Source organism: Ipomoea nil, unplaced genomic scaffold, assembly GCF_001879475.1.
Source record: "Ipomoea nil cultivar Tokyo-kokei standard unplaced genomic scaffold, Asagao_1.1 scaffold0268, whole genome shotgun sequence".
Taxonomy (NCBI): Eukaryota; Viridiplantae; Streptophyta; class Magnoliopsida; order Solanales; family Convolvulaceae; genus Ipomoea; species Ipomoea nil.
In genome coordinates this window covers 423,878-495,966 of record NW_017616696.1, presented here as the reverse complement: position 1 = coordinate 495,966, position 72,089 = coordinate 423,878, and the positions used below count along the sequence as shown (strand labels likewise).

Below are 72,089 nucleotides of genomic sequence, written 5' to 3'. Positions count from 1 at the left end.
TATTTAATATTGTTATGAATTTCTAATGAATGTTTTTTTTTTATGTTTATTAATAATATATATATGTAATTAGCATATAAGTCTCAACATACTATGGATAAAAATAATAATGTTGAGAATGTTGATGTGGGTGTAGAACTATATAATAAGAAAATTTTATGATATATTATAAATGTTTTGTAAGAAAATTATATAAATGATAAGAATCAAAATCATTGAAAGTTTGTAAGGATGTATTCAATTTAGAATTTCAATGACTTTTTTAGAATTTTTAAAATAAAAAATTGATAAAATTCTATGAATGTTTTTTATATAGATTTTTATAGAGTCTTATAAAGTATTAAAAACTTTTAAACGACTCTATGAAAGTCAATCAAAGTTTATTAAAATCTCTCAATTTAAAAGTCTTTAAAACCCTACAAAAGTCATTATTGAATACACCTCCCTTAAATAATTATATATCAATTTAAATATTCTTAATATATTACAATAGTTCCATTCCGTGCATCGCACGGGTGAAAATACTAATAATAATAATAATAATAATAATAATAATAATAATAATAATAATAATAATAATAATAATAATAATAATAATAATAATAATAATAATAATAATAATAATAATAATATAAATATCTAAAATTTAAATTTAAATAAATCTAAAATTTTAATATATATAATATAAATATCTAAAATTTAAATTTAAATAAATCTAAAATTTTAATATATAGTAATCAATTTTTGGCATTAGAAAATATGGACTCGTTCAAAATACAAGGATAACGCCAAGCTAAAGTCACGGTTTCAGTTCCTTCTTATTTGCCTTATTATTAAATTATTGCCATCTCCCATGCAAAACTAACCATAAATTACGCAAATTAAACTCCATAACCACCAATAAAATGAAATGTGGTGCAAAATTAATAAAAAAAATTCCCGAAAATACCCATCCCCCCTCATATATAAACCTTCTCCCCCATCACCTTCAATCACACAACAGCAAATTAAAAACACAAAAGAGAAAAAGAATTGGAAAGGCCAAAAACAAATAAAGAAATAAAGAGCTAGGTGGGTTTTCGGTGACTCCTTTCCTCGAGGTTTCTTGCCGATCGCACCTTCCTCCAACTTTTTTCACTTCATTAATTCCTTCTCGCCGGCCGCTCATTTTATCTATAATAATAATGGAGATGAAGAACATCGCCTGCGTCGCCGCTTTTGCCGTTGCCGCCGCCGCCTCCATGACCGTGGCTGTGGCTACTGAGGCTGCCACCGCCCCCAGCGCCGCCGCCCCTGGCCCTGGCGCCGCCAGCGCCGCCGCCGTTGCTGCCCTGCCCGCTTTGGGATCGATGGTCGGCGCTTCCCTCGTCTCCTTCTTCGCCTTCTACATGCACTGAATGATATGATGATCCGGTTATCTGAAAATCAACCTTCATTGATCTAATTTCAATGGGGGAATTTTAAAAAAAAAAATACTAGAATTAAAAAAAAAAATAATAAAAAAGTTTGCTGTTAATTAGCGATTTGGATGGATGCATGTACGTCTTTATCTTATGCAATATATATGCAATAAAGAAATTCTTTGGTGTATGATTGTGTATGCCATTTCATTCATTTTTTACTTTTCTATTATGTAATTGGTGTACTTAGTATTGCTTTAATAATCTTTAATCATTTCAATGTCACCAATTTTAAAGAGAATTGAAGCGGTGGAAAAAGAATAAATTGATCATTTAAATTACATTGTTTGATAGAAAAGAATAGAATGATTGGAATTATATTGAAAGTGAAAATTTTAATGTTATTAACATGAATGCTTTAATGTGATAAATTGGAAGTGCATAATATGTGTAGCTGGGTATAGTACAGAATTGTATATATACATTGGGTTACCCTGGGTATATTGAATCTAAGGGTCGTTTGGTTCACGGAATGTCAGATTACCTTATGGAATGTTAGATTGCTGGGAATGTTAGATTACTAGGAATGTTAGATTCCTGTGTTTGGTTAAAATTGGGATATGTAATATAATCATGTTTGGTTTAGGGTTATCTTTTATACACACTATAATATCTTTAACATATTTTCATATATTTTAATAAATTTAAAAATTAAAATAAATAAATAAGATAACGGTATCATATATAATTACATGATTTTAAAATATTAACTAAAATCTTGAACTTGAGAAACAAAATTATTTTATATGCTAACATAACATAATAAAAATAAAAAATATATATAATTACAAAATAATTATATATATATATATATATATATATATATATATATATATATATATATATATATATATATATATATATATATATATATATAATAAACTAACATAACCAAGGTTATCTTACATTACTTAAGATTTTGAAGGGAATCACATTCCCTTCAAAATCCTATGTGGAGGGAATGTTAGATTCCCTAAGATAATATGAACCAAACACCGGAATGTGAGATTTGGAATGTCACATTCCCTTGGTTATCCTATATAACCCGAACCAAACGCCCCCTAAGTTCTTTTGATATCATATGAAGGATTTAATTAGGAATAAGGGTCAAATAGGCCATCGAACTGCACACAATAAAACAATTAGGCCACTGAATTTAAAAAACCAACAATTGGGTCCCTAAACTAATCAATTTCAAACAATTCTTCCAATTTGAAGGTTTCCAACAGGTCAACAGGTCATCCTTCCAAATTAATTATTTTTTAAAATTTAAATTTTAAAAATTAATTATTTAAAAAAAAAAAAAAAAAAAAAAAAAAACTGGTTCCACCGTCTCCGGCTGGATTCCAGGTTTTTTTTTTTTTTTTAAAAATTTATAAATAATTAATTTTTAAAATTTATTTTTTAAAAAAATAATTAATTTGGGAGATGACTTGTTGGAAACCTTCAAATTGGAAGAATTGTTTGAAATTGATTAGTTTAGGGACCTAATTGTTGGTTTTTTAAGTTCAATGGCCTAATTGTTTTATGGTGTGCAGTTCGATGGCCTATTTGACCCTTATTCCATTTAATTATTTAATCTGAAACTGGAACTGCGAGTTGGTTTAGTAAGACGATTGAATGTTTATGCAATTCTTATACAATGGATCACATTTGCGCGCATTGTAAATGTTAGTTTAAAAAATTATGTGTCTGCTGTTGATGTATTATCTATCTGTAATTAAATTTTTTATGTGTTTGTAAATAAATTGAAGGCATATGACATGTTATCTATAAACACAAAATATTTGGGTGATAGCAATTAAGTCACCAAAATTAGTATTTTTAGCAAACGATTGGGATGATGTGTATATTTTATTTTATATTTTATTATTATTATCCTACTAATAATTTAAAAATAATTAAAAATAATTTTTAAAATTTTGTTTTAATAATTCAAATAAAATAATTATTTTGAAAACATTTAAATATTAAAAAAAAAAAAAAAAAAAAAAAAAAAAACTCCCTTCGTCCCAGGGTCTCCGGTCAGGTTTTTAAAAAAAAAAATTCAAAATAATTATTTTATTTGATAGTTGATAGTTTTTGTACCTGTTATCATATTATTATCAAGTTATTTGTTTATATGTACAAAAATTGTTAACGGTAGGTATAGGATGTGTTAACTGAATGTATACAGAATGTGTTATGCTGTACATCCGTGCACACGGATGCAAAAACGACGTCGTTTTGACTAAAAACGTGCGTCCCACTTTAAAAAAAAAAATAAAAAATTAAGTTTCGATTCTCAGCAACAACATTATGTTGTTCATTCATTCTAGATTTTTAGTTCATTCATTCTGGATTTTTAGTTATGAAATTATGGATGTGTAGTTATGCAATTCTGGATTTATAGTTATGAAGTTATGGATGTGTAGTTATGCAATTCTGGATGTACAGTTATGAAGTTATAGATGTATAGTTATGCATGCAATTTTGGATTTATAGTTATGAAGTTATGGATGTATAGTTATGCAATTCTGGATGTATAGTTATGAAGTTATGGATGTGTAGTTATGCAATTCTGGATGTATAGTTATGAAATTATGAATTTTATTTTTTAAAAGTCGACGTCAAAACGACGTCGTTTTTGCATCCTTGTGCACCATGCATGGTGCAGACGGATGCATAGCATAACGCTCCGTGTGAAGGAATGTGGGCTTAATTGCATATTTTTCTTTTTGTTTTTTTTTTTTTAATTTCTTAAGAAGCTAGGTCAAAAATAGATATTGGACCCTCTAAAATTAAAGTCATGTGTTGTTGGGCATTATGCATAGCCAAAAATCGGCTTTGTTTGATGTTGGCCTTTTTCTGGCAATGTCTGGTGATGGTACCATCATTATTGCATGGACCATGGTCCACACAATTGTTTGGACTATAAATAAAAAATAATTTTTAATATACTAAAGGTACATTTTTTATATACAAAAATAATGTACTTTTAATATATTAAAAATGTAACTGATATTCATGATCTACACATTCAAGTGAAAGTGATGGAAATGGCAGCTTCCTAGCTGCGATCAACGGTCCACTAGCTTGCGCTCAAAACCCACTAATAGCGGAGGTCATGCCTTGTAAGAAGGCTCTTTCGTGGTTGGGGGGTAAGTTTTTGTTAATTTTTGTGTCAACACTGATTGTTTGAATCTCTACTACAGGATACCTAAGGGATGGTCTATGTTGGGATGGTCATTAGTGATTGTATTTCTATTATGAGCTCTATAAGCTCCTGCCGTGTTTCTCACCTTCAGCATTTAATGAATCAACTCGTTCATGCTTTAGCTAAAGCGGTTGATTCCTAAAGTGCCCCGACCCTTTACAATGGGAGGGGTCCCCTCTTTTCTTCGGAAGTGCCCCGACCCTTTACAATGGGAGGGGTCCCCTCTTGTCTTCTTGACTTACTGAATTAGCCAAAGCGGTTGGTTCCCAAGGTGGCCCTATACAATGGGAGGGGTCCCCTACCTCTTTTGTTCTTGACTTACTGGATTAATAATAGTTGTATGCTGTTGGTTAAAAAAAACCAGTAAAACCAAACAAAAGTCCAGATAAGATGTAATATCAAATTTATCATTATCAGTTGTAGAATTTCATCTACCACAGCAACTTCATGCAGAATTGCATATTAGTGTTTCTTGCTAATACCCTGTACTTTTATTTTTACTTTTCCTTTTCACCATCAATTCTAGGACAAACAAAAAATCAGAACTAAATCCCCTTTGCATTAACAAATGCAACTTTCCAGCCCGCCTTTTCCTTGTAGAGGGAAACAGAGAACATAAAACGATAAATAAAGCAAAACACTACCATCCACTAAACCCTTTCTTTCCACTATTCCGTCACCCAGCTTGGTTGATGTATGATCAAGCAAAACATAATCAACGCTACCATGCACGTTCATCCTTCCAAGTTGTTAGACGTTAGAGGGCCATCAAAAGAATAGTTTTTACAGCTCCAAAACTTCAATTTGTTTTCTGTTCAGCCCGAACATATGTCATGCTCCGAGCAGTCATAGATGACATGGCATTGTTTGAGGCTCTTGCTGTACCAACATTTTCTGTTGAAGTTAACTTAGCATCACGCTTCCATTGCATGCTCCTTGCACCAGGTTTGATCGGGAGCTGGGGGGCCCTATATACACTCGGTATGCCTCGGGGAAAAGGAACCCTGCCAAACCTAGAAGTGGCGAAAGGGCCTCCTCTCACTACTCGAGGCCAAGTCATGACAGATGTTGGTTCTGGAGGAGCCGAGCCTTTCTTCACAACCTGCATTAAGGCAAAACCATAAGATCTGGTCAAGTAAACAAACATATTTTGCTCAAGAGGTGAAAAAAGCAAGAAAGACAAAGGAAATAGAATTTTTACCATTTCCTAACACTACAGTTAAATCCACACTCATACAAGTTCACTACCTATGCACACTGATCACTCAAGAAATAGAGAAATAGACCTAAACAATCAATAGTCACTGCACATCAATACTCACATCTGATAAAGCTTCCACTTTTAAGGATAAGTTTCAAAAATGGAAGTGTGTGAATATGTTACAAGCTTGTGAGATTGCCAAGGACTTCAAATATTTAACATTTTCAAACAGCAGGACTATGCAGAACATCATCCAGTTATAGGTTGATCACCAGTAGAAAATAACAGAAGTTAGAGAAGTAATTGACCAAGAAGATTCACATGAAACTGTCAGCAACCAGAAAGCAAGTCACTTGTAAACAGACCTTGAGGATACGTGACATGAATGAGGTTCCATCAAGAGATAAAGCACGCTCCGCTGATTCCTTTCTCATGAACTCCACATAAGCTGACCTGCTTTTGCAACAACTTTAGACAACCGTATCGAGATTCTTTTAGAAGAAAACAGAGCTACTCAGGATAAAGGACCTTACCCTTTAGGTTGTCTAGTTGCAGCATCAGTCAAAATGACCACTTTAAGCACTTCTCCAAACTTATTAAAGTGTCGTGAAAGACTGTCCTTTGTAGCAGCAAAATGAACCTGATATTAAAAAAACAAAAAACAAAACAAACAAACAATGAAAAAAAAAATAAAAATAAAAACACCCCGGAGGGGGAGCAGGGAATTAGTAATTAGTAATGATATGGTAACAATGCACTCCTGATCCATCCGGCCAACTGAAATATAAGATTGTAGTTGATTACATTATTGACAAAAATTGTCCGGGAATCAGTATCTACTGGGGCTGGACCAGTAGAATATAAGCCTGAACAAGACAAACAAATAAAGAGTAACCAATAAGATAAAGTGGGAAACACATCAGATTACAACTGAAAAACAGCAATGCACATATAGTAGGAAGAATTTAATGGTTTTTGAAGTACATCTGTACATATATGAATCTGATCCTAAATACACTAAAAAAATACTTCCATTAAGGACCTCACAAGGAAAATAATGAACTAAAAACTAAAAAACAGAAGATAAGACTGACCAGGAACAGACTGTATCTTTTGGGATTCCCTTTCTGTATCTGCACTGGGCTTCAACTGAACCACAAAGATGCATATGATCATGTAAAATGTTTGAATCTAGTACAGATGTTCTAGGCAAAGAATAAAAGAATATATAAAATCAAACAGATCTTACACTCCTATTCTCAACTGTCACAGGATCACTGTTCTTTTTCAAAAATGGCATGCGAAGCTTGGCAGCCACAGCCCCACTGTTTTCTGTAGATTCACAAGCCTCTACTCTCAATGCCTTCCTTGCCTCCTGATATTGAGGTGATTTCCAAGTATTCACATTCAGGGATCCAGTCATCATCTTACGAGAAGCATTTCGTATGGATGTAGGTTGATCCTGATTCTTTAATGCCTTAGGCATTATTCCATCCGCAGTGTTAACCACACTGTAGTCAACCATCAGTGGGCTAACACCCGCCTTTCCAACAAATGTGCATGTGGCACCCAAATCCTCTTGGCCCACAACATTAATGTCATTATAACCTCCATCTGATCCAGGATCAAAAGTCATCCCAGTGTTGCCATGCAATTTTCTAGCATACTGTCCAGTATAATTTCTTTGATGATACGTTGGGGGAACTTCCATAACATCAACAAAAGTTTCATCTTCCGTATCTTCAGCAATATCTTCCCTTGACTCCTCTACCAGAGCTGAGGTATCCATTGTGTTAGCGGCATGACCAAGCCTATCAAACACATTAGCTGAGGACCTAACCTTTGTCACATCTTTGGCAGCTTCAGCAACAGCTTTAATAGCAGTCACAATGGCATTCGGTCCTCTTGCAACAGATTGTTTTCTGTTTAGGTATTTTTCTATTGAAGAGTCCTCCAAGGATGTAGAAACCACAGAGCGAATACGCTTCAGTGATGGTTCAGTAGCTAAATGAGACGGCCTTGAGGTAGCCACAGCATCTCGCACTGCAAATTGCAGCAACCTCCGCGGAGCGGCAATTGTTGCTTGAGAAATGTCTTCTCTCTATCAAAAAGCAAGAAGCTGGGATTAAATAGAGGAGCATCCAAAACCCAAGTCACAATTTTTTTCTACCAACATAATGAACAGTGCCACCATCTCAAGGAGCTACAACAAAAGGTAATAATGAGTATGGCTAAAAAATGATTTTCGTCTTGTCCTCTATTTCTACAATAGTATCAAACTTATCTGGCTGAATAGACTGTCTTGAATAATATAAGTTAGACGATGGTGAAATATAAGCACATGAACACAGAACACTGCTTCTATTGGTATTATTCATTTTCAAAACCAATAAATTATTTGTTTTCATAAGCAAAAAGAGTTATGCACTTTGGTATCTTATTGATCTAGGCTGAACAGGAAAGGCAGTGCACATGCAACCAAATCCTCATATTTCACAGGAAAGGAAAGGATATATTTCACAATATGCTCATTCAAGCATCTTAATATTAATATTCCAAAATACACCCACCTAATAGTACTCTAACCCTTTTTACCCAACATACTAAAACCATATGTTGAGAACTAATAGACCAAGATCCCATTTTCCACAAAAATTACATTACACTCTTATACTAAAAGAGGAAAAAAGGCATTATTTCACCCATGTCTAAGGCAGAAATCTAAAGAATTTTGCCAATTATAGAATTGGAAGGGTACTTAAATTTACATGACCAGTAATTTCTAATAGAGGCTAATCAGCTTATACAGTATTAAGTTGCTTTCACTAAATACACACACACATATATATAAAGATTTTGATAGATCATTAATTTCAAACAGATGAGCCATCATGCATAAACATGTAAACAACCAGTACTTCAGCTCATAGTTTCAAAACTTAAAAGTATCAGCAAAAAATACCTTCATTTTACGTTGATAGTCATGCCGACTTCTCTTCCTCTGAACTTCTGGTTGGGGTGAGATAGATCGTTTTATACGACCAGGTTTTTTATGTTTTACCTCTTCTCTGTGACTAATATCAACCACAACACTTCGTAGAGGTGGGTGTTGATCTGTATCTCTCACCAGCCCTTTCCACTCCCTTCTGTGGCGGGGTCTTGATTTGTCTGATTCAACTTTGTTAGATTCAGATCCCAATTGGCAAGTGTCATTCTTACCAGCCTTCTCATCACTGGCAGGTCTTGTTGTGATCACATCATCAAGAGGGTTTTCTCTTTGTTGTACATATAGATTTAAATTTGAACCAAGATGATCCCACAACCTTAACAAGATAATGACATCAGCAACGAGAATGACCATATACTCAAAACCAATTACTGCAAGTGCAATTTACACAAAATAAAACAATTACCATGAGACAAAAGAGTCACTGTCATCACCAAGGAAAACATCCAATTCATTCCTTGCTTCTTCTTTATGTCTTCCATTTTTAAGCAAGACTATTACATATTCCTGAAGACACATAACATACAATTACAAAACCTCCAGAACCAAAAAAAATCTCTTGTTAAACACTTACAGAATTATATAGCAAGTTAACTTTAGTAGTTCACCACAAGTATATCACATTTTACAAGGATAAAAATAGTTCCAGGATGTAAAGATAAGATCCACAGATAACTAATAACTACCAAAACAAAGTACTGTATATCAATATCCCCCAAAGCAGGTCAGGTTTTAAGGGCACATTTAGTTATAGAAAATGTTTTCTATTTTCCATCTCCAGTTTTCCAAAATTTTCTTAAGTTTTTATTTTCTATTGAAAATTAGAAATATGTTCAAATTCAACTATTTTCCATAAAATACAAACTTATTTGAAGTCCAGTTGTTTTATTTATATACAGTGATAGTGGTGGATAAAAAAAATCAATGATGGTAATAAAGATAGTTAATGAGTAGGTAGGTGAATAGTGGTGGGGTGTAGGTAATGATAGTAGTAGAAAGATAAGTGAGGACGAAGCCCATAGGGTTATGGTGATGATTATATGTGAAGTTAGGTATGTTTCCATATTGGGAAATTTTGAAAATGTATTTTACAAATTTCTTTATTAAGCTGGAAAAAAGTACTTTGTTTTCCATTTTTAGAAAATGGGAGAATTCTTCACTTACTAAGCAGGCTATAAGTGTCTCCGCGAAAATAGCATTATCCAGCATAATCACATACTCACAATTACTTTAGTTTACAAAGTAATACTGAAAATATTTTCTGCTACACACCTATTGTTTACAACCAAAAACTGTCAGTTACTCTCTCAGCTTCGCATGCTCTAGTTAAGTCCAAGACCTCATAAACATGAATGAGACCTTCATCAAAGGAAAATTATGTTGTGGACCATGGATAAAAGTTCATTTTAATATATTGAAGGTTCATTTTTTGTGTACTGAAGATTCATTATTTGATAGTATACCAAATAATGAACATACAGTACACAAAAAATAACACTCAATGTATTAAAAATGTACCTTCAGCATATTAAAAAATGAACCTTATGTCAATGGTCCACCTTACAAGGTGGACCATCCATGGTACAATGATTGTTCATCAAACAGGTAAGGTTATTGGTTCCCTATCACAAAAGTTCAATGGACAATAATAATATTAACCCCCATACTCATGTCAAAAGCTCTTCTTTGATTACTAAGTTTCACCAATATCAAACAGTCACATTGAAAAGATCAAAACAGCATGCTTATCAAAATCAGTACACAAGACAACCTTGTAAACATCAATAGAAAGCCTCAAACAACAAACCACTGTTTCCTTCTTTCATCGCAGGACTAACATTCAAATTCAATTAATAGCATATATACAGCAAGCTGGCAAAAGTATAGGATTGTAAAAGATAATAAGATGTACACCAAGCAATCAAGTTTAGAAAGGATTATAATAAACGGAAAATCTAACAAGTACCACAGACCACAGTTAGCTTGAGCAAGTAACATCAAGGGACCAGCATTTTACCATCTCATAAAACAACCATAAATATATTAAACCAATATAATATATTTATTCCTGTACTTGTTTAGAGCTTTCATTCATTGAACAAAGAAAGTGAGGATTGAATTGAATGTCACAAGGACAAGCCTAGCATAAGATATACATACATACATACATACATACATACATATATATATATATATATATATATATATATATATATATATATATATATATATATATAAGAACATAAAGAAAACTGCCCTTACTACTGATAAAAGAAAACCAAAAATTTTGTGAAAACAGAAAAGTTAGGTGGAATTAAATGAACCATTGTTTCTTGATGTTAGGTTTTCCATAATTCCATAAGTGAAATTTGTCTTTGTCCAACATAATCAAATTTGCACTGGAATAAATTTTAGGTTTTCCATGGGTATAAATTGTTTGCATAGTTAGACAAGTCCATCAACTCATAAAAACAAAAACTGAGCTTATGTAAAATATCAGCACATGAACTTCATATAGAGAAGCTTCACAGACTCTTACAAGAGCCTTTAGCATAAAAACTGGGGAATTTGATCAAATGGTTGCATAGGACACACCCTGCCTAAATAATGTCTCTACTATTAAAGGGAAGTAAGGCTGTTGAGACTTACAAACTCTTTCCCTGTAGCCGCAAGCTAAACTATGGAAACAGCTCTTATCAATCAAACTGCATAACTACTAACAGCCCTCATTGCACAGCAGCATAGCACAATGCTGAAACTTGGCTCTGTGAACAATTGAAGAAAGCTGTGTATATCCACTACTCAGGATATAATGGGCAACTTAATTCATTCAATATTGAATGTCATGCATGAATATATGTGGCAATAGTTACAATCACCTAAAAACTTCCTTAATAATGTCAATTCTGTATTTCTGTTTGAAAAACACAAACTAAACTATGAAGAAATAAAAAAAATTGTAAAATCGAAATAAATGGAACTCATAATGTAGAGGTAAAGTTGTATATTTCCCATTCATACAGACATCAGACAATGACACGTACAACAGAATCTTCAGCCAATTCAGTTCAACATCAACACTACTGGAAACATGCAGTATATTAACGCTTTTTCACTACAATCATTCTCCGTGATTTACACCAATTTTCTGTCAAAGTTTCAATAAGCCAAGGGAAATTATTCAATGATATTATACCACGAGTGTATCGTCAGTGTAGTCCCCCATGAACTCCTTGAGTTTCTCCTTCACATGCTCCCGAAGCTGCGCCACTCCTTCGCCGCTGAAATCCGCCCTAAACGTCCGATCATCTCCACTCCCCATTTCCCCTCAATTCCAGACCTACTTTTTGCGCATGAACTTCACAAAGTCTTATCCAATCAAAATTAATTATTCCACGCGAAAACACCCTAATCGGCGATATACAAATGCGTATACGCGTATATTAACGTATATGGAATAGTGTGAGAATAGTGATTTTCTGAATAATATGAGCAGCAGTTGAACTTCTTGGAGAAATGATTGTCACACTTCCACGGCGGAGAGAGATTGCCGCCCCCTCCAGAAAAGGGTCATGCTCTGTGTATGGAGGGTTGAGAGAAAGATTAAAAGGACCTGTAAACCTAGGTCGGCATTAGCGTGCCATTGTTTTGAACATTTGGAGAATTGAAACGATTTTCCCAATCTTTGAATACTTTCTCTTTCCTTTTTTATTACTCTTATCTAATCTTTCGATTTCAACCTCCGGAGGAATTTGATTCACGAGGTTTGGTTCATGGAATAGGTCAAGAATGGAATACCGTTTTCAAGAATAAATCTATTTCATTGTTTATTTTATTATTTTATTCAAGGTAATAGCATTCTCGTGAATGAGCTATTCTCTTTACAGGGAGAATAGACAATCCTAAGGGACCTCCATGGTATTAGCTATTCCCAAGTATTTGGGAATAGCTTTAGTACTATAATATCGAAAATACTCTACAACCGCCAACCAAACCAACCAACCACTGAAATATAATTCCTAAAGTCTATTCCTTCCGCGAACCAAACAATAGAATAGAATTCATATTCTATTCCTTGCCTATTTCATTCCTTATGGAATAGCATTCATATTACCTCAAAATTCATTCTGTGAATTAAACGTGTTGTAAGAGTTAATTCCACCAAAGCTTCATTGTCTTTAGGGATGTCAATTGTACCCGCACTCGACGGGGAACCCGATTCTCCACCCTTACGAAGGCGGAGATGAGGACAGAAATAAGAGAGCGGGGATGGAGATTGGGTAATTTTGAATTCCCCGTCGGGGACGGGGACGGAGGCGGGAATGGGGAGTACTCTCCCCCGCCCCGCCCCGTCCCCAATATATATATATATATATATATATATATATATATATATATATATATATATATATATATATATATATATATATATATAACTAGCCTGGGCCGAAAAAGAAGCAAGCATGTATAAAGGGTTAGGTCCAATCATTCTCCTCGTGATTGGTGATGGTATCCATAGCCTTGCTTCATTTTTTGCCAAATCCTGATTTCGTTTTGTTTCTCCCGATCGTCGAGCCTGATCGACTCGACTCTTTTCCCTGCCCCCGGCCTCTCACTTCGTTTCGTTCTTCTTCTGTACCGTCGCTTGAATGAAGACACCCGATCGGCCCGACTTTCCCAAATGCCCCCCCCCCCCCCCTCCCCCAAAAAACCGGCCCTTCTCCTTTCCGGGTCTGGCTTTTTCACGTCGTTTTCCAGGGTCAGTAGTCTCTGCCCTTGCTTCCTCCGTTGCAGCCCGCCGAGCCCCCTTTCTCCTTGGTCCACATAGACAAAATGTAGGACTGATGCCAACAGTTCATCACGGAAGAAAGAACTCACTAAGTCGGGATCACCATGGGGGATAGGACATAACTCCCGTTCTTTAAGGGTAAAAGGTTCATGAATAAGGTAGTTAAGAAAAAAGTGAGCCGGGGATGGGGGGTATCTCTCCCGCCCCGTTGACATCCCTAATTGTCTTTGGTGACAATTTCAAATTTGATCCCAAAGATCCAGACTATCGTTTTTGTCATTTAACATCCATGGCTATTAGTTTTTGGACACTTTTAGTCTTTCTCATGACTTTTTCTATTTTTAGTAAGGACAGTTTTGTCTTTTCATATTTTTCTTTCGTTATTTTTTCGGTTTCAGCCGATTTAATTAGTTTAGAATTTTAGATAACCTCTAATTTTTAGTAACCATATTTTTCAACCGATTTTTAGTAAAGTCTTAATTGGGTCTTGCCGCATTTAAACTTATATATATATATATATATATATATATATATATATATATATATATATATATATATATATATATATAGACACATATAGGTTTAAGTTCTAGTGCAGGTGAAGGTTTTCCGTGCAGTTGTGCGGGTGATTAATGTGCGCAAGTTTTGTACTTAATGTGCGTGAATATTGTGCTTAAGGTGCGTGAGGTTTGTGCTTAATGTGCGTGAGTGTGTAATACTTAATGTGCGTGTGTTTTGTACTTAAGGTGCGTGAGTCTTGTGCCTAATGTGCGTGAGTTTTGTGCTTAATGTGCGTGAGTGTGTACTTAATGTGTGTTGTGGTGTGAGATGTTGTTGTAACTTTAAAGTGCATGAGTTTTGTGGTTAATGTGCGTGAGTTTTGTGCTTAAGTTGTGTGAGTCTTGTGCTTAAAGTGCGTGAGTTTTGTACTTAATGTGCGTGAGTGTGTACTTAATGTGAGTTGTTGTTAAAACTTAAGGTGCGTGAGTTTTTGTACTTAAAGTGCGTGAGTTTTGTGCTTAAGTACGTGGGGGTTGTGCTTAAGATGCGTGACTTTTGTACTTAAGGTGCGTGAGTTTGTGTTCTGAATGTATTTTGTTTGTGTGTTTAATGTGCGTGTGTTGTATACTTAAAGTGAGGCAGTGTAATGGTTAATGTGCGTCCACCCGCACAACCGCACGGGAAGCACCACCCGCACCCCATCCCTCCCCTATATATATATATATATATATATATAATGATATTAGGTTGTTATTTCTTTTTAAACAATTTGTGCGTTAACTCATAAAAACTAAAGTAGGTTGGATTTTTTTTTTTATTGAATTGAGAATTATAAGTATTACAAAATACAAATATTTGATATTAATTTTTAAATTGTAAATATTTGAATATAATTGTAATGCATAATTATTACTGGGGTAAAAAAAATTAAAAATTTTTGCCTAAGATGTATGTAAGTTGATGGAAAAATGCTAGTATTTGGTCAAACTTATAGTGATGTTTTGTCCTATGAAAGAGACCAAGCCATGTCCGTCTACTATCAGCATCCTCATCCTTATTAAGAATGAACTGTACTGGTCAATTTCTTCAAAGGGTATCTTATCAACTTCTTGAACAACTTTATTGGCCTTCTAAGAACACATTCATATATATATATATATATATATATATATATATATATATATATATATATATATATATATATATATATATATAGGATCTGGTGCACACCCCCTTGGCAGGTGAGCTCGTGAGCACCTTTTCTGACCCTTAATTGGTTTAGATGAATGGTCTAGATGATTTGGGCCTTTTTGCCACGTGCATCAGACTTAAGAGGACATTAGGGAGTATTGTGTAATTTCGCAATTACTGTAATTATAAGGTGTATTTAATTTTACCTCGGTAATATGTGTATCTTCTGACCCTTCCCACCTTTTCTTACCTTCTTTCCTTACCCACTTCGTCTTCTGCGTCTCTCCATCACAACTCTCCTTCTCCATCAGAACTCTCGCTCTCCATCACCTTCTCCATCTCCATCATAACTCTCGCTCTCTATCACTGTCTCCCTCTCCATCACAACCACGGCGTTCAACATGGTTGGGTCTACTGTCCGCCGATCGAAGAGGCAACGGAGGTCAAACGGCGTCCCCATTGAAGGTAATCTCAATCCCCCTTTTTTTGCTACTGTTTTTTCCGTTTCGGGGGGTTTTGGGCGTGCCTCCGTTTCGGTGGGTTTTGTGTGTGCTTTCTGTGGTAGTTTGGTGTTCGGACCGCCGGTTCTGGGAGGCCGGATGGGAGGGGGAACTGGGGAGGTGGGCTGGGAGGGGGAACATACAAGTTACAGTTTATGGTTTGTGTTATTATTTAAGTTTTTTTTTTTTTTTTGGGTAATCATATGTTAGTCTAACAATGGGGGGTTTTGTGGTTCTGTAGTCAAGCTATTCTAATGGGGATGTTAGGGGTGTGTTGCATGTGTTTGATGATGGTGAATTTCCGGCGGAATCGTGTTATCCGGCGTCCATGGAATCTTTTTTTTTTCTTTCTTTTTTTTCGGGTCTCTGGGAGGCGGGGACCGGGTAGTTACGTTTTTTTTTTTTTTCTTTTTTTGGGGACTCTGGGAGGCGGGGACTGGGAGAGGGGACTGGGTAGGTACGGGTTAGGTTTTGGGGTTGCATGTGTTTGATGGTGTTGATTTTCCGGCATAAAAGTGTTATCCGTCGGCCATTCATTTTTTTTTATCCGGCTGCAATGTCTGTTAATGGTGCTCTCTGTTAATTTTTATAAATTCTAGATGTAGTTAGTTTATAATATGGATGTGATTTGAGTGAATGGTTTAACATGAAAAATGAAACATAGCGTTGTAATTCCATATGTTGCTGATGGTGGAAAAACACGTAAAATTGCTAGGAATTTGGAAGCTCGCAGGTGTTTATATCTATACTTAATATGGCTTTTTATCATTTTAAATCTGTTAACTTCTTTTGATTCTTTTCATAGGGCAGATATATGCTATTAACATCATGCATTGTAGGTATATAGTATATGCGTTCTGATTAGTATGTGCATATAGAGGATCATGTAGTTGCGGAATACATGTTCAAACATGATTGTGTAGATTTAGTATCGTGGTTTTGTAATTTTAATTTTTGTGCATATTAATTCTTCAGTGCTTTGTTTGTAGTTTAATGCAGTGTGTCATACCCCTTATTTTTCAAAGAAAGAATAGTAAGGGGATGTGGCACAATGGGTATGTGCTTAGTAGTGACTATGCGAGTGCATTTCTAGTTAGGCTTAATTATTTTCATTGTATCCATGTTAACATCCATTCCATGCACATTTTTGTGCATTTTAGACGTGGTGGTATGTGCATTTTTTATCGTTAATTAGTATGTCGCTATATGCTTTTGGTTGATGTGTATGTCGTTTGTGCTTTTCTAGGATATAGTATATGCGTATTGCATTCTCACATTTTGATCTGATTTAATTTGGATAGGTACAATGCTTTGTTTGCAATGTTATCTATCTTTATTTTGCATTTATAAAGTTTATTTAGGGTTTTGCAGTGTGTTTTAAACATCTTTTTCATTTATCCTACCATTGGGTTCATTGGTCGTTCGTTTTAAGGTTTGTGCATTTTTAGAAATATATATTTTGTGCACCAGATATATTATATGCGCATGTCCAGTCCAGTTATAGTGTTCTTTTTGTTTTATTAAGTCTGTTATGGTAGTTGCATTATTATGCTTTCTGGGTGTGTACGTGGTTTGTGCTTTTATAGGGTATAGTATATGCGCAGTGCATCTTCAGATTTGTATTTGTTTTAATTCGGATAGGTATAATGGTGTGTGATTGGGATGTTAAATGCAGATTTATCTATGTTTATATTGCACTTATATTGTTTATTTATGGTTGGTTAAACGGTGTTGTTTTTCAATTTATGCAGGTCACGGTGTCCCCCTCCCCGTTGGTGTAGCCGATCCGGTTGTACCTTTACATCTTGATCCCCCTGTCGAAGAACACCAACCCGCGCCGTCTTTGGCACCACACGAAGATATCGAAACGGCCCAAGCCCCCGCTGACCCTGAGCCGAATAGTCAGGCTGACGAGGTTGATGTTAATATGTTCCCACAATTGAAGATTAGAGCTTCCATCAGGCATCTCGTTAAGCCTATGAAGCGTTTGTGCATACTAATGTGCATGTGCGTAGCATATTAAATAGCATGTGCATTTTCATATTATGGTACCCGGCAGTATATATCAGTTGCATGGTGTTATTAGATGAAATATGCTGTAGATTAATACATCGTTTGTGCGTTTAGATGGTAGTGTTTGTGCGCGTTGCCTGTTACTATATTTTTATTGCATTTTTTAGCAAGTGCATAGACAATGTTATGTTAGTGCATATTAATGGGTATGTGCATATCAGCTCCAATTTGAATGCATTTGTTAGATAAATGGTTACTTTGGTTTGCATTTACTCTTATGTTTGTGCATATTAATGTGCATGTGCGTAGAAGTGGCTGTGCGACTGCATTACAAAATGTGCATATTTAGTATGGTTATACGATTGTGTTTATTAGCTGAAACATGCCGTTGGGGTTTTTCGTTGCTGAATTTTTACTCTTTTTTTTAGCCTTTTTTTTATCTGTATCACGCTAGTTGGGTTACTTGTTACGGTCTGTGCATATATAACAATGGTCCCACTCGGGGATATATTCATATAACAATGGTCTTTGTCGGCATCGCCACCCATCGTTGGTGCACCTGTCACTCAAAAGTAAGATAACACAAAAACCTGCGTAATCAAATCAAAACCACCATCATAGATATGAATGCATTATGCACAGACATGTTCATTATTTCGACTATCGGACACCCCCCAAGGTCGCTCAGTTTATAATCATCCGAAATATACAGGAAAATGCACAGACACAAAGGTAGTTATGCACTGACTGTTACAACCCAAAAAAAAAAAAAAAAAAAAAAAAAAAAAAAAAAAAAAAAAAAACAAAGCCACGAACACAGTTTATTTTGTCTATTAGGTACTAAGCCGTACGGACTGCCCAATGTATCTTTACGCTTAGGCCGTTTGATAGACGGGTATCGAACACCCCCCACCCACGTTCAATTTTCAAACGTTTTACAAAAACATTGACTTTTACACAGACGTACAAGTATATATGCACTTACCGGAACAACCCAAAGAAAAGACAAAAACACGGACACCTCCTACCTTCCCTATTAGGTAGGACGGCGTACGCACAGGCAGGTGTCCCTTTACGCTGCCGAAGTAGCTCAGTTTATAACGATTCGAAATAACCAGGAAGATGCACAGACATAAAGGTGTTTATGCACTAACTGTTACAACCCCAAAAAAAAAAAAAAAAACCAAAGCCATGTCCACAGTTTATTTTGTCTATTAGGTATTACGCTGAAAACTAAACGAGTGTGGGGGGGGGGGTGTTCGATACCGGTCTATCCAACGGCCTAAGCGTAAAAGTGTATATGCACTTACCGGAACAACCCAAAGAAAAGACAAAAACATAGACACGAGATCGAAAAGGCTTGATTCAAGCCCGAGCTCGTGTGCGCCGGCACCTGCGAGCACGAATGTCGTCCGTAAATTGGCTGGCCTTGCGGGCTGAGTTATGCCAACTTTCGGTATCAGTTTTCCAAACTCTAAGCCACTTGAAAGCCTGGGTTCGACCTGGCTCGAGAGCATTAGGCCGAACAGAGAGCAACACGAGCATTGCTCTCTCGTGCGCTGGTCGAACAGAGAACAAGCAGCACGAGAGGTGCTCTCGTGTGCGCTGGCCGAGACCAAGCAACACGAGAGTTGCTGCGCTGCGACCTGGCCGAGAGCATGCAGCACGAGAGTTGCTCTCGTGCGCTGCGGCTGAACAGTACTTCGGTCTACCAGAGCTGTTTCTGGACAGTGGAGATTTAATTCATCCGTTACAGGATTTAATCTCTGTATTAATTCATTTTGAATTTTGAATTAAACCTGCACTAATGACCAGCTGTTTCAGATGTTACCAACGTGCCATGAATGCCTACTAAATGCTATTTAGTACTCCAATTCCTATATAAGAAGAGGTAGTAGGAGCAAGTGATTTACAACAAGTGAGGGAAGAACACGAGAGTACACAACACACAAAGATAAGTTTTTTTTTTCCTTCTCAAAAACTTTGCTCCTACTTCTTCTTTCTTGCTACTGTGTTTTGCCCGTGCTCTAGTTCGCCGGGTTCGCTCGTTTGGGTGCTCAAATGTCGAACCGTTGTACGTTTTATCCTGGGAAACCTAGGCCACAACGCTCCTAGCACTTTTGGGAGGTGGCAAATAAGGTTTTAATGAAAGAAAGACACCTTGCCTAACTTGTACATTCCTTTCTTCCTTCTCCTTCTTTCTTGTTGTTGGATTATGCTTTTAAGCAAAAATCCATTCTCCCTCTTTTGATATATACGTTGGATTGGACTTATAATCTGAGGATTATTAGTTCCAATTTCTGGTTGATATATATTGGTATATCTTTCTCGTATATATATATATATATATATATATATATATATATATATATATATATATATATATATATATATATATATATATATATATATATATATATATATATATATATATATATATATATATATATAGTGAAAGGTTTCCGTGCCGATGAATGCTTCCCGTGCGGATGTGCGGTGGATTAATGTGCGTGAGATTTGTACTCAATGTACGTGAGTGTTGTGTTTAATGTGTCAGAGATTTGTACTTAATGTGCGTGAATGTGTAAAATGCAGCATAAAATATTGATGTCAGCTTCTTCCCCATCCCCAGTAGCCATTGCCTCCTCCCTGATGATGATGATGCGGAGGCGGGCTATGGTGGTTAAGAATTATGGGAATAATACAACATAAATCCACACTTAGCTGCTGTGCAAATTTTACTGTGTGTGCATCATCTATATAAACATTCAACTGCACTGAAGGTAGCTGATAATCCAAAATCCATGGCCAAATTGAAGGAAGAAGTAATAAGAAGCTTGGGCGTTAATGTGCGTGAGTTTCTGTTCTACTTCCTTTTGAGCTCGTAATTCTGATATACTCACGCACATTAAGCACAAATCTCACGCACATTAAACACAATACTCAGCACATTAAGTACAAAACTCACGCATATTAACCTGACGCACATTAAGTACAAATCTCAGGCACATTGAGTACAAATCTCACGCACATTAAGTATAAACCTCACGCACATTAATCCACCGCACAACCGCACGGGAAGTCACAAATGCACCTGATCCCTTCCCTATATATCTACTATACTAATAAGAGCCCAAGAGAGTTAGGCCTATAATGGGTAGAAAAAATGGCGGTCAAATTTTTTAATCAAATGAATGGCTCAGATTGATCAGATTTTAATTTTTTCTTAAGATTTCCTGATTTATCCTTAATGAATATGATTATCCGTTAACTTTTCCGTTAAATATTATATTTTCCGTTAATTTCTGTTAGTTCACTGTTAACTTACTCATTGATTTCAATAAGAAAGGTCTTAGGTTCGAACCCCATCCAAATCAAAGTTGGCATAATTAGTACTCTATTTTACTCTTATTAAATAAAATAAAAATTTAGTAGCTACAACAAAAAATAATACATATGCATTTCTTTAATTTAGAATTATGTGTCTACAATCTCTTTATTCAAAAAAAATTATTCATTATCAATCAATTAAATAAGAGAAATAATTTTATTAGTTATATTGTATTTATTTTTCTCCAATATAAAAATTCTTTACATTCAAATTCATCAATTGATTATATTCGCTACATTGTCCCTACAATGTCTTTATTTTAAAAAAAATTATTCATTATCAATAAATTAATTAAGGGAAATAATTTTATTAGTTATATTGTCATTATATTTCTCCAATGTAAAAATTCTTTACATTCAAATTCATCAATTGATTATATTCACTACATTGTCTATTATCTTTTTTTGTGCACTATTTTATAATTTAATATCAAAGTTATAATACAAAATATTTATTAATACCATGAAAAAATTAAAAAATATAATTAATAAAGCCAATCATATTAACTACTTGAGAGATTTGTTGACAAGAGAGTATTCAAATCACACAACAAATTGAAGTGAGAACTACCTTGCAATATCCTTGTTTGACAATCAGCAGTTAGCAATTAGTGTTAGTGGATTATATTAGCGGATTTGACCAGCGAATTATATCAACGGTGGTTAAAAAGATATTTAAAAAAATTAACTGTTTAGATTAACATGTAAAATGACCTAAGGGTATACATTTTTTTGAATGTTACCTAAGGGTATACATATATTTAATAATAATAATAATAATAATAATAATAATAATAATAATAATAATAATAATAATAATAATAATAATAGTTTTAAAAAAAATTAAGCCAATCATATTAACTACTTGGGCGATTATTAACAAAAAGAGTATTCAAATTACACAATAAATTGAGGTTGGAAACTACCTCGCAATATCATATCCTTGTTTGGCAACCAGAAGTTAGCTCTTCATTATTAGTATATATTTAATATTTTATGCCCTAATTTGTATTTGCTCTCTCTTATGTCCCGTATTTGATTTCAACCATGCCTATACAATTATTTTATTGACAATTATAATCAATCTTGACTATATTATCTTACATTTGTAAACTTAGAATTATATATTTAAATATGAAAATTCAACATTCAATTATCACATGAACAATTCCAATATAATATTACCTTGATATACTTTAAAGTACTTATTTAAAAAAAAATATTGGGCATTATCTCAATCGCGCAATACGCGTAAAAAAACTAGTATATATATATATATATATATATATATATATATATATATATATATATATATATATATATATATATATATATATATATATATATATATATATATATATATGATGGTTTTGTCAGGGTCCACCATAAATCGGATATGAAAGTACAAAACGGGGTAGAAAAATAGTAGTATTATTGCTCGGGGCACTAGGCCCAAAAGAATATGTACAAATCCCAATGATACACAATTTACCTTTTAAAAATTAGCAATTTGTGATGATCCTATATTGTATTCACAAATTCTCAAAACTTAGAAACATAATTTATATTCTAGAAATTTCACAATTCCAATACTAGAAATACACAATTTAGGACCAGGGTCCACCTTGCAAGGTGGACCCTAGTCCATGGTATAACAACTTATAACAAGCGATAACCCAATTAACGGGTTAAACACAATAATGTTGGTGCTAGGAATTGAATAGTGATGTGCAAATTGAAGGAGAAGACAAAAGACCACCAAACTAGTAGGCTTGTGGTGCTCAGACTGTGATGTCCTAAAGAAGGCAGGGCACTCCCTTTTTATACTGTAGAAGAACCATTCATGCCTTGACAAGTGCATGGCCATGACTTTTCTTCTTTATCCACCCTCCACATGTCCATGTCATGCCCCTTACCTCCTTACGCCATACACCCTCACGCAAGGTTACCTCCATGGCTCCACCGATGAGAGCGTTGTTGGGTTGCTTGACCCCCGTTGTTGTAGCCCGGGGAATCCGGTGGGTCAACCCGTCAAGCGACAAGGGCCATTCATGACTCCCTCCATGCCATCATGTTATGCATCTACGTGTCCGTGCTATGCCCCTACGTCTGCACCAGTTTCTACCCATGGCCATGTATGTACATCGGTACATACCTTCAACACTATGCGCCCCCCACCCCCCCCTGTGGGGCGCCGTTGTCGCGCTTGGGGCGTACCAGCCCCACCGGCCACACCATGGAAGCGGGAAACCAGTGAGCCTCGCGCTGGTCGACCATGGGCTTGCTAATATGCTGCCAACGCACAAATCGGGATAAATACAAGCTGTCACGGCTTCATACACAAAACATAGAGCGGTTCGATGGGTTGGGGCGTGTGTTGCAATGTTAGAACTTAGAAGTCATGGGTTTAGACGGTGGAGAAGGAGACCATCAGTCTGGTCGTCTTCTCCATTGGAGATCTGGACGTTTTTCCACTGGATAAAGAGGCGACTAGATGGTCGTCTTCTCTTATGGAGAAGACGACTGGTCTGGTCGGGAGAAAAATACGATCGTTTGGCCGCCTTCTGCATTAGAGAAGACGATCGTCTGGTCGCATTCTCTAGTGGAGAAGACGACCAGATCTAGTTGTCTTCTCCAGTGAAGAAGATAGTCGGTCACGGTTGCTGAATTTTTATTTTTATTTTTAATTCAAATGGTCACCAGAATTTTTTATCGTTGGAATTGTCATCGGAATCTTGATGAACGGTTATTTTAGGTGAATTACCGGTTATTGGGTTTAGATGCACTAAAATGATAAGTTTGAGTATTTAATTGCACTTTTTTAAAGTTCAGGAGCCTAATTGCACTTTCGAATAAAGTTCAAGGACTTATTTGACCATTTTCCCTTATTAATAAGACTAGTCATTTCTATGTGCGATGCGCAAAAACATATGCCCAATATTTATATCTTTTAAAATAACTAACAAATCCCTACTAATTAAAATCTATATGAAATCAAATTTATTTATTATAATAATCCAATATATAATGTCCACAAATATTATTATCATTAAAGAATATAATAAAATATATGGTGGATCCATGTGCATGGTATTAAGGCATAGCAGCCACATGTGTTTTATTATATTTATTCTATTTGATTTAGTCTACTTGATTTAGTCTAATCTGTTATTATTTCTCTCCTGTAGTTTTGGTTCATAACTGTTCCATGCGTTGTACTGTGCTTTTCCAGTGAATCAATTTACATTATTCTCACTCTAATATGGTATCAGAGCCTAACTCATGCGAGATTATTTTTTTCGCAGGTGGTCTCTTCGGCAATTGGATACTAACAACGCATTTCTTCATGGAACTCTGTACGAGGATGCTTATATGGAACAACCACCGGGGTATCGGGATGCACAATACCCTTCTTCTATTTGTAAACTCCGTAAGGCGTTGTATGGCATGAAGCAGGCACCTCGTGCCTGGTATTTAGAACTTTCAAATTTTTTTATTTCGACAGGCTTCACTTGTTCTCGGGCGGATATTTCCCTATTCGTTTATAACTCCAATGAGGTTTTGGCATATTTTATGGTATATGTTGACAATATTATTCTCAGGGGGAATAATATCGGATTCCTGGACGACTTTGTATTAACTTTGGCTGTCAAATTCTCGTTGAAAGACCTAGGTCCTCTACACTATTTCTTAGGTGTTGAGGTGATCTCCACTCCTCTTGGTGTTTTCTTATCACAAGGGGAACTATTTGGTTGACATTCTTACTCGGTTCAGCATGGAGGGCGCAAAACCAATGTCCACTCCTATGGCAGTCGATGGGGTGTTGTGTGATGATTACAGTAAGGTGGTTGATGCCACTAATTACCGCAGGTTGATTGGGTTACTACAATACCTTCTTGTTACTCGGCCAGACATAGCATATGCTGTTAATAAATTAGCACAATTCATGCATGCGCCAGCTGCAGGACATTGGCAAGGGGCAAAGCGTATTCTAAGGTACTTAAAAGGTACGACCCACCATGGTCTGTTGTTAAAATTTGATGCACCTTTGTGCCTGTGTGCTTTTTCTAATTCAGATTGGGGTAACTTACGAGAGAAAAGGCGGTCTACAACTGATTATGTTGTTTATCTTGGGAATAATGTTATATCTTGGAAGTTCGCACGATAAAAGACGATGTCTCGGTCTTCTACGGAGGCAGAATATTGGGACTTAGCACACGTTGCTGTTGAGCTTGTTTGGGTTCAGAGTCTTCTACGAGGAGCCGGTGTTGTCTTTGTAGACACTTAAATTTTGATAAATATTGATTATTTATCAATATTAGTATATTTGAATATATTTAAAATATTTTGGATGATATTGATATTATCTAATTTGTTTAATTAGATAATATCAAAAGAGTTTGAACATATCAAAACTCTTCTATCCTACAGCTATAAATAGGAGCTTTCATTTCTATGTAATCACACACATCCTAGGAAAAGTGATATAAACATCTAGAAAAATATTATTCAAGATCACATAAATATGTGATACTAAAAGTAGAAGTTCCTCATCCTTAATGATCATGCCTATGCCTATGATCCAAACCTCCATTGAAGATCAAGTCATTTGAACCCGGAGGCCCTTCAAGAAGAACAAGCTATATATACAAGCCCTTCTTTGAAGATCAAGCCACTTGAAACCCGGAGGCCCTTCAATGGTGGAGTGTTCAAGGCATCAAATTGAAGAATCAGAGGGCCATCCAGAGACTTGGACCCACACCGCATTTGATACTCAATGTAACCCATAATTTTGAATTTCTAAATATATATTCAATTTTCTTTGTTCACAGTCTTATCTGAACCGCCGTTGCTGCTGTGTGACAACCTTGGGGCGACATACGTTTGTAAAAACTCAGTTTTTCACTTGAGAATGAAACATCTTGCTTTATATTATTTCTTTGTGCATGATATAGCGGCTAAAGGGCTCCTATCTGTTTGTCATGTCCCCGCCTGTGAGCAAGTTGCGGATATGTTAACTAAACCATTGGGTCGAGCTCTTTTTCAACAGTTCAGGTCCAAGATTGGTGTAACCGATGGTTCCTCCATCTTGCGTTTGCGTATTAAGGCCTATCAGCCACATGTGTTTTATTATATTTATTCTATTTGATTTAGTCTATTTGATATAGTCTAGTCTGCTATTATTTTTCTCCTGTAGTTTTGGTTCAGAACTGTTAGGATCCTCCTTATTTAAACCATGCATTGTACTGTGCTTTTCCAGTGAATCAATTTACATTCTTCTCACTCTAATACATGGTAACAATAATGAAAAAGATAACGGAAGTTATAACGGTATGTGTATTTTTGTCTAAGAATTTATATATTACAACTCTAAAAGCATAATGTACAAAATGATTAGCATTAAAAACATGGACATAAATGGGAGATATAACTTTGATTGAGATTTATTATGTTTTTAGATATAATAACAAAATAATCGTGAATACATTTTCATTTAAAAAAAAAAAATCAGTATACCATTCCAATAGCGTAATGCTTAAAAAATGACTAAAAAACATACATAATTAGATAACAAAAACTCTCATTCCCTCTTAATTTTAAAAATATTTTTAGTGATAGTATAAGTTTTAGGGAATAAAAGTACTATCTATTTAGGGTATTGTGATTACTTAAATGTTCAATCAAATGCCCGGGCAAGCTCCCAACCTCTTGGAGTGAATGGGGATTAGTCGAGTGGACCTGGACCGTTAAACAGATAAAGAAAGATCTGGATCACCTGGTGGTTTACACAAAAAAATCAAATGCAATTGCAATTAATGGTGTGTTTGGAACTCCGGAAAATGATTTCTGTAAATTATTTTCCGAGTTTCTAGTGTTTGTGAGAGGATGGAAAATTGAAGTCAAAAGAAAATGATTTCCGGTCAAAGGGAAAATAACTTGGTTTTTATGGAAAATGACTTCCCATTTTTTTTTTTTGGAGAAGTCATTTTCCGAATCCAACTACTTCTTCTTCCTGGCTTCTTCCGAGAATGCTTTCTTGGCTTTCTTTCGAGAATGCTTCCTCAGCTTTCTTTCGAGATGCTTCCTCGGCTTTCTTTCGCCATCCTCCGCTTTCTACCTTGACTGGTTTTCGACGAAACCAGATTGGTTTCCGTTTCTGCCGGAAACCAGTACAAACCAAACTGATTTCGTCGGAAACCAGTAGAAACTAGACTAGTTACTAGTTCTGGCAGAAACCAATCTAGTTTCTACTGGTTTTCGACGGAAACCAGTAGAAACCAATGTTTTTTTTTTTTTTTTTTTTTTGTTATTTGAAAAATAAATAGCTGGGCAAAACATAATTGTTGTCAAATCTTTTTAGTTAACAACAATTAAAATTTTAATTATACAATTCTGCTTATTTTCCATAAAATAAACCAAACACACAAAGACAGTTATTTGGAACGCAACCAAACACGAGAAATGAAAATGTTTTTTGGAGAATGACTCATTTTCCAAAAAATATTTTCAAAAAATCATTTTCATGGTTTCCAAACATACCCTAAGTATTTAAATATATCAAGTTTCTTGTGGTTTGATGGCATCATTGTTACCATAATCATGTTGAGCATGTATTACATGCCATTTGGTTGGGAAGAGGGAATTATGGGAAAAAAGAATTGCAATTTAGTGAGAAAAGTAAAGTGGGATTAAAACAGGAATTAAAATTACATGTAGGGAGGAATTGAATTATTGAGAATGAGAAGGGAAGAAATGATATAAAGACTATAATGTCCTTGTGTAATAATAATAATCAAGGGCAAAAAGTTTTTTTTTTCCTTTCTTCTTTTCCTTTCCACAGTGAATTGCAATTCATATGGGGGGTGTATGAATTACAATTCATTAAACTGAGGAAATTGTAATTTGGTTGAATTGCAATTCCCTCAAACCAAATACGATAGTTTTCACATTTGCTAAATTTTATTGTAATTGATAGATTGGATTGTAATCATACAAAAAAAAAATTAAATATAATATTTAATTAATTTTAATGTTTGACATCAAAAAGTATTTTCATTATTTTTCTTTGGTTTTTATTGGGCTTGTGCCCACATGGAATTGTTAAAGAAGAAAAACAAAGGAAGAAAAAAGAAAACAAGTGACAAAAGTCTTTATGTAGTTTGGAAAAAGAAGAAAAGGATTAGCACTTAGCACCGTTATAAAGTGTTGAACAAAAACTAAAAGCCAACTAGAATAATACAAAAGCAAAAAAAGAAAAAAAAAATCCAGCCTGTCAAAATCCGATACACCGAGGTCCACCGACACATCACGCACCCGCTCTTTTCATTGGCTATCGGGTGAGGCTGTCCAACCAGACACGGACACGTATGACTCCATGCCAACAAGCTTTCGCTACCTTAAAATATCTTTCTGCCAAAGATATATAGATTTCTGAACTCGCACTCCTGCTTCTTCTATACCTCCAACGCTCCAAAGCTCCTCCGCTTTTCGCACTTCCTGTTCGCTCCTAGGGTTAAGTCTCTTGATCGAGCTATCTAATTTGTTTTCTCTTGATGTTAATTTGGTTTTTTGATTTGTGTTTCGATTTTTTCTCTCAGGTTTTGCTAGTTTGTTGTGTGAATTTTGAATAAGGTTGTTTAGGCCGCTGAGTATACTTATAACTTTGTTTTCTTTCTTGCCTTTTTGAATGATAGGAAGTGAGAACTTCGGAAAGGGATTTTGTTTGATCTCGTTGGCGAACAGGTCAGTTTGCTGTTTTGCTCGTTTTAAGTAGGGTTGTTTAGAGATGAACTTCTTTACGAGGATTTAATTGTTTTATTTTCTATTTTTTTGTAATCAAAGGAAAATGCTTTCTGCTTCATATAATCATGTGTGTGTGGGTAGTGTTCTTTTGTTTTGTATTTCATTATGTAGTGTGTGTATTATACACAGCATGTTGGTCAAATTTTATATTTAGATGTTCCAACATGATCATATGTGTACTTGTACATATTTCGTTTCATAAATGAGTGAATGCTCTTTTTTTTTTCTTTTTTTTTTTGGAACCCACAACCCTTTCGGGTGTAGGTAAACCCCACCACAAGGACCTAAACCAGCTTAGGTTACACATAACTGATCCCCTCAAACCAAGAGGGCAAGGATGCGAACTCGTGACTTTGTGGTTACAAGTGTGGATGTCTTGCCATCTTGGCTGGGTGAGTAAAGAAGATGAGGCTTTTCATTTTCTTTTGAATAATGTCTTTGGGTTTTAAATGGCAAATTGAGATTTTTTATGTAGAATTTGGTGGTGAAAGAGTGTTAATTATTTATAGTTTTCATAGGTGGTGATTGGTGAAAGAGAGTTACCCATTGATGTTATTCTCTAAGCTGTTAAGGATATGCATGAATTCCATATTAGCTTTTTGTTTCATTCATCTTTTTTTACCTGAGAATTCTTTGACCAAGCTAAAAGGAATTTAGTATGATAGTTGTCCTAATTGGATTACTAGCTTTTGATATTAGGCGTGAAATTTAGTACAAAACAGGGCTTATAAATTCTGATATTATGTTATCATGGAGAGGTTTTTGCTATTGATAGATCAAGATTGTGAAGAAAGATATAGCTTGCAGGTTATGTTTGGAGGTGGAAAATATTAAAAAGAAGGGTTAGCATGAGTAGCAAATACTCTGTAGTCTGTAATGTATAAGAACTGTTGGTATATAATACTGGAAATTTTATGTTTATATCATGTCTTGGTGATGATAAGCATTAATAGTTTTTTACATGTGAGTCCACAGAGGTAAGCTTCTTGTATGTTTTCATGATAAATACAAAATTAAAAGATTTTATCGTTTTGGTACATGTTGAGCAAATAATAGGCATGGGTTATTCTTATGTTGTTCTGGACATTCAAAGATTTTCTCGTGTTGTGGAGATGGTAAACATTACAGTAATTTATTTTTGAAACATATGGATGGTTGGTTCTTCACATGTTGGTGATTGAATTATTGGTATGAATGTATTATATTGAAACATATTACCCTTGCAGAAGCTTGCATGCCCACAACCTATTTCTTCTATTTATCTGTTTGTTGAGAATATCCATGTTTCCCATCTTGGTTTGTGAAGAGTTGTATGTTCTATCCAGCTACATTAAATTTTGTGATATATACCCAGTTGGAGTAGGGGACTCTTTTTTTAACCCCGGTATACCACTATATAGTTAAACCACCTTATACGTAAGATCATTTTGGTAGATGCTAGATATACCCTGCTTTGTCAATCATATGCTGATATGCATTGTCAATTATTTTGTAGGAAAATTTGATGTCATGGAGCAAAATGATGCTGGCTGCCAAGCTCCTCAAGCCCCAATCCTTTGCGTCAATAATTGTGGGTTCTTTGGAACGGAAGCTACAATGAATATGTGTTCCAAGTGCTACAAAGACACGATGTTGAAGCAAGAGCAGGCAAAACTTGCTGCTACGTCTATCGAGAACATCGTAAATGGGGGTTCCAGCTCCAGCGGGAAGGCTGTACATTTCGTTGTGGGTGCAGAGGAAGACTCTGCTGTGTCCACGGTGGTGCCAACCCAAATCTCGTGTGCACCGCCCGAGAGTGACAATGGTGGTGAGAAGGCGAAAGAAGGCCCGAAAAGATGCAACACTTGCAGGAAGCGCGTTGGACTAACGGGCTTCAACTGTCGATGCGGGCATCTTTTCTGCGCAGTGCATCGCTATTCTGACAAACACGACTGTCCTTTTGATTACCACAAGGAAGCACAGGATGTGATTTCCAAAGCCAACCCAGTTGTTAGGGCCGAAAAACTAGACAAAATCTAAAGGATTTCAAGAACGCAATGATTTCTTTTGGTTTTGTAAACTGCATACCCACCCTTGTTGTCTTCTCCATGTTATGAGATGCATAAAAGATTAAGGGAGACTGAAGGCAAGCGTTGATATGGCATCAAGCGGATCTGAGGAATACAATGCCCGTGTTAAGCAGTCCAGGTATTATGTTATGGTTCTGTTCCATCTGCCGTGCTTGTGTTTTTTTGTGCTTTGGTTTGTCGGACACTAGTGTGATTTCTCTCTGAATGTAGCAGCTCCTAAAGCCAATAAGGAGAATTATATTTAAACTTAGTTTCTCAGTCCTATTCAAATTTTATTTAATTGCAAGTTACTACATGATGTCCTGGCATTTAGTTTCTGCAAAAGCAAATCTCTTAAATTCAACTTACAATCTGGTAATCAGCTGTTACCTTTCTACTTTTTTATGCCTCTTTAAATCTGGGACCAGAATCAACTGTTCAACTTAGTAGAGGCCCAGACAAAAAAAAAAGTTTGAATCTCGATACCAAGGGCCGTTATGCCCTGTTTGGTATGCAGGAATGGGAATTCCTTTCCAATGAAATTCTTTAGCAATCAAGTTAGAGTATTTTGAATGAGGTAAATCTTAACATGTGATTGGAGCAAGGGTTTATTAGAGATATTCAATTGTTATGTTGTTGAGACTTATCTTAATTTGACATTTGCACTCTTGAGCTATGCCTGAGGCTAGCGGGGCCACACTAGTTATGGTTGAATGGGTGGTTTAAACCAACTTCCACATCAATAAAAAACCATTTCTAGTTTTTGGGCTGACAAAAACTAAATAAAAACTACTGATATTGGTGCTCTAAGCTGCTAGATATGGAGATGTTTAATATGTTGATAGTATGGTAGCTCTAACAGTGAGCATGGTACATGAGTACTTTAGTGGTCGAATTGCATTTTGTATGATAGCGGAAGCGTAGCCATGTAGATCTCTAGCCATAGTTGATGTTCTTGTAATGTTGCCTCTTAACGGTAGACCGTTAGTCATGTTTTGCCTCAGACCTGACTCAAAACCCTAGATGGTGTATTGGTGTCTACTGAGCAGTTTGAGTACCGTAATTGAATGTGCTAACATCAATCATCCTGTATCCCATCAATCCAGGATTATATTAGGCACAGAGTTTGGTTGACTAACAACTACTAGTTATTAAGTCCAACCAGACCACTTAATAAGCCTAGTCAACTTGCACCACTTAATTAAGGCCCTAATATATAATATATAATATATATTATTAGGGAAAATCTTACATTCTCTCACTTGGTGCAAGTACTAGCACAACCATCATCAAAGAACAAAACACACGAATCATAGTGATATGTCCTCTATTTAATCAGAGTAGTATCCATTATGGTCACATGCATTTTAATTCTCCAACTTAGGTCCTTTATGAACAAACCCTATATTTATTCTCGGTACCTTAAGGGATGTCTCTCAAAATACATTATGTGCACAACTGAAAGAGAAAACACATCCAAATTGTACAAAAGAGTACACTGTATGATCTCTAAAACTTTATAAGCATGCCTTAAGTAGAGATCTCTTCATGTTAGCATAATGCTAACTATATTCCATGATTTCTTTATAAGTTAACTTTAAGTACTATCTCTAACAGCTAAGAGTTTGGAGTTGACACGTCTGTCACTCCCACTCATCAAAAATAGCCAAGAAGCATTCCAATAACTTAGACAATAAACCAAACGTCTAAGTCCATAAATTTGGAATCTTAATCATACACCATAACTTTCCAAATAACTTCAATGTTCATTTTAAATGAATTGAATATAATGAGTCTTACTTATATGTCCCACAAAATTGTTTTGAGCCTTACAACTGAAATGGCCCAGGACCAATTTTGAAGAAACTAAAGACTATTAATTACTGAAGAATTTATTAAATGACAGTGCACCACAAATTAAATGTTTTTGTTCTAATAAATTCCTTGGTTACAACATTTTCATAAATATGTTGCACAACCAAATGTTCAATAATTTGAACTTATGAATTTATTTTCCTTGGTTACGTTCAGTGGCCAATTTGAACCTTATTCTTTTTTTTTTTTTTTTTTTTTTAGTTTCTCCCAAAATAGTGTCATCTTTCCAAAATTGAACATAACTATTACTATACATTAGTGTCATCTTTCCAAAATTGAACATAATTATCACTCTACATTTCTCAATTTACCTTTTTGACTTTTCAAATTTCTAAAGGTAAGTACAATTGTGTTTTGTATAGATAACACTTACTTTTGAGGGGCAAAATTGGAAAGTTAGTAACATGTGTAATGCTGTATTAAAAATCATGCAAAAAGTAAATGAGAGAATCAATTAGGGACATCGGGAGTAACATAGTTAGCTTATTAGCCAATTTTAGTTTGTTTGATTACTATTAGCTATTTGACTTTGTTAAATAATCAATATGAATGTTTGATTAATTATTTTTTTAAACAACTTATTGCTCTAAAAAATTATTCAAAAAGCCATTCAAAGCAGCTTTTTTGAGAAAATCATTTGCATGTAATCAGTTATCAATTAACAGCTAATTTATCAAACGTCTTTCTACAATCAGCTAATGACATCAACTAGTCAAACTTACTAATCCAATCAATCATTTTATATATAATTAGCTAACAATTAATTTATCAAACATCTTTTCTTTTTACAATTAGTTATATTATTAACTAGTCAAACTCACTAATCTAATTAATTAACAACTATTTACCAAACACCTCCATTATATCATAACATTTGTAACGCGTTACATTTTTAAAATAAAATGTTAACTCATCTTTAAAATATAATATAATAATAACAAATATATTATAAAAATAAGAGAAGTGAATAAAAGGGTCCCAGAAGTGCGAAAGTACGAATTGCAAGCATTTCAAAGTTTAGAAAGACTTGCTTGAAATGAAAAAGAAAAAAAATTAAAAATTACGGAGTAAAAGGAAAAGACTTGTTAATGAAAAAGAGACTCCTAGCTCTGAACTATGATATACAGTTTATCTCAATAGATATATTATCAATGGATAGAAGAATGGAAATATATATTTAGGTGGTGTGTAAGACAATTCAACTGGTGTGAGTCTTGGGTACGTTTGACCAAATCATTAAAGAAGCGTAAGTCTCTCCAAAGAATTCAGCTTCAAATTTGTGAAACAGTCTGCGAATCGTTTTCTGTAACATTCAACAATAATTGTTGACTATAAAGAATGTTTGACAATTTCAGTCTATGATTAATGAATTAGCTTCTTTATTTTCAAAAAGAAAAAAGGGAAAGACTTGTAAACCTACCCCTTTTACTTTTATAGGCGTCGATTGTAAGGGGGCATGGCTTAGGAACGGAGCCAAGATTATATGGGAGGGGGGGGGGGGGGGGGGGGGGCAATCACGATTTAAGAATGAACAATTAAATATATTAATATTCATTTAATATATACCAAAATAGATCATTATATTACAAATCTATTAAAATTTAGAACGTCATATCACTACGAAAATCATCTATAATTAAATCTATACTAAATTGTTTTGCAATTTGATTTTCAATGTACACTAACAAACAATCATTAAGAAATTGATCATCCATCTTGTTACGAAGTGTAGTCTTGACTACTTTCATGGTAGCAGAAGATCGTTTTGTAGTAGCAGTAGATAGGGAAGTGTGAGAATGAGAGTTACTATTCTGAACACAAGAGTATAGATGTTCAATTTTTTAGTTTTTACGATTTAAGAATGAACAATTAAATATATTAATATTCATTTAATATTTACCAAAATAGATCATTATATTACAAATCTATTAAAATTTAGAACGTCATATCACTACGAAAATCATCTATAATTAAATCTATACTAAATTGTTTTGCAATTTGATTTTCAATGTACACTAACAAACAATCATTAAGAAATTGATCATCCATCTTGTTACGAAGTGTAGCCTTGACTACTTTCATGGCAGCAGAAGATCGTTTTGTAGTAGCAGTAGATAGGGAAGTGTGAGAATGAGAGTTACTATTCTGAACACAAGAGTATAGATGTTCAATTTTTTAGTTTTTACCAACCATTGGCAGAGACCATAAATACTTTCTAGTGCTCTAAAATCAGGAAGTTGTTGCACATGTTCAAAATGTTCAAGTTCTTAATTGTAAAATCTCATAATTAGGGGTGTTAGTGAACAGAGCTTTCGACAAACTACTCGTGTTCGTGTTCGGTAAGTGTTCGTTTATGTTCGTTTGTTAAGGTAAACGAACATTAACAAACAAAATTTAGAGTTTGGTTAATAAACGAACAGTGCTTAAACAGTTGTAAGCTCGTTTGCTAAGAGATTGTGAACAAGTTCGTTTGTGTTCGTTTAATAACGTTCGTGAACAAGCTCGTTTATGTTTGTTTAATAATGTTTGTGAACATGCTCGTTTGTGTTCGTTTAATAATGTTTGCGAACATGTTCACAAACATATGTATGTATGTATGTATGTATGTGTGTGTGTGTGTGTGTGTGTGTGTACACACACACACAAACACATAGACATGGGTAATTAGGTAATTAAACAAGTAACTTTCATTTACTAGGGTTTTCCAACTTCAGATCTTCCTTCATTCGTAGTCACAAGTCTTCACTCTTCACCGCTCAATCATTCATCCCGTTTTCTCCGCTCAGACACTCACACCTCCACTGCTACTCCGCCATCACCAAGCGCCGTAGCCACCTGCCAAGCCAACGCCGTCCGTCGTAGCAACCACCCCAGCCAACGTCGTCCGTTGTAGCCACCACCCCAGTCAACGCCGACCGTCGTAGCCACCACCCCAGCCAACGCCGACAGTCGTAGCCACTAGCCCTCCGTCGTAGCCATCACCCCAGCCAACGCCGACCGTCGTAGCCACCACCCCACTTCGCCATCATCAAGCACCGTAGCCACCTGCCCAGCCAACGCCGACTGTCGTAGCCACCAGCCTTCTCTAATTTTTTATTTTATTTTATTTTATTATTATTTTTTTTTGTAAATAGTAGTGTTTCTTACTTTAGTAAAGAGTTAATTTCAGCAATGGTCCTTCGACTATAAAATTTTTCAAAATTAGTCATCAACTTTTAATTTGGACAATTTACGTCCCTTGATTTTCAATTTTTTTCCAATTGAGGTCCTTTCGTCAAATTACGGTAAAGTGGACTTTAAATGAAATGGTAAAGTAGTCATTCCACCTGCCTAATGTATAATTCTTCGTATTTCTCACTTGTATGCGCGACTTCGGACATCAGATTCACTTAATTGCTTAGTCCCTAAATCCACTCGAAGAACAAAATTCCATTAGGGATTAAGCAATTAAGTGAATCTGATGTTTGAAGTCGCGTATACAAGGAAGAAATACGAAGAATTATACATTAGGCAGATGAAATTATTACTTTACCCTTTCATTTAAAGTCCACTTTACCATAATCTGACGAAAGGACCTCAATTGGAAAGAAATTGAAAGTCAAGGGACGTAAAGTGTCTAAATTAAAAGTCAGGGACTAATTTTGAAAAATCAATATAGTCGGAAGACCATTGCTAGAATTAACATTTTTAGTAAACGGACATTGCTTTTTCCTTAGATTTTTATCTGCAAAAACCTTGAAAAAAAAATTACAGAAGGTGCTCTTGGAGTGCACGCGCCCGCTAGGTTGCTTAAGAAATGACAATATTTTTTTAAAAAAATTTGTCAGATTTTTTTTTTCTTTTTCTTTTTCTCCCTTTTTTCCCTTCCTCTTCTATCTTCTAATTGACATTTAAAAAAAAAAAAAAAAAAAAAAAAAAAAAAAAAAAAAAACTAAAGACTATTGGAGATGCTCAACCACCTTGGGTATGCAAAGATTGAATTTTTACTACAAATTTTTTTTTTTTTTCATGTTTGGAATTTTCAAATGAAGTTTGATCAATGAGTAAAATTCCAGTAATGCAGGGTTTGATCCTGAAATATTTCGCATGGATCCATATGGAAATGTTCTGTACTATCATGCTAATTCAGCTTTACCCCCTGGCATGGCATATTGATCATTGGTTTCCTTGCTCAAGTAATCTAATTGCCTTTGGATTCTATATTTGAGTCTGAAGTTTCCCTTTATAGTTATCTGTTAGAGAAATTAAATTCTGTGATTTTATGGCTGTTTTTTGGGTTTAACTGTTACACTGCCAAGTTTGTAAGAAAAAGCATAACCAGCTAGAATTTCTCATACCTTAGCTTGGTGGGATGATCTTCAAGTTGGCTTATCCATAAACCAGTTGTTATCCATCTTTGGCTCGAAGAATTCGGATTTCAGATGAGCTGTTCTGCTGAAGAAGCAAATGCATGGAGAACTTGTAATGGATTGGATTTATTATATTGGAATTTCTACGATTGTTTTTGTTAGGAAATAATATTTGTGGCTCAAAATGTGGGTATCCAATGAATGAAAAGAATTTTATTGTTACGACATGATGTGAACATTACGAGGAGAATTTGAAAGAAAAATAATACTCCGTAATATTATTCTAGGAATAAAGTTACCAACCCGTACGGGCTTAGATTAATAGTGAGTTAATACCCAAAATGGTCCCTCGACTATGTTATAATTACCAATTTGGTCCTCAACTACCATTCTTACCTAATTAAGACCTCAACTTATGTAACTTTTACTCAATTAAGTCCTCAACTATACAATTCTTACCCAATTTAGTCCTCAACTATACAATTCTTACCCAATTTAGTCCTCAACTATACAATTCTTACCCAATTTAGTCCTCTGTATTAATTTGACTGTTTGTTGACTGTCAAAAGTCGGGATAAAATTATAATTTTACAAGATTTCTCCTTCCTCTCCATTTGGCAGCGCCAAACCATGCAGCAATCCACTCCGATAAGATTTCGATCGTCAAAAAATCGTTGGAAATCAAATTCATGGGCTATCTGATGCATAACCACTACTTCGATACTCACAGGTTTAGAACCCAACCGGAGCTTATTGCAACATGGTTTGGCGCTGCTAAATGAGGAGGAAGGAGAAAACTTGTAAAATTATAACTTTATTTCCACTTTTGACAGTCAACAAACAATCAAATTGACAAAGGACTAAATTAAGTAAAAATTGTATAGTTGAGGACTTAATTGGGTAAGAATGATAGTCGAGGATCAAATTGGTAATTACGACATAGTCGAGGGACTATTTTGGGTATTAACTCATTAATAGTTTAGTGGACAATATTTAAGAGAAGAGGAATAAAGTTTCGAGATCAAATTTTTTATAAAACGCTCTCACTGTATGAAATTCTAAACTCTCTTTATTTATTTATTTATTTATTATTATGACTTGATTGAACTCATTCTGCGTTAAAATATTTATGAATTAATTTTATTTTTTGGCATAGATTTATAGTTGGCATTCACTTTTAGATTTTTTTTTTTTTTCTTTCAAATCATCATTCTTTGGTCTTGTCCCTAACCCAAAGGGCCCCCACACTCCGACCCGGCAGAATTGTAGCATGACCATTTTTGGTCATCTATCAACAAAATCGTTTTAAATTTCGTAAAATACAAAGACATTTAGCTCTTCAATTATGATTTTTTTTAGAAAAAATAAAAATAAAGATATAGCGGGTTAAGCCACTTTGTATAAAAGTGGTCGAAATGGTCTTTTATTTAACGATATTTTAATAATTTTGTTGACGGAGGACAAAAATATTTATGCCACAATAATACTATAACTAAAGATAGATGTTATGAAAAATGACTAAAAGTGAATTGTCATCTATAAATTTAGAACCAAAAATAGAATTAACTTAAACAAACTATTGACTCTATTACAAGATAGTATATGTTCTATACTTTCTCTAAAGAGTAAATACCAGCGGAGGTTTTCTGACTTTGGTGGCACTGCCACTTTTAGTCCTCAACTTTTAAATCAACCACTCTTAGTCCTCTTACTTTTTGTTTCTAACCATCTATGGTCCTTCCGTTAAACTTGACCATCTAATGTCGTTTTCTCAAGGATAATTCAGTCCTTTCATAATTAATTTATTAATTATTATGTTTGCCGAGTCATACCAAGTATCCCGACGGCGTTTTGACACAACTTTCGTACCAACTTTTGTACGCCATTTTGATTCACGAACTGGTTTTGTACACGTTCATAGCTGGGAAACCATTGTTTGGCTATTCAAGTTTAACGAAAGGACCATAGATGGCTAGAAACAAAAAGTAAGAGGACTAAAAGTGGTTGATTTAAAAGTTGAGGACTAAAAGTGGCAGTGCCACCAAAGTTGGAGGACCTCCGTCGGTATTTACTCTTCTCTAAATTACTGTAGCTCAAAGAGTCAATAATCCACTACCAAAGTTCAATCATGTGACACTCTCTCAAAAGAGTGCCACAGAAGTATCATTTAAGCACAAAATGATTCTCCAAACCCTTATTTATTAATCAATCAAGCTTAGCTTTATCCTTATTCTATTAGATTTGGCACACAAATCATACGATTTTAGTGTCTTAGGAACTGTAATAAAATAAGGGGTGAGACTTGAGAGAGAGAGAGAGAGAGAGGCGGTCAGTTTGGGCGGCTGGAAGCTGGTGGAGCCTGCGAGGTAAGAGCCGTGCGACGATTCTTTCTTTGCTCATCAGCACCGTGTAACGTGCGGGGTTCGCCATGAATTCTCATAATTGCCCTTCCACGCGGAACTAACAAGCTAAGTCAAAATGAATTCTAATTAACTTTATTATTAATATACTTCCTAAATTTTACTCCCTTATGTGACACACTGACAGGTTATTTTTTTTCATGTGAGTACTAATCAAGATTTTATATATATAAATAAAGTTGAGAATAAAAAAATAGGAGTGCATGTAGTATTTTTCTTTACTATTATGATTATGAAAAATTCAACAATGTCTATGCTTCGTTTCGAATTCTAAAAGCAATAAGGTAAGATTCAATTGTTAACTATGAATATTCAATTTGTTACATAAAAACGTTGACAATATTTAATTATTGCTTTTAACAAGGAGTCTTGGTTGGTTCAGAAATTTATAAATTTATTTAGAATTTTAAATTTAATTTTAATAAATTAATGTTTTTTCTTAATTTCTTTATTTTTTAAAGGGGAAAGGGTCAAATAGGCCCTCGAACTTTAGCTTAAAAGTCAATTAGGCCCCTAAACTTTTTAAAGGTGCAATTACACCCATCAACAATTCATTTAAGTGCAATGAAGCCCAAAAATAAATTAATGACTTGCTATCACAGGTCATTAGGGTTCAGGCCACCTTTCGGTGAATTTTTAGGAAAAAAAAAAAAGTGACCTGCGAAATTTTCGACAAAAGAAGTGACCGGCGAAATTTTCGGCAAATCTGGATCGCTTGCTGGTCACCTTTTTTTTGTCGGTTGTGTGTGTGTGTATATATATATATATATATATATATATATATATATATATATATATATATATATATATATATATATATATATATATATATATATATGAGATCTTATGCGGAGGAGGTCTCAGATGAAACATGTGGTGAGATACGAGCAGTTGATCAAATTTAGATCAACAGCTCAAATCAATGAAAATTAAAAAAAAAAAAAAAAGTGTGCGTCTTAGAAGTTGGCAGAAGCAAAGTGTAAAACTAACGCACCTTAAGTGTTACAAAGACGCACCTTAAGTGTTAAAATGACGCCCCTTAAGTGTTAAAATGACGCACCTTAAGTGTTAACATGGCACACCTTCAGTGCTAAAATGGCGCACCTTAAGTGTTACAAAGACGCACCTTAAGTAGTAAAATCACGCACCTTAATGTTAAAATGCCGCACTTTAAGTGTAAAACTTATGCACCTTAAGTGTATAACTGACGCACCTTAAATGTTAAAATGATGCACGTTTTAAAAGGATGCACCTTAAACTTCAGAATGACGCACCTTAAATTATCAAGTGTAAAACTGACACATCATTAAGTGTTAAAATGATGCAACTTATGTAGTAAAACGATGTTTCTTATGCACAAAAAATACGTACCTTAAGTTTCAACAATACACAAAATAACAAAAATACTACCGCATTTTTAAAACATTATTCAATCTAGACATTTAATTTTGATAAGATTAACGGCTATCGTCCACCCTCAATCAAATCTATAACCTTTTTTCCCCAAAAAAATCTAGAACCTTATACGACCCAGAATTGAGATCGCCAACAATACAAAAGGCACGGGGGCAAAAGCGTCCACCTATAATTTGCCAAAACGCGGCGGTCCCTAATCTCATGAGTCATGAGGCCATTATTTCATCGCCATTACCGACCTTTATCCCCCCTTAAAACTCCTCCTCACCCCGCCATTTCCTCAAACCCAATTCTTATTTCTTAACCCTCATCTTTATCATCTCTTTGAAATCTCAACTCTCTCTCTCTTCCTCTTTCTAATCGCTGTTTATTAATCTGCTTTTTTGATAATTTATTGTTGCGAAAATGGCTCAGAAGACGGAGAAAGAGGAGACGGAGTTCAAGGTCGTCCGCGAGACTATTGCGCCGTGCGTCAACAACTGCGGCGTTACCGGAAACCCTGCCACCAATAATCTCTGCCAGAAATGCTTCAACGCCGTTTCCGCCTCAACGGCGACAATTCCTCATAATTTCTCCGAAAAATCTCCTAGATCTACCGTCCGGAGATCGTCGCCGGAAACAACGCGTCCAGGTGTGAGGAAACAGGAGGATTGGAGGTTAGCAGGCGAAGATGAAGCCAAGGTCGATAGTTCTCCAGCTCCGCCTAGGAGAGAGGTGAGCCGGTGCTCTGGTTGCCGGAGAAAGGTCGGATTAACCGGATTCCGATGCCGTTGCGGCGAGCTGTTCTGCGGCGAACACCGGTACTCTGACCGACACGACTGCTCCTACGACTACAAAGCTGCTGGCCGAGAGACGATCGCCCGAGAAAATCCAGTCGTGAAGGCTGCTAAGATCATCAAACTTTAAACTAATCTATACATAAACTTGGATCTATTCGCTGTCGTTGCTGATAATCGAAGGAATTATCTCGCTCAACGAAGAAATGAAAGAAGAAGTGGGGAGAAATTCGAAATTAATTGTCCATTAAAAAAAACAAATACGTTTCTATAGTTAGTGATTAATCTTTATTAGTTTTCTTGTTTTTCTTTGAATAATAGTAGTAGAATTTAAAAAGGGAAATACTGTGATTTTACTATTGGTAATTAATTTTAGTAATTTGGATTGTGACGTGAACCTATGAATTGAAATTTTATCCATCTTCCTCAAGTCGGAATGTTGTCGTAAATCCATGGACTGGGGCTAGAAATGTCATCCGGACTAATGGAGTTTTGGTTTCCTGAGGGTGGTATGAATTATGAAAAGGAAAATGAGTTAATATTCAAAATAGTCTCTACTATAGTGAATTATAAATTCGTCTTCGATTATTAATTGAATTTAATTAAATTTTTAACTTGTTAATTTTTATTTAATTAAATTTTTCGTCTTTTTTTTTTGAAAGCCAAATGAATCAGATTGTATTAACCAGCATGGGCTCAATAAAAGAAGAAGGTACATCCCTCCAGACAGAACGTTCAACTATAGCAGCTACATGTTTAGATAAGGAGTGTGCCACTTTATTGACATCCCTATTCACAAAGCGTACTACAGTACCCGGCAAAGCATTTTAATTAACCGTTTACAAGACACAAGTGTGTAACCAAAATAATTACGAAACGAATTAACATTCTTAAGACTTGAAACCAGTACCGAAGAGTCCGTGTAAATTACGCCACCTGAATATCCGTTATCTTTCATCCAAGAGAGGGCTTCACACATCGCCATAGCTTCAGCCAGAAGGGGTTCATACGGACACTCCATAGGTCCGCTTACCGCTGCCACAAATGAACGATCACCCCCGAAAACCACAAACCCAAACGCGGGTGTTCGTTGCGATCCATGGAAACCAGCATCAATAAAGCAAGAAAAGGAGAATGGCATGCTCGAGGGAGGGTGCACCGGTGATGTCTCGACCAGCCTGCCATTCACCACAACCCGCCTACCTTCGCACTCCGTCCAAGCTGTCCAATATATAATTTCATACACCTTTCGTCTTTTTCTTCACCTGTTGGCTAAGTATAATCAGAAATCAAAATCCCCCAAGGCAAGGCTAGGAGTAATTATGCCCTGGAAACGTGTTCACCATGAATGGTGAACACGAGTCTAAACGGCGTCGTTTTCACGTAAAAAAAAAAAAAAATCACTAATGTAGTATTAACGGTGCGTGTTTGGTCATATTATGAATTTTCTGTTATAAGATTATAAATATACTGTAAATTCATAATCTCATAACAGAAAATTCATAATCGCATAAAAGAAAAACATTTATTAAATTATGAATTTTCTGTTATGAGATTATGAATTTACTGTAAATTCATAATCTCATAACAGAAAATTCATAATCTCATAACAAAAAATTCTTAATCTCATAACGGAAAATTCATAATATCATAACAGAAAATTCATAATCTCATAACAAAAAATTCATAATTTATGAATGTTGAAGAAGCTTGTGCTACAAAGGAGCAGCCATGGTTTCAGATGGGAATGTGTAGGCATGATTCCAAAGTGAATGTGTAAGCATGGATTCATAATTTATGAATGTCCGAAATCATTGCTTAGCTCAAATTAAAGTGAAATCGCGAAATGTGAAAATGAAGAAGAAAAGTCACGGGATTAATTAAGAGAAAAAAAAAAAGAAAAGAAAAAGAAGATAACGGTGTACTAACACCGTTGGGACCGTGTTCACCATGGATGGTGAACGCGGTTCCATGGCATAACGATTGGCAAGGTGGTACATAGTCTTGGCAATTATGAACATGATCCGTTAACACGACACAAAATAAGACATGAAAATAATGAATAAGTGTTTAGTCTTTACGTATCTCGGGTTGTTAATGAGTTGACCCTTTAAAGACCCGTTATGTTGCGTGACTTAACGAGTAAACTCATTAAACCTATTAAGAACCGGTTAATCTGTTAATATTATCGTGTTAACCCGTTTACATGAATCCGTTTGTATTTATAACTCGTTAAGAACCATTGTTAATTTGTTATTTAAGTAAAGAACCATGCATTGTCATGAATGAGATTACAAAAGATATCACATCAGGCCAAGATCCTACACTAATTATTGATGTTCAACAATCTGAATTTTGAATTTTTATTGTGTTCAATTTTATTCTAAAAATTAGTATGAACTTCTTTAATTATGATTTTTGATGTTATTTTATCATTTTATGAATGTTATAAATTGAATATTGTTTTTAGTTTGTTTGATGGATTGAATTGTAGATTTTATTTCTTTTTTTGTATAATTTAACTTTAAATTTTAGTTTTTTTAATCTATTAATAGGTTTAACAGGTTTAAACGAGTTTCGGGTCATATCGTGTCGACATAACCCGAAATCAGTTAACAAAACGTGTCTATTGTGTCAACCCGTTAACAAATTGTGTTTGTGTTAAAAATTTAAACCCATTAATCTTAACGTATCGTGTTCGTGTTTAGCCTTATCGTGTTCGTGTCGTTATCGTATTGACCCGTTAACAAACTCATATACACAAATTACCATGTCTACTAGTACTAGTCGTGAAAGTAGTGATCAGGTTTGTTTTCTCTTCTTATTTGATAGTCGAAATTGTGTGTGTAATGCATGTGAAGTTATTAATATAATGTGAGGTATATGAATTCACTAGTCTTTCTAGGACCGTTGGTCCCTCTTGTTCACCAAAAAAATAAAATAATGTGATGTATATATGTGTAGGAAAATATTACATGTACTTTCATTTCTTTCTTTTAATTTGTACTTCTTCTCATAAATTTTTGATATATACATATTTCTTGGAATTCATATGATAAAACTACTCAATCTTTGTTTGTCATGTCATGAAGTATAAGTGAGGAATAATAGGGATCATGAAGTGGTGGTTCGTACATATGTTTTATGGGGACCAGTGGGTAGTCCATTTCAAACAAGCATGGGAATCATGCATTAGCTTTTTTTTTTTTTTTTAAGAATAAAAGTTTTCATTAGTTATTGAGAATTTGATATCATGCCTCAAACTATCTAAAATGACAGCAAGCAGAGTACAAAATCAGACATAAAACAAGTTATTCTAGTTAAGTTATTTGCAACTTTATTAGTTGAATGTTTAACAACCGAGAACACCACAAAAGGGATATTTTGTTAGAATTTTTAGCATTTTAATAACTTTCATTGCACTATACGAAAGTTGTTTTAAGAGCTTAAGTGTAATTAAACTCTGGATGCTTAATTAGTGAATTGGGATTTTAGCACATTTGTGCTTTGCTTTCGTTGCATGGATGAAAGTTGTGCACGAATCAATAGTGCTTAAGCTTTGGATTCCAAAGCAGCTCATTTCGTGCTGTGAATTTGGTGTGCACGAGTCAATGCTATATGCATTGTATAAAAACACACACAAATTAGGTACGCATCACCAAAAACACACCATTAGGTGTGAGTAAAAACACCATACAGTGTTCGGAAATACACCATTGGGATGTGTTGAGTTATATGGTGTATTTTTTGCATATGTTGTATATTTTTTACATTTTGGTTGCATTTCATTATGGTGTGTTTCCCTTACACTGTTGGTACATGTTGTTAACACTGTTGGTGTATTCTGAAATTCCACCGCACCGCCGCACGGGAAGACTCCGCCGCATTTGAACTTTCTTCTATATATATATTGTTGGGGAAAATCGCAATGTCAACGCACGATCTGGAAGCCTTTTAAGAAGCACGGACACTATGGGTGTATGGTAGAAAGAAAATCTGTGCCGTGTTATAATAACACTACCTTAAAAGCGTTATTTGCCCGGTAACGGTGCAATTAGAACCCTGGCACGCTTTCGACAGGCTACACAGACCTACTACGGATAGCTTGCACTAGCAATCACGTAAGCGAACCTCACTATTGCTCAGACGAAGGGAGGGAGAAGGAGAATAGAATAAATGACTCGAATTCAAGGTGTGTTTTGAAACGATGTTGGGAGCTGCTATTTATAGTAAGCAGCCCCTCCATCCCACCCACATGATGGACACAGGGTTTTGTCCACATTTTAGCGCCTTTGGCGCTACTCCTTACATAGGAGCGCATTGTGCACTACCATGTAATGAAATGGGTTTCCCATTTCATAATCCAATGACAAAGTCAAAGGGGTGAGGTGGATATGGAAGCTTTCATCTTTTAATTTTCCCAACAATCCCCCACAAATTTAAAGAGGAAAGGAAAAAGGTAAGGTCTGAGCAATACAAATGAGTTGATCTTAATGTCAGTGTTTGAGAACTTGAACTGACACGTAGTGACACTGAGTAATTTTCTTTCCGGGAGTGATGTGAATCTTGAACTAACCGGTTAGATAAATTTTGAACTCGAATGCACACACCAACTCAAAAAGCAGGTTCTACAAAAGTCAAACTCTTTGACTTCTTATGAACACCCTTAGTATTAAAGAATGTTACGTCTGTCTCAAATATGGACTTCTACCCTGTCAAAGTCTATCACAAAATAGACTTTTAACTCTGACAAGTCTTACAACATTATAGATTTTTTCCGTCTTGTGAAGTCCATCTCAATACAGACTTTTAACTCTATCAGGTCTATCTCGGTATAGACCACCATTAAAGGCTTATAGAGTAGTTAAAGACATAAATCAGTTGTAAGTCTTTTCTTTCTATCATAGGCTGTTATTTGCAATACAAACGACAGTTTGTGAATCACAATGAAGGAAGGTGTTGGACACCCCCACAATTACACGGTTATCACCATGTTTCTTAGCCACTCAGCTTCTTGGGGTAACCCCATTATCTTTCATAAGAGGCGGTTAGCCCTTTTCTACTCAAGTTAGGGGCCTCTTTAGGTCTATCTCAACATAGACCATGGTAGCCCTTTTCCACTCAAGTTAGGGATCTCTTTAGGTCTATCTCAACATAGACCATCCCAATTGAGTATAAGAGGCTAAACTTCCAATGTGGGACAACATGGATAGGCAAAAGGAAGCCTTTCCTTTTAAATGCTCCCAACAATCCCCCACCATTAAAGGGACTTAGGATGATGCTGTCATTGCCTGACAACGATCAAAACAAATTTTCATGCCAGTGTATAAAACTTGAACTGTCATATAGTGACATTAAGTACTTCTCTAAACGGAAGTGAATTTGATCTTGAACTCATCGAATAGACAAAGTTTGAACTTAACGCACTTAATTTGCTTTGGTCGCTTTAAAATATGTGAGGTCTTACTCTTGACCCTGAGATATCCCCTGTTAGGTCTATTCTAGGATAGACCTTCAACTCTGTCAAGTCTACCTCAACGCAGACCACCATGACTGGCTACAGAGTATCTATGGGCACCACGATCACTTTGTACTCATGTCATTATGCGGTGAATTCATTAGGTTTGTCTCAACAAAACCACCCTTTCTCAAAGAGTTATGAATTCATTAAGAGCTGTAGCTCAACCTCACATGCGGTGAATTCATTAAGTTTGTCTCAACAAAACCACCATTTCTCAAAGAGTTATGAATTCATTAAGAGCTGTAGCTCAACCTCCACTACAAAAAAAACACGGAAATAGCGATGGATTTAGCGACGGAACTGTTCCGTCGCTAAATTAGCGATGGAATAGCAACAATGTAGCGACGGATTTTAATTTTTGCGTTAAATAGATATTTTGCGACGGACTAGCGACGAATTAATGACGGATTAGCGACGGAATTTGTCCGTCGTTAAATACGTAGCTAATTTTAGTGGCAAACTTTGGCGCAAAATATAGCGACGGATTTGCAACGGATTTACGACGTATTTTTCGCCGGTTGACTTCAAAAGTTGTATCAATCTTACTTGTTATATTTTAGCGACGGATTTATATATCCGTCGCTAATATAGCGACGGATTATTAAATCCGTCTTTATCTAGCTACGGATATAGTAATCCGTCGTTATCTAGCGACGGATTATTTAATCCGTCACTAAAATTTTCGCAGCCAGATAAGTTTATTTATTTTAGCGACCGATTAATAATCGGTCGCTATTCTGAATGTTTTTTTTTTTAAATCATAGTTTATCAATTGTAATTTCTTCCCTTCCCCTAACCCTAACAATTGCAATATTCTGCAACCACTCCTCAGACGACAACAGGTAATTTCCCTTCCCCGGCTAACAATGGCGCCGGTGACCGCCGCCGCCCGGTAGCAACGGTCACGACCGCGGCCTTGGGCTGCGGTTGCGACGGTCGCGACCGCGGCCTTGGGCTGCGGTTGCGACGGTCGCGACCGCGGCCTGGGAGTAACATCCGCATATCTGGCGGAAGCTTTTGCTGAAGCTAAATGCCCAACAAAAGAATGTCTTGCTTTAGGCAAATTTTTTTACTCAAAATTTCCTTTATATGTTGATATATGCACAGTTACACATGTATATACCTGTTCACTGAACTTTGTTTATGTTAATGATAACCCCAATTCCCATTATCTTCGTGCTTTTTTTCCTTTGCAGTATTATTATTTCATTAGACTAATGGGTCGAAAGGCATCACCCGAAACTGTTCAAATTGTATCTGCTAGTATTGCTAGTGATATGATTCTTGCCTCTGCTTATGCTAATGAACTCCCTCGTTATGGCCTTGAAGTTGGTCTTACCAATTACGCTGCAGGTACCCATCCCTACATTTGCCTATTTGTTTCTTATTTTTTAATGTAAATTTGTTAATTGTTAATTTGGGTTATCATCTTTTACTCCTCAATTCAGCCTACTGCACTGGACTTCTCTTGGCTTGCCGAGTGCTCCAAAAGCTTGAAATGGATCAAGACTATGAAGGAAATGTTGAGGTGAGTGGTAATTGGCTTTACTTACTTGTATAGTATTTCTTTGTAATAAGTATCTACTTCAGTTTATGTTTTAGTAAAATTTGATCTTATGAACAGGCCTACCGGGGAGGACTACTCTGTTGAACCTGGTGAATACTTTTAACATGTAACCATTGAATTCAATTTTCACATTAATATTTAGACTAGTTTGAGTCAAACATCTTTCTCCATCCTACACAAATTTCATGTGTGATCCCTCTGCTTATGTCGGTCATTCCTCTACTGGCCATCTATTGATTCTTTTAAATAAAAATATAATTTATATTTTTGGACTTAGTTTTAAACAAAAGAGATGATGCCAAATTTATTTGATTCTTGGTTTCAGGGTGCTTTGGATGGTGGGCTCGATTTTCCTCACAGTGACAAGAGGTTTGCTAGATTCAACAAGGATTCCAAGAACCTTGATGCCGAGTTCACCTCAAGTACATCTATGGAGGACATGTTGCAGCATACATGAATGTAAGTTGGAACATACTGATGTTTCCTATTCTTATCGTTGTTACTCCTGTCTTCATTTTTAATATCTGAGGATTTGTTAAACCAGTTGCTTTGATGACGATTTCCTCTCCGAACTATCTTCTTTTATTAGTTATATACTGAAAAATCTTTATTGGTAGTTCATAGTTGTGCCACAATTACGTGCTGATCTATTTGTTCACTTATTAACCTGTTTTTTTTTTGGCTATATTTTTTTGGTTACCCAGAGCTTGAATGAAGATGAGCCTGAGAAGTACCAATCTCATTTTAGCGAGTACATTAAAAAGGGTATTGACGCAGACAACATTGAGGCTATGTACAAAAAGGTTCATGCTGCTATACACGCAGATCCAAGCCCGAAGAAGTCCGAGAAGCAGCCACCTAAGGAGCACAAGAGGTCTGCTATATTTTGTGTATTTCTTTTTAAATTTACCCTTTCAAATGTTGTCTGATTATAGAGATGTACCTAACACATTCTCTGTTTGTATCTATTTATAGGTTCAACCTAAAGAAACTAACTTATGAAGAAAGGAAGGCTAGGTTGATAGAGAGACTGAATACCCTAATTGCAGCAGCCATAAATCACGATGATGATGATGATGGGTTGAAACTAATTTTTCTAATTTCTTTTAGATGTCAATGTAACTGTGATTCTTTTGTTCGGATAGAATATCAATTCAAATAGAAAGTATACTTTTGTTATTGTTATTGAGTTTGAATTTCTTAATTTAATATATTTTACAATTATATTATTAAAGTATTATATTATAGGTTTAATATGGGTATTTGATATTAATTAATGGACAATTTTTTTAAAAAATTTTTAATAATTTAGTGACGGAACAAAATCGTAGTAAATTCGTAGCTAAATATATTCTAATAATAAAGAAGAGCAACGAAATAGCGACGGAATATCCCGTCGCTATTCCCTTGCAAAATTCGTCATTCAAATGATCATGGAGAGGAAAATAGCGACGGCGTTTTTTTAGTTTAGGGACGGAAAAATCCGTCGCTAAATTTAGCGACGGAATTAAATTTCCTTGCTAGTGTCTAGCGACGCCCCTTTTTGTGACGGACTGAATCCGTCGCTAATCCGTCGCTATTCACTTTAGCGACGGATTTTATCTATTTTAGCGACAGATTTGTCCGTCGCTATATTCGCGTTTTTTTGTAGTGCTCACAGGTACACACACTGTCGGAATGACCAACTAGTGTACTATTTTGTAACTCTTTTCATGGTTTCGTTTGACCACAGAAGTGGGATCCACCACGAATTCATTACCACTTGGACTTTAAGTCCTTCCAATGAGTCAACGACTAATCCTCATAATTAGCCCTCAAGTAAGTTGATTCTCTTGACCAAACTTACATGCACTTTGACGAGTACTTCGTTTACTCGTAAATAATCCCTTGAGATTTTCATGTTTAACATGACACATTCTCTTTCATCATTATTCTCAATACCACAGAGAAACTTTTGATGAAAATATATGGAGTTTATTACCCCACAAAGCAACACTTACAAATATTTTTGTCAAATGTATTTGATCTCTTACCCAGACTGATATTTGGTGCCCATCATTAGCTCCTTTGTAGACTGAGTTTTGCCGACTTGCTTTGTGGAGCATTATAGAAGCTTCGCACTCTGCCTGATACATGTTCAACAGTTGATATTTCAACAAACTTGGTTATCTCAATTGATCACAATTACCCTTTAACTAGGAATTATAGGTATTTCAATATGACTCAACCAAGAGTTTAAATAATATATATACAAATGCTCATTGTTAGTAAGCCATAGAAATAATGTTGTCCACATGCTACATCAAGTTGAACAACATAATCACAAATTTCACATCATATTCTTATAAGAAATTAATCTCATACAAAAGGAATATGTTTGAGCTCATATTTATTCGGAATATCTCTCAACAATGAGACTTCAGAGTTGCCACTAGCACAATTTTTCCTTCCCTTAAGGAATTTAAAACTCATATAAGGCATTCATAGGATGCAGATCAATATTACTATTGCAGTACTTCAACAACTTCTATTGCAAGGCTTTGATTGTATTAGCAACATATGAAAGTCATCCTCATTTCAGGTGAAGATCAAGTGGCGCTCTAACTAGCCTGCATGATCAACACCCTACTTCTTAAGTACTCCCAGGTCGAGTGGTGAAACCGAAGTTTACTTAAAAACCATCTTCCTAGACAGAGTGTTCAAGAAGGATGACTTTCCCATGTTCTCATTAAATTACAATTGAAGCCTATGATATATGCTCTTATTCTTTATATAAATAATTTTAATAAAAAGTTTGAGCAATATCTATGCACAAATTATTTCAATCAATGTCATTAGTATTCAACATACTAAAGAAATAAGTACTACTAAGTAATCAAAATCTAGACAACTCAACTAGAATTTAGTACAGAGACAACCATACTTCATGCGAACCCTTAGAACTAGAGCAAATATAGTTACTCAAAATAATTATTTATTTAAAAAGGCTCAATACTCATCTTGCTCTGTCAAATTGACTTTTGCTAGTTTTGCCCTTCTGATGGTAGCATTGGTGTGCTCGGTGTCCTTGCTTTTTGCATGTAAAACACATTCCTTTGAACTTCTTGATTTTTCTACTCCTTTTGTTGTAGACAGTTCTGACACTTTGATTTTCAGTTTCACTGGAACCGTACTTTTCTGACAGTGATTCCCAAATGACTTTTGCCGAATCTTGTTTGACATAGACGTCGAACAAATCGTCATTCATTTGTGACAGCAGGTATCCTCTGGCTGCCGCATTGTCATTTCTAAATTGAATCAGAGTTACACCCGGTTCTTGACCCGGAATGTAATCTATTTCAGGACTGCTTTCTCTCGATTCTTCACCCGGAGTGTAATAAGGTTCATGATTACATTTTGTAGCACCAAATGGAGAGAACACTGTTGGAGAAGGTTCAGGTGCAACTGAATATAACACGTAAACCAACTTTAATTGTACAAAAAGAATAAGCATTCTTTGAGCCCACCTGCTGTAATTTTTTCCATCAAGCGCGGTGATTTTTGATAGATCCGGTATGACAGAAGGTGCCATAATGCTAAAGGTTGACTGTTGCACAATAACGCTTTTAATTGTTGGGGAAAATCGCAACGTCAACGCACGATCTGGAAGCCTTTTAAGAAGCACGGACACTATGGGTGTATGGTAGAAAGAAAATATGTGTCGTGTTATAATAACACTACCTTAAAAGCGTTATTTGCCCGGTAACGGTGCAGTTAGAACCCTGACACGCTTTCGACAGGCTACACAGACCTACTACGGATAGCTTGCACTAGCAATCACGTAGGCAAACCTCACTATTGCTCAGACGAAGGGAGGGAGAAGGAGAATAGAATAAATGACTCAAATTCAAGGTGTATTTTGAAACGATGTTGGGAGCTGCTATTTATAGTAAGCAGCCCCTCCATCCCACCCACATGATGAACACAGGGTTTTGTCCACATTTTAGCGCCTTTGGCGCTACTCCTTACATAGGAGCGCATTGTGCGCTACCATGTAATGAAATGGGTTTCCCATTTCATAATCCAATGACAAAGTCAAAGGGGTGAGGTGGATATGGAAGCTTTCATTTTTTAATTTTCCCAACATATATTGTATCGATTTATTCACCGATTTCCAACATATTTCTCACTAAATACTTAATATTGTCAATGAGTACTCCTGAGGGTGAGCAAATTAAAGTTGTTTTGCATGGAGTTCCTGTATGACAATTGTGGCATCCACCTCAACTTGAATTTGATGTATGCCTCCTCCTTTACCTGGTACTTTCCTTTCCACAGTTTGACTTTTGCAGCTACAAATTTTGCCCTCCTCATCCATCATAACACAGCCAAGGCCCATAGAGTTTTTACTTGATTTGAGCACAACATCTACATTCAATTTTAGCCATTCGGGGTTTGGCTTCGCCCATTGGGATCCACTCTACTATTGGAGACTATGAAACAAATGATGTTGAACTTGAAATCAGTGTAGATGAGTGTGATTCTGATTGGGAGAAGGGGGATTCTGCAGATCATGAGTTTAATGGCAGTGACTATATGAGAATAAGCCAAGTAGAGTTGATGACTTAGAGTTTTTGAAGTACATTGATCCAAATGTTGAGTATGCATGTCTTGAGAGGGGTGACCACTATTGGAAATTATGAAATTTCCGACCACCTGAAAGTGATCTTAAATCAAGTCGAAAGCCTTATTCCGACCACTTTTGGTATCCGAAAAAATCTTTGTTGCTATTTTCGACCACTTTTTGGTATCAACTTGATTTAAGATCACTTATAGGTGGTCGGAAATTTCATAATTTTCAGTAGTGGACCAAAGAATGGATAGTGACCAAGTTGAAGCTAATCAACAAGTCACTCAGCTAGAAGAGATACCAATTCACACACAACTTGAATATGCTAGTGACTTTTAAACAATTCCAATAAACATCCAGATCCAGCATGAAGACCCTACCTTTGAGTTTGAAATTCCAATTGAATTAGTACATTTATCAATTGATGAGATTCCATGTCAGGATGTTTGTAACTCCCATTGTTATATACTCCCGCCGTCCCTAATTGATTGTCTCATTTACTTTTTACACGATTTTTAATACAACGTAACAAATGTTAACTTTTCAATTTTGCCCCTCAAAAGTAGATGTTATTTATACGAGTTTTTTCCCATTTTGGTTCCTTTACTATGGCTCATTCTCAATTTTGCATTCCGACTTATAATTGCACCCAATGTGGTCTCTTGACTTTTGAAAATTACCCCAATTTAGTCCTCCGTTACATTTTCCATCATTTAGGCGTTAAGTAGGAGGGCATTTTGGTCCTTTCATTGCCACCGCGCCTTCCCCAATTGCCATCCCCTTTACATATTCATTTCTTCTTCACGGCTGAGCAAAAATAACACCAAGAACCCTAAATTACTTTGATTTCTTCTTCCTCTCTTGCGTACGATGTCAACATAGTGGAGGCAAAACACCAAGGTTTCTTATTCATCGTCATCATCTTCGCCAAGACAGAGGTACCACTACGGCGATGCAATCCCTACGCGTATATGCAATTGTGGCAGCGAATGGAGCATTCAAACCTCTTGGAATAGCAAAAATCCCGGGCGGAGGTTTTGGGTTTGTGTAAGGAGCATTTCAGGTTCAATTTTTTGTTACAAATTTCTCAATTATTACTTGTTGTAAGAATTTTTGAATTTGTTGATAGGATGGTGTCGGATGTGGATTCAAGGAATGGTTCGATCCTCCCATGTGTTCACGTGCGAAGAAGATTATTCCCGGCTTATTAAGAAGCAAAAATAGAAAAGATGAGGAGATTGAGAGGTTAAAAGCAATTGCAGTGCCCTCAGTTGGTCGTGGAAGTAATTGTAATTGTAATTGTAATTGTGGCAAAAAAGGAGGCTTTAGGTTTATGATTAAATCGTTTGTAGTAATTGTTGTAGCATTTAGTATGTTTTACTTGTACCACAAAGCTGTTGAAACTGGGAGTAATAGTTGTAGACTCCCTATAGCATGATGTGTACTTTGTTTGTTGTGGCACTTGTTTATGAATGGAAGTTTACTTTGCTGGAATTGTGTTTAGTTTTTAGAATGCAAATGAAACTGGAACTGGAACTTAGCAATATGCAACTGTAAACAAGTGAACTGGAACTGGAACTTAGCAAATGAAAAGGAACTGGAACTGTAAACAATATGCAACTGTAAACAAATGAACTGGAACTGGAACTTAGCAAAATGAAACTGGAACTGTAAACAATATGCAACTGGAACTGTAAACTGGAACTATAAACTGGATCTGTAAACTGGAACTGGAACTTAGCAAAATGATAAACTTCATTGATGGTGGAGTATTCAAAACACGGAAGCTTTACAATGCTAAAGGGAGTATTACCCACAAGCAGTTTGCATTATCCAAAACCACTACAATTACACCCACCAAAAGACAATGCTAAAGGGAGTATTACCCACAATCAGTTTGCATTATCCAAAACAACTACAATTAGAACAATCCAAAACAACTACAATCAGTTTTCACATAATTTGAAGGCCTTAATCAATCTCGATTGGTTCGGAGGCTGTGTTCTTGATTTTGTAGTCAAAGAAGACGAAGACCTTGTTTTATACTTCCTCCCTGTAGGCTGAGCAACTTTTTGTTTTTTCTTTGTTAAACCAAGGGTCTTTTGCCTTCTGAGAGGGGCAGGTGGAGGTGCAGTACTAACTTGCTCTTGTACAACAGTAACAACTTGCTCTTGAACAACAGTAACTTGCTCTTGAACAGTAGGTAATGGCATCTCTTCATGTGCTTCAACCTCAATCTCTACTTGGTAATCATGTTGAACTAATACTGAGCTTGCATCTTGAATAAGAATCTGTATGAAAGTAATCATGTTAGGTAAAACAAGCAGTTTGTATGAAAGGAATGTGACTAAGTTAAAACTTACATCAAACATGGCTGCTGGTACATCAACCTCATCTGCTCTTGCATCTTGATTTGTTCTGCTGCTTTGTGGCTGGTTTCTTTGTGGTTGAGGGTTTCTTTGTGACTGGTTTCTTTGTGGTTGAGGGTTTCTTTGTGGCTGAGGGTTTCTCTACAAACATAAAACAGTATAAGTAAATGTAATACATGGAAAAAATTATAACTAAAACTAGAATGTAATGTAATACTTCTGCTCTTGCATCTTGATTTGTTCTGTTGCTTTGGGGCTGGTTTCTTTGTGGCTGAGGGTTTCTCTACAAACATAAAACAGTATAAGTAAATGTAATACATGGAAAAAATTATAACTAAAACTAGAATGTAATGTAATACTTCTGCTCTTGCATCTTGATTTGTTCTGTTGCTTTGTGGCTGGTTTCTTTGTGGCTGAGGGTTTCTTTGTGCCTGAGGGTTTCTCTACAACAGTAACAACTTACAGGTTAATGTAATACATGGAAAAAATTATAACTAAAACTAGAATGTAATGTAATACTTACAGGTTTCAGTGGGCATCTCCAACTATTATGGCCTCTTTGTTTACAGAATGTGCAATGTAATACCACATGACTTCTAGACATATGGACGTCATCCTTTGTGATTTTCTTTTTTTCCTTGGCTTCATCAGCTCCTCTCAACCTCAGTCTCCTTGGCCTCCCAGGTTTTGATTTGTATTCAGGTGGCAAGGGTGCTTCTAAATGAGAATGAGGCCACTCATTTGGTCCAGCCATTGGATTAATGCCTAATACATACACCTTCAAGTATGTTTCAACACTGTAGCAGTTATGTACATAGTCTAGCACATTGTGTCTCTTCATCCAGATTGCACAAACTTAAGTAGTGCTAAGAACCAAGTCCATGATTCCTTGTTTTCACCCTCAACTATTGCATAGGCAAGTGGGAAGATCCCATCATTGGGATCCATGGCAGTTGCAGTCAACAAATAACCACCATACTTTGATCTCAAATGGCAACCATCAATCCCTATAATCTTTCTGCAATGTAGGAAACCCTTCATACAAGCCTCCCAACATATATACCATCTTAGAAATCTTGATTTTCCTCCTGCTTCTACACTCTCACTCATCTTCACAATTGAACGAGATCTTGGATTTGATCTTTCAATCTCCAAGTAATAACTCCAAAACTTTTTGAAATAATCTTCAAGCTCACCATTAATAATAGCTCTAGCCATTGTCATTGCCTTATAAGCAACCTTAGAGGTGATATGGAAGTGGTCATCAGTAGCCACTCTCTCCTTGAACTCACTGACTCTCCAGCTTGAATTACTGCCTATGTCTTTTTTCCACCTCTTAGCTAGTCTGCTGGACCTTACAGATGAATTCTCCCACACCCAAGAGCAGCCATCATGAGTGTCATTGAATGAAGTAACCCTCCAGCAGTTCACATCCTTAATCCATCTCAGGGTTATTGACCATGGACAACCAATTTTCTTGCACTTCACAATACATCTTACCTTGTCATTCTTTTCAAACTTTATATCTTTCCCTTCTTTGAATGCATAACTCACTATGGCATCCTTAAAATCTTTTTTTTTTTTTTTCTGAAAATGTCATTCCAACAGTGAGAGTAGGGTTCTCCATGTCACAACTTCTAAACTTTGACCAAATGTCATCCTCTACTTCCTCATCACTTCCATGAGGTGTCTCATCATCAGAATAGTTCACTTGGACATTCATTTTATCATTTTCAGATTTCACATCTTGCAGAGTAGTGGTTGGTCCTATCCCATGGTATTCTACAGTGGGATCTACTGCTTTTTCAAAATGAATATCATCCTCACCTAGACTACGCAATTCTTCTTCATCATCATCTTCATAGTCAGGATCTTCTTCAACTTCAACCTCACCCTGAGCTTCATAATCAGAATCTTCTCCCACTTCAACCTCAGTTTCAGCTTCATAATCACACTCTAATTCCACTTCAACATCAGTCTCAGCTTCATAATTTAACCCTCCAATGTTGATCCACACTTCTACTTCCCTTTCCTTATCACTAACATCAATTAAATCCCAGGCTTCACTATCTAAAATGACCTCAATTAAACCTTCACCCACAACAATATATACCTTACATTCACTCATTGTGTAGCCTAACTCTATGACTTTGTCTTGTAAAGCCATAAACCCCTATTCATCAACATCCATGTAGTCAAAATAATCTACATGACCTCCGACATATGTTACTGGCTCACTCATTAATATTTTACCACCATGCTTGAGCTTAAGTGTAAATCTATTTTCATCAATGTCATCTGAATGATTACAAAAAGAAATTATATTTTTACACACAGAAACTATAAACATGGATTATAAAACACATATACAATAGATAAGACTTGCAGTTCAATAAACAACAACAAAAAATCAACACAATGGTCCCCACACACTATATTTTACAAACAGAGACCAAACACTGCTCTCCAGTGGTCCCCCCAGCACCCCATTATGCAAACATTTATACAGTTACCCAACAAAAAAGGCAAACACACATTTCTATATATTCTGTCTGATGTTCCCCTCCACAACCCATCGTTAATAAACCATATATACGCCTCACATTCACACTCAGACAATGTAACCACATATACACAAAGTAAGAAAGTGTTTCCACTACTGAAAGTACAAAGTAAAGGTGGAATACTACTGTAAATTTTGCAAAACACATGGAATAATTCAAAAAGCAATACTGCATCCATAAATAAAAGTTTGCGTACCATATATTGGCAATGTAGCACTCCCAGACCTCCGGCGCCCCATCCAGACCTCCGGCGAGTCGTCGTAGTCTCCTTCTCCTTCGTCAATTTTCTCCTTTGTCAATTATGTGAATTTTAGATTCTAGGGTTTAAGGTTTTTGCTAATTGCATAAAAGGGGCATAATCTGTGAATTTTAGGAGGGAAACGGCAGTTGGGGAAGGCGCGGTGGCAATGAAAGGACCAAAATGCCCTCCTACTTAACGCCTAAATGATGGAAAATGTAACGGAGGACTAAATTGGGGTAATTTTCAAAAGTCAAGGAACCACATTGGGTGCAATTATAAGTCGGAATGCAAAATTGAGAATGAGCCATAGTCAAGGGACCAAAATGGGAAAAAACTCTTATTTATACAAAGTACAATTGTACTTACCTCTAAAAATTTGATAAGTCAAAAGGGTAAATTAGAAAAGAGTAAATACCCAAAATGGTCCCTCAACTATAGCTAAATTCACAAATTGGTCCTCGACTTTCAATTTTAACCAATTAAGTCCTTAACTTTGCAATTTTAACACGATTTGGTCCTTCGAACACTTCTGCATTAACGCTGGCGCCCGCGCCGTCATCGACGATCTCCAGAAGAACCCGCAGCTCTCACCGGAGCACATGGAGGCCTCTAGAATGACACTGCACCGGTTTGGAAACACGTTGTCTTCTTCACTCTGGTACGAACTCAACTACATTAAATCCAAAGGGAGGATGAAGAAAGGCGACAGGATTTGGCAGATTGCTTTCGGCGGGGGATTCAAATGTAACAATGCGGTCTGAAAATGCAACCGGAACCTTAAAAAATCGACGATGGACCATGAAATTACATATATATCCTCAAAAATCACAGTCAACAAACGGTCAAATAGACGGAGGACTAAATCGTGTTAAAATTACAAAGTTAAGGACTTAATTGGTTAAAATTGAAAGTCAAGTACCAATTTGTGAATTTAGCTATAGTCGAAGGACCATTTTGGGTATTTACTCATTGGAAAATATAGAGTGATAATTATGTTCAATTTTGAAAAGTTAAGAATTTAATTGGATTTAATCAATAGTTAATGACCAATTTTTTAATTTTGCTATAGTCGACGGATTGAGTATTAAAAAAGGGAAATTCTACAAACACTACCTGACGTGGCACATTGCCACATTAGCATTTTCCCTTTTTTTGGTTTCTTTCCTGAGAAGCCACATTAGGCGGTAAATTTGCTTGTATTTTGTCGCTCTTCAATCTTTTCTCCTTTTTGCAATTATTACAGAGTCATAGCTTAACATCAAGATTGTTGAATTTTTTTATTTGGATCAAAGAACACTAAGATGTATTTGCAGAAGATGTATATGCTATTTACATATATATGTAGAAGATGAATTAATTTTCAAATTTTTAGCTAAAGAAGATTGTAGGCAATGGGAGTCGCAACTCCAGCTTATATAGAAAGTGGGATTTCAAGATGACACAAAACAAGAATATGAATATGCATAAAAATTACTACAATTTATTTTGGGCGAAACTCAAAAGAATTGACAAAATAACACTGGCATAATATAATTTGGTCTGATCCCAAAACCATATTAGCCCTATGGAACAAAGGGGCATGTATGAAAACATGAGATCACATTGTCCCAAACTTCATTCTTGTCCTGTCTATTACAAAAACAGGAACAAAAAAAAAAAAAAAAAAAACTTTAATCAAGTAAATTTATAGATTCACCAAATGCAAGTTTTTCTAGTTCTGTTGGGGGGAGGGTGGTTACAACTTGCAAGAATCTAACACTAGATCATCGAATATTGGCGAAGCACATCAACCAGCAGGACAGATTGCTGCGGGCCTTGCCCAGTCTTCCAGACGCAAAATTGAGGATGAAAGTAAGAATATAAGTACCATTCACGCAATTGGATTAGCGTAAAGGGGCCCTGAACTGCACCTTGAGGATCCATGTAGTACCATATCTCTCCATCTAGAGGGGGTGGGCACGCACTGATTAGTTGATTGCCATTTGCGATAGCACCATCGTCATCATCACTCAATTCAATGACCTCAGATTCCTTCACTGCTTCTGGGAGTGTCCATCAAAGCAATTCATTTGGCTCAGATCGTTAGAATATGATAACAAAGTATATAGATTCAGTATAAATGGGTTAAAATCATAACGCAAGAGGTAACTTTCAAATTGTTTATATGCTAGAAATTTATTAAATGGATTACCTTTAAAAGAAGAATACAGGTTTCTTGTTGGGCTTGTCGCAACTTGCAGACTAAGGGCCGTCCCTATATGGATAGTAAATTCAGACTTTACTGTGTTTGACAAACTAATAACTGGGATATTGTAAGGTGGAAAGAGGAAGAGAAAATAATTTCACTGGGAGCAGATTATAACTTTATCTTAAGTTAATTGCTCATCCTTTATCCTAATGTCAGCCAGTTCTTCAAGCCAATTACCATTCACCACTAACCAAATTCAGAACAATATCAGTTATAAAGGCACCTTCCACTTCTTTGAATATCAGATCACCCACTGATTCCCTTAACTTTTTAGAATGAAAAAGAGTAAACTGCCTGTGCGTGTGTGTGTGTGTGTGTGTCTGGGTGTTTAAAAGTTAAAATCACTATACCAATTACAAGCTTTCCAAAGGTTCTTTTTGACGTATGTGTGTGTGAGAGAGAGAGGCTGAGAGGTAGTGCATTGTTTCCACACCCAGAAGGCGATGATTAGTTAACCATTTTAACCCATGTGTCAGATCATCAGATAATTCTTTTTTTGAATGCTACTGACTCTATTACATTGTAGTATCTGTTCAACCATACTTTCTCAACCTAATGAAGCACACAGAGTCAACAACGTCTCCATTGAGGCTCGATCTCATGACCTCCCACATGGGAGAGGTCACTACATGTCATCTGATCATCAGATAATTCTATTTAAATTAAAATCCTTAAATTCAACGAATAAAAGTAATACATAGAAACAAATAAGCAATTTCTAAATAGCATATCGCATCACACCACTTTACCCAATTAATTAATGCAAAAGGTGGATTCATATAAATACCTGCAGCAAGCAAATCAGAAGGCTCACTAAGAGTAGATACTGGGAAGCACTTGACTGCTCCCAGTTCTTTTGAAGCATCCAATGGCATAGTTTCCTTTTCTGGTTTTTCTGGAGCATCCAAAGGCATAGTTTCCTTTTCTGGTTCTTCTGGAGCATCCAACAGCACAGTTTCCTTTTCTGGTTCTTTAGCTTCTGCCTTTAGATTCTCACCAAAAAGTCTAGCCTGCTCAGGTTCTAGAGAGCCACTTTTTCCTTCATCTCTTTCTGAAGCACCTGCCTTTGTAGCTTCAGGTTCTAGTTCTTCAGCTACTACCTTTGGCTTCTCTGACAACAATCTTTCTTGCTCACTTTCTGTCATGAGCAGCTTCCTTTTCTGCAAGTAATCATATAATGTGAACTCTAGAGCAGGTAAAGGAAATCATGATGGTTCATGGCTGCCAATCTTCTATGAGTTTTCTAACTTTATATTCATAGAAGCATCAACAGAAGGGGACAATTGACACCTTTTTGGATCAAAGAATTTATCAAAGTAATGCTCTTAGACCCAAGCAGCTTCTTGTTAAACAGATACTTCAAACACTAGAAAAGAGGATTTTCATTGTATCCCTCTACTCAATCCAAATGCTTTATAGAATTTAAAAACGAATGGAATAGAACATATAATTAAATATAGTTATATGTTCAAGTATAGGCAACGTCACCACCTCAAAAAGCAAAAGAAATCTCAATATATGGTTTTGAACATCATGGCCTTAACTATGCATTCGAGAAATCACCAAAGACTTAAATTACAAAAACTAAAAATCAGGTAGATAAGGTTCATATGAATCCTCAATTTACCTTGGAGGTTAATAGGATCTTGAGGCTTTGTTCAGGGGTTAAGAATTTTTTTATTTTTTAGGTAGTTGTTTTGTTGGGAGACACATTAGAATAAGATAAGGGTTCCACTAGTGAACTTACAAAAGAAAAAAAAAAAAAAAAAAAAAAAAAGTCTAACTTGCAATTTGCAAGACTTTGACATTGCAAAGGATATTCTCTCCGCCATCCCTTTTCATTCGCGTGATCGATGCGCCTTTGTAACATTTTGATTTCTTTTTCAATCCACTGTAAAATAAAAATAAAAATGAGAAAAAAAAAAACAAAAACATTGCATGTTTAAACTTTAAAGGAAAGATCAGAACCAGAAGGAGAGAATCCATATCAACAAATAATAGAAATGAAAGGCATAATCTTATTAATTAATGAAATAATAGGAAGCCTCTTTAGAAAGGAAGTGAAAAGCTTTGTACAGCACGACCCACAAAGATATTTGCTAGTGCCTTTTAAGGTGAATAGTGTGTCATTTTTGGCTAGGCTCTACTGGTTTTTCATCATGGACCATGGAGCAGTTGATTATTGCTGAAATGGTTAATTGGTTATTCAAAGGGGAATTTCTGGTTTATTCAAAGTGCATTGCTGCCAGCTCTTTTGCCCCGGACAAAATTAGATTCACAATTCAGAGAAGAGATTAAGCATATAAACATCTCCTCCATCATACTTTTTTCTGAAAAGTACATCTTTTATTTACAAAAAGGCACCAAGCAGGTCCACATAATTAGATGTCCTTTACTAAAGTATGATTTGTGAAAATAAAAGCATTAGTGACAATGATATAGAAAATTAAGAATTTCCATTTATTCTTTGCGATTGACATGAAAATAAATATTTATTATCAAATAGGTGATGAAGCACTATAATTCTGTAAATTGTGTGAACAAGAAGCCATCTAAAAAAGCGGTAAGAAAAGCAAAAACTACCAAAATAAAGAACTCAAATTAATCAATTCTCTCGGCACATCTTGAAAAGGCATTCTTTGAGAATTATTGGCAGCCCTATCCCATGAAGTTGTCAAAAGAACCGCTCTATCCCATGAAAGATGCATAGCAACCAAAGTTACCAAACAGATCAAATAAGCCAAAATTTTACACATTCTACAACAAATTCCCCCCCTCCATAGTCCTCTAGGAACCCCAAACCCTAACAAGCACGCTTGGTTCCTAGAATAGGTCGAGGATAGAATGACATCTTGCAGTCTGTGTGTGTGTGTATTCTGTTTTGCAGGATAGAATAGCATTCTTATTTTGTTCCTTTCTCTATTTCTTTCTGTGAACCAAATGGGCCATAATAGAATCTTTAATAAAACCAGTCAGGCTTCAATCTGTGAAGAACATAAGAATATAGAGTTCATTTATATTGTATGTTCTTTTAATACACCATTAGTGTAGAATCTTGTCATACGTCTAGACTAAGAAGAAACCTTCTTTGGATCTATAATGAATTTTGGAGAGGCAGACTCATTCTTGACAGAGCCACCCACTATGCTGCCTTTTGAAAGAAATAATTCTCTTTATTGAATACAAGAACCCCTTTTATAGGCTAGCTAGTAACCAGGGCAAGAGATCCTAAATTACAGTATCCTAACCAAATAAAGAATTCTACTGAATAGAAAAAAAAAAAAAAAAAAAAAAAAAAAAAAAATCTAACAATTAAAGGAAACAAAATAAAACTAATAAAGAAAACAAAATAAAACACTAATTGGTTAAGCTAAGCAGTATCTACTGTTGTTGTCTTCCTTCTATAATATTGTCGTCCAACAAAAGCACCCATATCTCATTATAGCATTTATAGTGGAGCTTCCCATCCATTAACATATCAAAGAAACAGAAATTCAGAATAGGAGTACCTCCATACTCCCAAATTTTACCAACATATTCAAAATATGTACTAACAACCTCATCCAAAGCTCCTCTACAAATGTTAGTGGGGAAATTTTTAGTTTCCAATGAAAAAAAAATCAATGAAATGGACATTGATTAGCATTTTCAATAAAGCAGAACAATTTGGCATATGAACTTAGATCCTAGATCCTAACATCACATGAGGTTAAGAATTGTAGGTAGCCATCCCATTTAATAACAAAGTCCCCTACCATTAAAATAACAGAATAAATGTAATTGCCAAAGGGCATGCTTGAGATGAAAAGGAAGGATTAATATGAAAGAACCATACATTTTGTTAAACTTTTATCTTGACGATATAATTTTTAAAAAAAAAATGGAAAGAAAGAAAAAGAAACACATACATGTTTGGTGATATCCTCATGTAGAACATGGGCCTTTAATTCAAGCTCCACCTGTCAAAAAGTCAAATTTAGTGAAGGACTCGGCAAATGCCAGACAGAATTGTTATCACCGAATATAAGATCTAATACATATAAGGTATAACCAATTGTGCTTCATCATTTAGGAAAACTATCAAAGGTTTAAATGCCCGTAAAGTAAAAATCTGTCAGAAGAAGGAAATAATGTTGGATAGACGCTTGGATCAAATATTGTCCTTCAAAACTAAATTGCTTAAAAAACAGCATGTATGATTGAATGAATTTACCCTCCCTTGCCTAAGGCATTGAATTTATAAGCATAGGATGCACCATTACTTGACAAAATAAGAAGCAAGGAAAAGAAAAACTTGTAGGAAAGTTCAAGAATTATTAGTTAAAGCCTAGAGGAGACAATACATGAAGAGAGAGAATCACTCATTTTGTTGCACTTAGCATCTTATTGATATTTCTAACGCTGAAGTTTGGGTATACAAATTATGCTAGAGCGTCTTGTTTCAGTTAAAATTTCTAACGCTGAAGTTTCACCATTATTGCTTGCCAACAAATCCTAGAATCAATATAGAAGGACCAGTGATGTTTATATAATCTTACAACAGTAAGTCTCTTGAGCAAGCCAGCTTTTACTCTTTCACGCAAATCCTCACATTCTCCCTGAAAAACATATGACAAGATAATTACTAAAGAGAACAAACTAAAGTCTAAAAGTAAGTTATGAATTATGATAGGCTTGATGTTCTAGCTTTTCAGCTTTTGATATCTAAAACCAGGAAATCCCCCCTACTTTGAGAAGCCAAAGAACAAGTCATTGATGGAGAAAGAAAATCTAGAAGAATCTTGCAAGGAGCCGTCCATAAACAGCACCCAAGTGATATGCTTCATGTACTAGTTTTGATATCTAAGACCATTACCCCTCTATTTGAGAAGCCATAGAACAAGTCAATAATGGAGACATCCCAAGATTGATCTATAATTAAAAGTTACACATGCATGAACAGAATTTATTAAGGTTCAATGAATTTTCAGTACATTGCTCCTTTTACATTCTAATAAAAAGAATTAATTTTCTTCTCAAATAGCTGGACGTTTACATAATTATGTCAGACTGGATTTAGAATTATCATCCACCATTTACCCGAGTGGGAAAAGATACAAACCTTCATAATCACAAATTTTAGCACCAATTTCCCATATCCTAGAGAAATAAAACTAAATTTAAAGAAAAAAAAAATTATATGCTTTTTACCTCTGAGAAGTCATCCTCCGACAATGAAGATATGAGAACATCTTTTGTCCAATTTGAAAGCTGAAGGTAAGTTTCCATACCAGCATCTCCAGACCCAAATGTCTTCTTGACACCTATAAAAGGATTTGACATTAACACCAAAAGAAATAGCAGCAAAATGAGAGAGAGTATATGGAAAGGAGGAAACAACAATGATATTAAGAGAATGTAACTGAAAGTAAAACTTTTGAACAATCAGTCTCTTGATCAGCCATGGAGATTCATAACTAAGATATTTAATTATTTGGCAGTGACCTGGTTAAAGGAATACTAGGAGAACATGGAGATCATGCCAAAGCAACACCTCTCAACATGGAGAGAATACATTTGTTCCACAATTGTAAATAATAAAATTGTAACAGAAGAGGCAAATTAGTTTTACTCTTGTTGAAAAAATAGAAAACTTTCATGCTTGCCAAAGCATGTGCTTTTTATAAGATTCGTAAATGTAGCCTCTAAAACTCAGCGATGTGGCTGTGAAACCTAAAATAAAAACCACATATACCCAAAGCCATTTGCAATATAGTTCCCTAAAAAGGTAATTAACTAGTATGGATGGCAATTCATATCCAACTTGTGGGTGACTGCTCCTTATTTCTGAAAATGTATGGGTCTTATTTCTGATGTAAATTATAGATTTAAAAAAATAAATAAATAATTAAAAAAAAATTACTTCTTGTTTTGTATCATAGTGGGGGTATCAATGTACATGCTGATAGAAGTCATAGAACAATGAAAGTGATTCTTACACTTAGTGAAGTATTTGAAGGAGCTTACCTAGCATAAATGCACTTATTATATGCAATCCTTTGCAATGATAAACTTTTGAGGGTAGTACCTGTAACTTGCTGAAGCTGGTGAGAATTTTTCTGGAGGAAATCATTTGGATCAGATTTGATCCTCACAAAGCTGCCCACTACTTTATCTTCAAAGCTCTCATCGCTCTTCAAGAGACTCTGAAGTAAGGTCCTCTTCAAATAAATAAGCTTAATATTTTGAGAAGTCAGTGCTGCAAAACAGCTTTTGGGAGCCTCCTGGACTTTCTTCTTTTGAGGTATTGATGTCTTCCTTTCCTTTGATACCAAATAACCATCCTCCCCTTCTGCATCCTCCTGTGCTGAACTGCTTTCTTCATCTGAGTCATCACGATTCTCAATGAAGTGCATTCCCAACAAATCATAAATCTTAATCCTAGGAATTGATTTCTTTCCAAAAAGAGTCTTAAGTTTTTCATCACATAAGATTCTCTTCTTCTTTTTTGGATTAAGAAGGTTATTAGAATTTACATAATCAAGGATAATGGCATTCACCTCATGCCTAGAGTACTCTCTACTAGTTTCTCTACCAATTGATTGTAGAAATTCAATCAAAGGTTTGGATCCCCATCCAACAAATTCTAATTTTTTTGATTTAAAACTCCTTTTCCTTTTTAATGGAAAGGGGAACTGATCTTTAGTTTCCTCCACCCAGAAGCCTGAATCTGCTTTCATATTGCTAGAGGCTTAGAATTAGGCAACATGCTAGCCCCAGAGCATTTCATATGGCATTTCCAGTCTTTGCAAGGAATACAAGGAAGTTTAATTTGCAAGTTTTGACCTGGCATATGATAACTGATCAGTTCATGAGTTTGAAATAAACAAGCAAATGTACAGGATTATATGATCAAGGAAGACAACATAAAATGTAAAATACCCAGAAAAGAAAAGGGGGGGAGGGGGGAAAGAGGTAATCGCAATAGATTAATCACTTTATCACTTAGAAACTAACAGCCATAACAACCTTATTAAATGGACTGAAAACAAGCCAATGCCAGAAATGCAAAAGATATGCTATTGAAAATTTAGACCAGCATCTACCATATCATAGCTAGAGCAAGTCAGTATGCTAAATTTGCAAGATTATATGATATCAGCAAAATAAGTTTATTGGTTTACTGTAGCATTTTCACTTTTTTTTTTTACATTGAAAACTTCCAAAACTAGTTCTACTCTAAGAAAACTTTAAGCTATAAGTGCTATAGAGTATTGAATTATTGATACAGCAAGTTTAGCATAAGTAGAGTAGGAATACTCTCTTTCACTGTAGGATATAGCTTTATGCACAGAGATGGAGTTAATATAGGACCTCTCTTTCAAAACAGCTAGTTTTGGTAAAACAAATTTGCAAATAATATGCACAGAGACAGAGTCAAAGCAATAGGAAAAGCCCACAAGAAGTACTAAATATTTACAAAATGATCAGATTTGAAAATAAAAATAGAGCAATAAGGAAGTTTGGAACAACCCCTTTATTCTCAATATCATACCTTCATATTGTTAAAAGAAACAACTTTGACCAATGCAAATATTAGCTTCTTTATAACAAATTCATGTTATAACAAATCCACAACCATGAAGAAGAACCAAATCACTTTCTGCCTCTCTTTGTAATCTAAGTTCATGGTGCCTAGCAAATTGCTGCAGTAAACCTGGTCTGATTTTCTGCAATCTAAAGCCTTGAATCTTAACTAAACCCCTAATGACTTGGAACTCTGCAAGAATCACTCTCCCACTCAACCTAGAGATCTCCGTATGCCTGTTTTCTCTTACAATTTCTTATCACAAAGTTTTAAGTGATAAAATGGAAGAGAATCCAGGTGCATTATTTAACTCTTAGTTGATCCCCTTAACATCTTTGTTTTAAGCAACTTCTACCTCCATACTTGCACTAACAGAATTCACCAAAGCACACAATTTACCCTAGACAATAGTCTAAGAACAATTAGTAATAGTCCAACAGATAAATGAAAAGCATTTCCTATTGCTGAGGCCCCATAGCACCATAACTGATGGATTTCTCACCTGCTGTCTAAGATTCTTTATTTTAAGTACCCTCTACCCTCCATGCTTGGACTAACAGAATTCACTAAAGCACACTATTTGCCCTAAACAATAGACCAAGAACAATTAGTCATTAGTCAAATACCCTCACTATTTTTTCTTTTTTTCTTTTTTAAATAACAAGAATTCATCCTTACAGCAATCAGTCGGTTGGTCTAATAAGAATTTATCATCAAATATTCACAAATTCCATACCTACTTCATTGAGAATTCAACTTTTGCAACACTTTCCTCTATTTCATTACAAGCATCAAGAACCTCAATGCTTCCCCAGAACAGAATATTTGGAAATTGAAACACTCATTAACCAAAACCCGGTGTTTTGTTCTTACTTTTGCAGAAATAAATGACTTTCGACCACTCCAAGAAATGCAGAACCATAAATACGATAACTTGGCAGCAACAACAAGTCCCCCCTGCGACAGAACAGAGGATATATATATATAAAAGCAAATAATAAACTGACAAAAGAAAAATGAAAATGATACGCTCTTTTAATCGAGTAAAACTGTAAAATGAAATGAAGATTAAAAATAAAAAGAAAAGTATAAACCTTAACAAACATACTTACCCTAATAGAAACTCTGGGTTGCTAAACAACTGGAAAATTTGTACGCTGAATGTGGATTGTACATCTTGATGAATAGGGAAAATAGGAAAGGTTATGGTAAACGAGGGAGAGGAAGAAAGCTCGTCGGAGGTGAGGAGGGCAGGTAGAGAATAGCAATAGACTGTGAGTTCAAATGATATCACCAGAGACTAAGCAGAATAAACTATTCGGAACGTTACGATACATTCGACAAGGCAGGCAATCGCAAACCAAACCTCCCCTAACAATAGGGTTTGGGTGATTTTTGAGGTGCGGGGTTTGGGTGATTTTTGAGGTGCCAAGTAAGAGAGAATAAAGAAAGAGAATAAGGAAAGTAAAGAAAAAAATAAAAATAAAGACAATGAAGAGCGTGCAATAACGGGGCGTTCGGGCGCGTGCAATGACGGAGCGTTATTGTGCGAGAAATGCGCAACCTTGCGTGTTGACCTTCTCTTTATCTGTGCCGCGGGATCCACGAAAAACCCATCATTGTCCTAGTCGTGAAGGCATGATGGTATGTAGAATCGACCAGTCGTATAGTAGGATACTTGATGAAGGCAGGCAGGAGGATGGACAGTAGGTTTAGCCAGTCGGGTAGCCAGATGGGACCTGTAAGCGGCCAATCGAATGACTACTGAAGGAGGAAGTCACACGGTCAAGAACCCGGGGGCTTAAAAGAGTCGCACTCGGTGGCATGGCTAGGCGAAGGGATGACTGGATGAGTTGCTCAGCGGGAGAGGAGGTTGGTCGACTCCTTAATGGGTTTGGGCAGATGACGAGATGTTAACCGTATCCATAGGAGATTTTGGGACGGATCTTACGAAAGGCGGAGGAAAACCCGAAGACTGTAAGGAAAGAAAATCAATTGTATTTATCACATGTTAGGATTACCTAAATTAGATCCTTGGTTACCTAAATTAGGTCATTTATAAAGAAAGAGAATAAGGAAAATAAGGAAAAAAAAAAAAAGAAAAATAAAGATAATGAAGAGTCGAGCGCGTGCAATGACGGGGCGTTCGGGCGCGTGGAATGACGGAGCGTTATTGTGCGAGAAACGCGCAACCTTGAGTGTTGACCTTCTCTTTATCTGTGCCGCGGGATCCACAAAAATCCCACCATTGTCCTAGTCGTGAAGGCATGATGGTATGTAGAACCGACCAATCGTATAATAGGATACTTGATGAAGGCAGGCAGGAGGATGGACAGTAGGTTTAGCCAGTCAGGTAGCCAGATGGGACCTGTAAGCGGCCAATCGGATGACTACTGAAGGAGGAAGTCACACGGTCAAGAACCCGGGGGCTTAAAAGAGTCGCACTCGGTGGCATGGCTAGGCGAAGGGATGACTGGATGAGTTGCTCAGCGGGAGAGGAGGTTGGTCGACTCCTTAATGGGTTTGGGCGGATGACGAGATGTTAACCGTATCCATAGGAGATTTTGGGGCGGATCTTACGAAATGCGGAGGAAAACCCGGAGACTATAAGGAAAGAAAATCAATTGTATTTATCACATGTTAGGATTACCTAAATTAGATCCTTGGTTACCTAAATTAGGTCATTTATAAAGAAAGAGAATAAGGAAAATAAGGAAAAAAAGAAAAATAAAGATAATGAAGAGTCGGGCGCGTGCAATGACGGGGCGTTCGGGCGCGTGCAATGACGGAGCGTTATTGTGCGAGAAACGCTCAACATTGAGTGTTGACCTTTTCTTTATCTGTGCCGCGGGATCCACAAAAAAACCCACCATTGTCCTAGTCGTGAAGGCATGATGGTATGTAGAACCGACCAATCGTATAATAGGATACTTGATGAAGGCAAGCAGGAGGATGGACAGTAGGTTTAGCCAGTCGGGTAGCCAGATGGGACCTGTAAGCGGCCAATCGGATGACTACTGAAGGAGGAAGTCACACGGTCAAGAACCCGGGGGCTTAAAAGAGTCGCACTCGGTGGCATGGCTAGGCGAAGGGATGACTGGATGAGTTGCTCAGCGGGAGAGGAGGTTGGTCGACTCCTTAATGGGTTTGGGCGGATGACGAGATGTTAACCGTATCCATAGGAGATTTTGGGGCGGATCTTACGAAATGCGGAGGAAAACCCGGAGACTGTAAGGAAAGAAAATCAATTGTATTTATCACATGTTAGGATTACCTAAATTAGATCCTTGGTTACCTAAATTAGGTCATTTATAAAGAAAGAGAATAAGGAAAATAAGGAAATAAAAAAAGAAAAATAAAGATAATGAAGAGTCGGGCGCGTGCAATGACGGGGCGTTCGGGCGCGTGCAATGACGAAGCGTTATTGTGCGAGAAACGCGCAACCTTGCGTGTTGACCTTCTCTTTAT

At 35.8% G+C, this 72,089-nt stretch overlaps 5 protein-coding genes and 1 pseudogene across 13 annotated transcripts; 3 read left to right on the top strand and 3 right to left on the bottom strand.

The window, feature by feature from the left end:
- Positions 1–5,022: 5,022 nt before the first annotated feature.
- On the bottom strand, positions 5,023–12,565 carry LOC109153909. The gene is made up of 9 exons (XM_019301808.1): positions 12,061–12,565; positions 9,271–9,371; positions 8,820–9,180; positions 7,107–7,958; positions 6,952–7,006; positions 6,662–6,723; positions 6,391–6,497; positions 6,223–6,310; positions 5,023–5,758 (listed from the first exon to the last, which is right to left on the bottom strand). The coding sequence occupies exons 1-9, from the start codon at positions 12,184–12,186 to the stop codon at positions 5,456–5,458; spliced, it is 2,055 nt and encodes a 684-aa protein (XP_019157353.1). The 5' UTR covers positions 12,187–12,565; the 3' UTR covers positions 5,023–5,455.
- A 16,104-nt stretch (positions 12,566–28,669) lies between these two features.
- Positions 28,670–31,418, top strand: LOC109153874 (zinc finger A20 and AN1 domain-containing stress-associated protein 8-like). Of its 6 annotated transcripts, none has more exons than XM_019301794.1 (4): positions 28,670–28,760; positions 28,943–28,991; positions 30,358–30,435; positions 30,547–31,418. In XM_019301794.1, exon 4 carries the CDS (start codon positions 30,561–30,563, stop codon positions 31,068–31,070), a length of 510 nt encoding a protein of 169 aa, XP_019157339.1. In that variant the 5' UTR covers positions 28,670–28,760; positions 28,943–28,991; positions 30,358–30,435; positions 30,547–30,560; the 3' UTR covers positions 31,071–31,418. The 6 variants fall into 6 exon arrangements, with proteins under 6 accessions (XP_019157339.1, XP_019157317.1, XP_019157310.1 ...); XM_019301772.1 differs by lacking the exon at positions 30,358–30,435 and adding an exon at positions 29,436–29,443 and having other exon boundaries at positions 28,943–29,058; XM_019301798.1 differs by having other exon boundaries at positions 28,753–28,846.
- Positions 31,419–41,376: 9,958 nt separating this feature from the next.
- LOC109153866 (zinc finger A20 and AN1 domain-containing stress-associated protein 5-like) lies at positions 41,377–42,365 on the top strand. Its single transcript, XM_019301755.1, has one exon. The coding sequence runs from the start codon at positions 41,565–41,567 to the stop codon at positions 42,063–42,065; it is 501 nt and encodes a 166-aa protein (XP_019157300.1). The 5' UTR covers positions 41,377–41,564; the 3' UTR covers positions 42,066–42,365.
- A 6,308-nt stretch (positions 42,366–48,673) lies between these two features.
- On the top strand, positions 48,674–50,202 carry LOC109152044 (annotated as a pseudogene).
- Positions 50,203–56,838: 6,636 nt separating this feature from the next.
- Positions 56,839–58,168, bottom strand: LOC109152038. The gene is made up of 2 exons (XM_019299624.1): positions 57,608–58,168; positions 56,839–57,483 (listed from the first exon to the last, which is right to left on the bottom strand). Exons 1-2 carry the CDS (start codon positions 58,166–58,168, stop codon positions 56,839–56,841), a joined length of 1,206 nt encoding a protein of 401 aa, XP_019155169.1.
- Positions 58,169–60,311: 2,143 nt separating this feature from the next.
- On the bottom strand, positions 60,312–69,999 carry LOC109153844 (uncharacterized protein At5g08430). 4 transcript variants are annotated; one of them, XM_019301735.1, is made up of 10 exons: positions 69,734–69,999; positions 69,358–69,578; positions 67,122–67,879; positions 66,245–66,357; positions 65,593–65,652; positions 64,963–65,013; positions 62,875–62,945; positions 61,842–62,233; positions 60,998–61,060; positions 60,312–60,848 (listed from the first exon to the last, which is right to left on the bottom strand). In XM_019301735.1, exons 3-10 carry the CDS (start codon positions 67,771–67,773, stop codon positions 60,565–60,567), a joined length of 1,686 nt encoding a protein of 561 aa, XP_019157280.1. In that variant the 5' UTR covers positions 67,774–67,879; positions 69,358–69,578; positions 69,734–69,999; the 3' UTR covers positions 60,312–60,564. The 4 variants fall into 4 exon arrangements, with proteins under 4 accessions (XP_019157280.1, XP_019157288.1, XP_019157270.1 ...); XM_019301743.1 differs by having other exon boundaries at positions 69,394–69,578; XM_019301725.1 differs by having other exon boundaries at positions 69,495–69,578.
- Positions 70,000–72,089: the final 2,090 nt, after the last annotated feature.

Coding starts and splice junctions, on each gene's coding strand:
- LOC109153909 (XM_019301808.1), bottom strand. CDS start 12,186: ATGGGGAGTGGAGATGATCGGACGTTTAGGGCGGATTTCAGCGGCGAA. Junction 7,959..8,819: donor ACTATCAACGTAAAATGAAG/GTATTTTTTGCT, acceptor GCTTTTTGATAG/AGAGAAGACATTTCTCAAGC. Junction 7,007..7,106: donor TGACAGTTGAGAATAGGAGT/GTAAGATCTGTT, acceptor TTTGTGGTTCAG/TTGAAGCCCAGTGCAGATAC.
- LOC109153874 (XM_019301765.1), top strand. CDS start 30,561: ATGGAGCAAAATGATGCTGGCTGCCAAGCTCCTCAAGCCCCAATCCTT.
- LOC109153866 (XM_019301755.1), top strand. CDS start 41,565: ATGGCTCAGAAGACGGAGAAAGAGGAGACGGAGTTCAAGGTCGTCCGC.
- LOC109152038 (XM_019299624.1), bottom strand. CDS start 58,168: ATGGCTTTACAAGACAAAGTCATAGAGTTAGGCTACACAATGAGTGAA. Junction 57,484..57,607: donor TGGAGAACCCTACTCTCACT/GTTGGAATGACA, acceptor TGTATTGTGAAG/TGCAAGAAAATTGGTTGTCC.
- LOC109153844 (XM_019301735.1), bottom strand. CDS start 67,773: ATGAAAGCAGATTCAGGCTTCTGGGTGGAGGAAACTAAAGATCAGTTC. Junction 65,653..66,244: donor CGGAGGATGACTTCTCAGAG/GTAAAAAGCATA, acceptor TATGTTTTTCAG/GGAGAATGTGAGGATTTGCG. Junction 61,061..61,841: donor TTCTGATTTGCTTGCTGCAG/GTATTTATATGA, acceptor CTATCCATATAG/GGACGGCCCTTAGTCTGCAA.